The sequence below is a fragment of the Sciurus carolinensis genome, chromosome 2 (assembly GCF_902686445.1).
Source record: "Sciurus carolinensis chromosome 2, mSciCar1.2, whole genome shotgun sequence".
In the NCBI taxonomy this organism is placed as follows: Eukaryota; Metazoa; Chordata; class Mammalia; order Rodentia; family Sciuridae; genus Sciurus; species Sciurus carolinensis.
Window position 1 is genome coordinate 182,423,076 of NC_062214.1, and position 72,089 is coordinate 182,495,164.

The following is a 72,089-nucleotide window of genomic DNA, read 5'->3' on the forward strand; positions in this document are numbered from 1 at the left end:
TCCAATGTATAAAAACCTATTTTATCTATTGTGCTATTCTTAGACATATGCAGAATCCAGCAGCTCAGATTCACCAGGCACCACCCAGACATGAGAGAGAGCCCAAACAAGATCAGCAGACACTTCCTCTACTGCAGTTTATTGCAGGAGGGTACATTAGAGAAAGACTCAGAGTCCAGCTCAGCTCAGCAGAACTGGCCAGCTGACTACCAGGTTCATGGACAAAAGGAAACATTTGCTATTGTTTTGCCTTGTTGCACTGCCTCATTTTGACTTTAAATCATTGCATTGTGGAAGACCAAGAAGATACTTCCTATAATGGCATACATATGGATTGACTTCTGTCCTCCTCACAAAACACATGCTGAACTTCTCATGTCAGTGCCTGTGAATATGACCTTACTTGGAAGTAGGGACTTTGCAGATATAAGCAAATTAAGATGAGCCTTGACCCAATAAGATCAGTATCCTTACCTGAAGAGAAGAGTCAGGATCAATGCCTTGTGAACTCTGAGGCAGAGATCTGGGTGATACAATGTGACTATGAATCGGTGGGTGTCAAGGACTTCCAGCAGCGGTCAGAGCTGGGAACCAAGGATTGAGAATGTCCTATCCCCCCTGCCTCCTTGATTTTAGACTTCTAGCTCCTGGAACAATAAGAGAATAAATTTCTGTTGTTTGAACTGACCTAGCTTGTGGTAATTTATAATAGCAGCACTTGGAAGCTAATACAATATATAATAAAAAAAATCAATACCTTTAGAAAAGCCAAGGCTATATAGGAGAAGCCTCAAATGTAGAGAGAATACTTGTCAAAGGCCTGGGAATTTCTACACATTATTCTTAAAAAAATTATATGTGACATTAACAGGATGGATTATAATCCCTAAAACACAGACTGTATATGTATCATTTATTTCAGTGAAAATTCAAAACCTGCTCAGAAATGGGGTGTGACCAGACATTTCCACTCATGTTTTTCCCTTATTTTTTGTCTTATAAATCCACCTTTCTCATCTTGATTTTCTTCACTTGATTGAAGATCTTCCCACCCTCTGCTGAAATTCTTTCTCAAAGCCTGAGTTAGAAGTCACATTTAGGTTGCCATATTATTTTATCTACTTGGTAGTATTGAGAACTTTATAATTGCCATTTTAATTCATATTTTCTCCAAAGCTAAACTCTGTGAAGTCAAACTGGTGTATCTATAGCTTAACCCAGTGTCTCACACAAGAGATACTCAATGAAGATTTATTGTGGGCACTATATTAATTTACTAACCAGAACTGCTTAAGAAACCTCTAAACCTGAACTTGTGCTCTTTACTAGTGTATCATGGATCTGTTAGATTCTAACTATGACAGGAGACCATTCAAAAACTCAATTCAACTGGTACCTTATCTTGTTTTTAGTCAAGCCTTTGACAGTCTATCATTTGAACCTCTCATGGACAATCCTTTGTAATGGACAGAAACTCATGAATATAGCAAAGTGATGATACACAGTAAGACTTATCTAGTCTCAGTCTTTGGCTTGGTGACTTATGAATTATGTGAACATAGCAAATTACTTAAGCTGTCTTACTGTCCTTTTTAAAGTAAACTGAAATTAATATTACATATATCACAGAGTTATAAGAAGAAGCAAATAACAAAGAAATGTTATAAAACAAAGCATTGTAAAAGTGCTGATATTTTAAAGAAAATGATAGCTCTTATTATTCTGATAATAAAAAAGAATTCACCTTCATAGCAGAACTCCCTTAGCACAACTGAATATGAGAGAAGACATATTTTGCTGAATACAAAAATACAGCCTTAGAAAAAAATTACGCATGTATCCTATTGTATTAATTTGCTAGGGCTTCCACAGTCAAGGTGGCTTAAACAACAGAAATTTATTTTGTCCCAGTTCTAGAAGTTGGAAATCTGATGTGATGGTGTTGGCAGGTCTGACTTTTGTTGGGTCCTCTTCTGTCTCAAACATGACTGTCACCCTGCATCTGCAGGGTGTGGTGTGTGTATGTCCTGATCTCTTCGTATAAGGACACCAGTCAAATCCGATGAATGCCTATGCAAATTATCTCATTTTACTTTACCTCTTTTAAGACACTATCTTCAAAAGTAGTCACATTCTGAGATGCTGGGGGTTAGGACTCCCACATAAAAGTTTCAGAGAAACTCAATTCAACACATAGCATACTGTCTTGGACTATTTGTGCTGCTGTAACAGAATCCCTGAGTTTGGGTAATTTATAAATAACAGAAATTGATCTTCTTTATGTTCTGAAGGTTCAGGATTAAGGCATCAGCAGATTTGGTGTCTGGCAAGACACTGTTCTGTATTGATGGTATCTGGTTAATGAATCCTCACATGGCAAAAGGCAGAAGGGAAAGAACAAGACAGAGATGCCTCTTTCGTAATGGCATTAGTCCATTCATGAGGGCATAGTTCCCATGACTGTGCCCCTTCCAGAAGATTCACCATGATACTACCACATTGAAGATTAAGTTCTAACACATCAATTTTCAATGGTATACAACAATCAAATCATGGCACACCCAAATTCCAGTTTCCTGCTGTTGAACCAAAGCAATGTTTCTGTGCATTCCTTGTCATGTTTAGTTTATTGTCCTAAAAGTTCTTGTTTCATATTTAAAATTTGAAATGTCACCTATTGTTTTAAAATAAACAAACACTGATAGGGAATATAACTTTCATTTCTGAACAAAATTCAGCTCTAATCTTCCACTTTAGGATGGATTTTGACAAAAAGTTATATAACTGTTGTTAGAATATTATCGCTCTACTTTATATGTCCCTGTGGAAATGCAGTCTTTCTCTCTCCTTTCTATTTCTATCACATTTTATTTATGTCCTTCAATACTGTGCACTGGCACAATACCCATTACAGGCAACTTGTGTCCCTACGGGCTGCCTGCCTGTTCAATTCTATAGAATTTCGTTCCCTGACTCCCTCAAGACATTCTGAAGACTGTTTCTTTTTGGCAGTAAGAACTAGATGCATATATGGATTGTGAATGTCACTAAATCTGCTGCATTTCAACATTTTTAAATCTAAGTAAACTAACATACATACCTGGTGAAACAAAATTTACAACTGTCTATTGCTGCCTAATAGCATTAAAGTCTATTTCTAATAAAATTGAAACCTGGCTATTCCCAAGAGGTTAGACATATGACAGTAGGAATTATTTACCAAATTTTTGTGTTGGTGTTGTTGTGAGAGGGGATTGGGTTGTCACACCTATCATGTAAATTCAATCAACCAAAACGCCTCCAATATCTATTATGTTATGCTTTTCATTTGCAGAGTGTAGGTCACAAGGGGAAGTGATTCGAAGAAATTCTTTCTCCATCCTATAAAAATGAAATTAAAGCTCCTGCCCAACAATGCCCGGACCAAGAGCCTCACCTTTTGTACTCTCATGAAATAGTTCTCAGTAGCATGACAGCAATTGCTGCATAGGAAATTGTCTTTTTCTGGATAGTAGTATGAGTTTGTATATGGAAAACTTTTGCTATACAGAAGATATATTTTACTAAAATAAATTTACATGTTAGGAATTTCATTTGCAAACATAATAGAAAAGACTTGACAAGTTGAAAAAGTAGATTGAAATTTTAGAAATGTTAAGTAGTTTTGTGATAATTGGTTGTCCTCACACTATTTTACAAGATATTTAGTGTTGCCAGTGAAGAGGGATCACAGTAACTTTATTGATTAGATAACTGTCACTCAGAGATCTTAAGCAAATTTCCTCAAAATAACGCCTCCATTTTCTAGAGAGTTAAATAAATGGTATTGGAAAACAACCTTTATTCTGTCTCTCCTATACAGACATTTTCTATGAATTAGTAATGTACATGCTAAAATGAAGTTATTAATACAAAAAATATATTTTTATCTTTTACTGACCCTTGATTAGGATAAATCTTTCCAAGCAATAACAAATTCCAAATTGCATAAAAGAATGCAACTGGTTTAATTATATAAATAGTTATATAGTATGTGTGTGCTTAGAAAAATTTTCATCCTAAACAAAACATCAAAAGATTGTTGAGAATATCAATAAACTAATTAGTTTTAAAAATCAGGAAGCATATAAAGCATGAGGCTATGATTTTTTTCTTTAAAAATAGTTTTTAAATCAATAAAACTGAAAAATCCAAAAATAAATACACAAGAACACATAATGCTAGAAAAAACAAAAGGGGAAAGAAAATGAAACACGTTTTCAAAAGCAAATGAAAATATGCTCAATCCATTCTTGAAGTTAAAAAAACCAATTATGTCATTAAAATTCTTTTATTCTTTTAACAAATTCAAATTTTTCCTACTATATAAGTAAACATACAAATCACATTAACTGTAAGAAAAAGTCCTAAGGAATTAATTAGAACAAATTATATTTCATGCTTTTATAATTATCTAAATAAATCCTATTGTTATGTATAACTAAAAAGAACCAATTAAAAAAAGGAGTGAGTTTAATTTAAAAATAAAAAAAATCTGAAATACAAAATCCCTTCAGTTCAACAACTCCACTGCTAAGAATTTCTAGGTAAACAGGCACATAGGATGTTCACAAAGAGTGCTTTCATAGAAAAATCTGGGAAACTTTTTTCATAATTAAGTATAAGAAAAAAATAAAATAACACAAAGAAAAGAGATTCAGAAAAAAAATATTTGACACAAATAATGAATGCTATTTTATTTTCTAAAATTCACCATGACTGAATAAAAAAAAAAAAATGAAAGGAATTTTATCATTTCTCTAATTCCTTCACATTAAGATGAAAACAATAAATTATCTCTTACAACAGAAAAGAAACCTTAATCTAAGGAAATATTCTTTCCTTTTTTTGCCACACATAAAATTAGAGGTGCTATGTGAGTTCGTCATCTTTTGGAGTTATACAATCTAAAAAAACGTGTATTCATAGCAGTATGAAATATATTTACTTTGATCTGGCTCTGGTGAGAAAGGGCCAGAATGGACCCACGTTCTCATTCATCATCTATTTACGATGAATGCATTAATCAAGATAACACCACGTCTCCTGTAGTGAAAGCTATGGATCAGGAAACATACGGAAACAGTTTCAGAGGAGTGCATATTTTTTGAGATCCTCTGCACTCAAAATCAAAACACCCCCTGTCCAATACACCTCATATATTTCCAACCCAACATCTCCATTCGTGCTTCCCAGAACTGTAGTTAAAATGAAATATTGTCTCATGTTGGATGATGTTTAAGAGCACCCCATGAAATATTCTGGCAGCAGTAGACCTTCTCAGAGAGTGTGGGGAATCATAACGTTGGTCCCCAGGGAGGCAGTCAGTTCCAGCCACCCCAGAGTGTTCGTGCTTTTGGCAACTCAAAAAATGATGGTTTTACTTACCAAGAGTATCCACTCAATTCCTGAAGGGGTGGTTGAAATTGGGATCCTTTGTTCATGTGAATTACCAGACTAAGTCATATGAATAATATTCAAAGCTGAAAAATCAGGAAATCTTCTCTATCTCCATGTCAGTGCTCACAGTTTATTCTTGGTTCTCATCTAGCAGAGACGTTCCTCACAAAATCAAAATATTATAGGCTAAATGGTTCCATTAGTGCACCATGATCATTAGTTTCTTAGATGATTATTGGAATATTATTTTTTTAAGTTGTATGAGATACTTGTTTAAAAGAAAATTCTTTTTAAAACTTTTATTTTTACAGACTGCATTTTGATTCATTGTACACAAATGGGGTACATCTTTTTGTTTCTATGGTTGTACATGATGTAGATTCACACCATTCGTGTAATCATACATGTACATAGGGTAATAATGTCTGTCTCAGTCCACCGTCTTTCCTACCCCCACCCCCTCCTCCTCCTCATTTCCCTCTACATAATCTAAAGTTCCTTCCTTCTTCTCTCATTCCTCACCCCACACCTCCATTATATATCATCATCGACTTATGAGGGAAAATACTCAGCCTTTGGTTTTTGGGATTGGCTTATTTCACTTAGCATGATATTCTTCGGTTCCATCCATTTGTGTGCAAATGCCATAATATTATTATTCTTTATGGCTGAATGAATGAATAAATAAATTGTGGAATATTATTTTTTACAGCTCGGAGAAACGATAGCTGTTTACCTACTTGTTTTGTAACACACCCACTTTTAACTTCTATTCATGAAATGCACATGGACACCATCAGTCTAGGACTATAATCTCTAACAAGAGAATTTAAAACTATGTGCTTATCTCCTCTTTATCATCACAACTGATGAAATGGTTGGGAAAAGCCACTTGATTGGGCTGCTTACTCAATAATCTGCTATGAAAATCAAATTCAACCATTTTAAAAGGACTTAATTTGAAAGTAGTAATTGATATTCAAAGTTAAAGGCCACATTTTTTTTCCTCTTATTACTGCATTATTTAGGGCTAATAATCCTTCAAAGATATTTATCTCGCTCATGCTCTTGACTATTTAATTTTTTTTTTTTAATTTTTAACTGACCAATTATAATAGTACCTATTTACAAGTTACATTGTGGTGTTATGATATATGTATACTACAAGGAATGATTAAATCAATATGATTAACATACTCCTCACCACCAATTCTTATTCTTTTTATTGGTGAGAACATTTGAGATTGATTCTCTTATCAATTTTGAAACATACATTATTATTAAGTGCAGTCACTATGCTATATGGTAAATCTCAAAAAATCTTCCTCCTGTCTAACTGAAACTTTGATTATTTTGATCAACATCTCCTGTTACACCTCCATTCTCCAATTTCTGGCAACCAATGGTCTACCATTCTGCTTCTATTAATTTGATTTTATTCAGATTCTACCTAGATAAAAGATCATGCCATATTTCTTTTTCTGTGCCTGGCTTGTTCCACTTACAAAATGTCCTCTAGTTTCCTTCATATTGTCATAGATGACAGAATTTCTTCTTTTTTAGGGCTAACTAATATTCCATGGTGGTTAAGTATCATGTTTCTTTATTCATTCATCCATTGATGGAAACTTAATTTGATTTCATGTCTTAGTTATTGTAAACAATGTTGCAATGAGCATGGGAATCCAGATATCTCTTTGACATATGGATTTTAAAAGCTTGAATGTATACTCATAGGTGGCATCCATGGGATGGATCAAATGGAAGTTCTATTTCTGGTATTTGCATAGAAAATTCTATGAAGTTTTCCATGATGTATGTAATCATTTCCATTTCAACCAACCATGTTCAAGGGATTGTTTTCCTCTACCCACTTTTTACCTTTTGTCCTTTTCATTATAATCATTCTGGTTGGAGTGAGGTGTTATTTAATTTTGACTTTAGTTTGTATTTTCCTGATGATTTATGATAGAGTGTTATCCACTGACCATTTGTATATCTTTTTTTGAGTCGTGCCTATTTAGGTCCTTTGGTAATTTATTAATCGGGGTAGCTGTTTTCTTGCAAAACTATAGTAATCAAAACAGAAAGGCCCTTGCATAAAAACAGACATATAGATGAATGGAACAGAACAGAGAGCCCAGAAAGGAACGCACATGTTTATGGTCAATTGATTTTCAACAAAGGTAACAGGAACATACAACCAGGAAAGGACAGTGTTTTTAATAAGTAGTGTTGGGAAAATTAGATATCTATATATATTGAAAAATGACTGCACTTTTATCACACAGAATTTATAAAAATGATCTCATAATAAAGAATAATGTATATGGTTTGAAAATCTAAAACTATTAGAAGAAAACAAGAGAAAAGCTACTCAATCTTTGTCTAGGCCATGAACTTTTAGACTTGATCCTAGAAGAATGGGCAATAGAAGCAAAAGTAGACAAATGGGATTGCATCACACTGAAAAACTCAGCAAAGGATAAAATCAATAGAGAGAAGACAACCTGTAGGTTGGGACAAATATTTGCAAAGCACATATGTGATAAGAGATTCGTACACAAAATATAAAATACAAGCAAATCAGTAAGAAGAAAACAAATAGCTTTTTTAAAACGATTGGTGAGCTGGGTATGGTGGCACACATCTGTAATCCCAGAAACTCAAGAGACTGAGTCTGAGGAAAATCACAAAAGTCAGCCTCAGCAACTTAGCGAGACCCTAAGCAACTTAGTGAGAAGTTTTCTCAAAATTAAAAGATTAAAAAAATTTTTTTAAAGAACTGGGGATGTTGCTCAGTGGTTAGGTCCTCCTGCATTCAATCCCTGATACCAAAAAAAAAAAAAAAAGATGGTTGAAAAATTTTCTTTGTCAAACTGTGTTCAGGTTTCTAGTCAACAAGAGGGTTTTGCATTAACTGACCTCCATTTGATTCCTGCCTTTACAACTAACCAGCCATGCAAAACCTCCTTGACTTAAACTTGATGAACTCTTCTAATTGCTTATTGCAAAAATCCAACTTTAATTATCCAAAAAGGATGAGAGATAATAGGTACCATCACACAAGCATAAAAACCAGAGGAGAAGTTAAATTAATGTGTCCATTTCTCTTTTCTCTCTTCATTTCAAATTCACCCCTTTTTAATTCAGACATGTTTTCTTGAGGCAGAAGGAATATATCATAAATCACTTCAGATAAACAATATAAAATTTGCAACCACAAGTGGTGGTAGGATCACTCCTCACCAAATCAACAGAGGAAATCAACTGTGGAAATTGCTCTGATCCATCAGTAGACAGATGACCACCCATAAAAACCTCCAGGGAAATGGAGATTTATAACTAGACCACAAAAATTCTGAAATGCTCTTGTGTCTACTGTTGCATCTGCCTTCTCCACAATAAAGACAGGAAGGCCAACTTGAGGTAATTTCCACTTTTGTTTTTCCCTCAGTTTTCTTATCTGAAAATTAGTGATGATGAGATAAAGAATTAGGATAAAGAGAGATTGACTGAGTCTCAAAGGAAATGCCCATGAACCATTGAGATGTAGAAAGCACAGCTGTAAATCTTGAATGACAGACCCTTGACGTGTACCCTTATAAAATGAGGGAAATAATGCAAGTTCAGGGAAATCCTTTGGTTCCACCCTGCCTCCGCTTCCAGTCTGGCGCCTAACTATAGCCCTTCTATGAATTTTGGACCCCTGAATCCAAGGAGGGGCTTCTTACTCTGTAGATACTAAGCATTCTCCCTTGAATGTTTATTTACTGAGTATTCCTACATGAACCTGTGTATCCTGAAATTCTTTTTCACTACATATGCCAAGAACCCCACTGGTCCTGCTTCCAATTTCTCTCCCCTTTGGGAACTTCTACGGAGACACCTCTTCTGTGACATTATAGTACTTATTCTATAAAATTTCTGTGAGATGCCAATGGCATAAAGCATGCAATCACTGCACCCACTGGAACAATTCTTGGACACATAGAGTAAGAGTCAATAAACCAAAACAATTATGATGTTTATTTTAAAGGAGGTACATGGAATCATTTTCAGAAGGCAGGTCCTCTATTACATTAGATAGGACATAAATACTTCTGACTTAAAATGTTTCAACAAGGGATTTTTTTACTACATAATGATGCAAAAACATACACATACAAACATTCTGTTTTTCACTTTCAGTAAGGTATTTAATAACTTACTCAAGAGACTCAACACACTATTATAAAATAGGATTTGCGTCAGATGATTTGCCAAACTAGGCTAATGTAAATTTCTGAGCACTTTTAAGACAGGCAAGGCTAAGATATGATGTCTGATAGGTTAGGTATTTTAATATATCTGGCTTCTGATATTTTCAATTTGATGGGATATTACTCCATTTTAAATTGAAGAGCATCTATTTTGTTTTTGACTACCCTTACAGCATTTAAATTCCATTAGAAGATACTCACATTTTTCAACCTTGACTCTTTTGATTTATTGAGACTCCTCATGTACTTTTATGTCAAAATAAATTTGTTGAAATTTAATTTTCAATAATCATGAGAGTTGATCATGTTTTTGAATGTGTTGGTATTCATTTGAATGGTTTATTTAATATATTAAAATCTTTAAAGCATTGTACAAATGTTTTTAAAGATTGTACTCAGCATACTGAAAAGAAATATTTTTAAAATTAAACATTTATAGAAAGCTAATACAATGGTATTTTTAATGGCGATAGAAAATATCAAATTGACAAATCATTCAGATAAGAACATCAACCATTTGCTTATTATTAATGAATACTGTTCATTATACACAATAATAATTTGGGGGTAACATATAATCACTTCTCACATATAAGGAAATTATCATACTTAGAAAAATAGAGCCAGTCTTTAATTAGTATGCTGTTTAAGAAACTTCATACGTATTCCCACGTTTATATTTTTCTCAAGTAGGTTTGGGTATTATTATTTCTCCATTTTACTATTGAACAAACTGAGGCAGAGAAAGATCAAAAACTGGTCCAAGTCATGCAAGTTGGTCAGTCAAGAGCTCATATTTGCACCCGTCTCTATTGGACCTCACAGTCTGTGCGAGTTGCTATAAAATATTGATCAAGGACTTCCAGATCAAAACACCAGGGCTGGTACATCTGTGTGCTTTGTGAAGCACCCGCCTTAGAACCAATCTGACTACCTCTCAATTCTAAGCACTCTGGCTCCAGGGAAGGTAATTAAGAGTTATGGCTTCAAGGGACTTCCTGCTAGGTCACCAGCTGGATTTCCCCGTGCTAACAAAGATAATGTGAAATGTAAATACACAACATAATTAAGCAAAAAAGAGTGTGTAAATTAGGAGCAAAAGACCCATTTGCTGTGACTACGCACAATGACAACCAATTACCAGGTGAAATGTGCTGACACTATTATTTCCTACCATATCAGACACATGTCATTGCTTATAATATCGTCTGCTTTCTAGTTTTTTAAATTATTGAAAGACTGCCTTTGCTGTTTAAATCAAAGAAAAGTAACAGTGATGTGATGCTTTTCAACTCGGGATGGACTTCCACTTGTACAGTTTCTGTGTTTTATCTCTAACCTCTATTAACTTATCTTTCTTTTCCTTATACCACTCAATAAAGTGGTGATATGTGACCAGTATGTTTTACAAAAGTACTGTTGTATGTAATTGTTATTGCACAAGATCCATATTTAGCAAGTTTAAGAAGAACCGAAAGATACTTGAAACAATTTTTCAGAATTTATGAAGGACACTGATACGCAAATTAGAATCCAGAACGGAGATGTAATGTTTTCTAAATGCATTTGAACCTGAATGGTGTTTCTTGGAGCATCACTTCAAACTGATAATTCATTCCACACAGGAGCAACACTGGCCTGAAACATTTTACTGTGCTCTGTGTCTGCTTCCTATTTATTCTCTATTTCCCCACTTTCAATAAATTTAGTAGTCTGTAATGAATGTTTGTCCATACTTGTATAAATAACATTTATTACAAAATTATGTAATAGCTTCTGCCTAGGAATTTTTAGTTTATTTAGCACAAACTATTCTTTGAAGTGTTTTTATCCAGTAAATTTTACAGATAAGCAAATTGGAAATCTCAGAGGTTCAGGAAGTACCCAAAATTACTTGGTTACTTAATGGTAGAACACAGGCACTCAAGCTATCTGATACTAATGTCACGGTTTAAACTCTAGCAAAGTTTGTAAAGACAGCCTTCATGTCTTAAACACAATTTACTTTTTGATTCTGATACTGTTATCAGCCAACTTCCCTATCTTGTTCCCTCCATCAATCATTTGGCAAAGAGCAATCTATAGACTATTGTTACTACATTATGAAATTATGGTGCTACTTAATACAAATGAGTACATCTAAGCTTTAATAAATGACTAATGAAGATTAATTTAGCACATATTATAGGTATTAATAAGGTTCAGTGTGATATTTCCATAAATGCACAAAATGTGCACTGATACATCCAATCTTCCTTTTCCCACCCTCCACCAACCCCAAACACAAACTTTCCAATCCCCCGTAAATAGTATCCAACTTTCAGGTCAATTATTTTTTCACTTTTCATATGAGAAAAAGTATGTGGTACTTGGTTCTAGTCATCTGGTAATCAACTTTCCTAAAACATTATAAATCATATTTTATAATGGGCTTAACATAATGTCCAATAAAGTAAATACATATGCAGAAGTGTAAAATTTCACTTATCTATGTGTGAAGATGAAAACAGAAAAGAAATGTGAACAAAAATATCAAGATAATTTTCTTGATCTCACCATTTTTAATCACATTGGAAATAAATACAGCAGTTAGTGTTTAACCCAAGTTTTCAATAGAGCAACTTGAAAAGTCTCCAGTCATTTATTTTCCAAGGCAGTTTATGTAGGCCTTTTCATAATATGCTTAATGTTTAGCATCAAAGAAGGACTGAGGTATTTCACTTTGGGCTAATTTTTTCATACGAGGCAGAGAAATGTTAACATTGTGTTTGGTGTTACTGAATATCCATAGGAAAACAAAAATAATAGTAATAAAAGATGTGAATATAATTCAAAAAATATTGAACTAATGTATTATATATCAGTCTGTCATGGGATATTTTTTCAGTACAGAAAATACATTTATGCCATTGCAATATGTATCTTCTTTTTTCTAATAAATGTATGAGTAGACAGTGAGTGAATTATATAAAATAAGGTTGATATAACTTAAAAAAAACTATTGGGAAAACACTTCAAATTAAGCATAAAATGCATTTTGGGTATTGCTGAGCATAAACTAAATATAAGGTCCATAAGGGCAGAAAGTTTTGTGTTTGTTTACTTTATTGACTGATGAATCTCAAATACCTAAAATGGCCCTACCATGTTGAAATTTCTGCATATGTTTTAGCTGAACTTGAATATTAGCTGAACTTTTTCAAGAACAAAGACCCTGAATCAGGATCAAAATAACAGATTAAGTTAGAAATACAGAAATGTTGAGAATAGAAATTATGTTAGTTATACAGAAACATCCATTGGGAGTTCTGAGGATGAAGGCTCCCTTAATGCAGTTGTCAAAATCCACAAAAGGTCAAGTCCCTTCTTATAAAATGTCAAAGTACTTGTATAGAACCTAGACCCATTCTTCTACAAACTTCAAATCATCTCTAGATTACTTACAATACCTAATGAAATCTAAATGCTCTGTAAGTCGTTGTGCTGAATTAGTTAGGAATAATGACAAGGGAAAAGACTGTACATGTCCAACAGACTTGGAATATTTCCTTCTAAACCATCTCATCTGAGATTGGTTGAATCCACAGATGTGGAACTTCTAAATACAGAAGGTAAATTGCATTTGATCCAAGATGTGAAGCATGGACATGGGAGGTCAGGGAACTTCTGCACCCTGCTCAAATCTTCTGGATCAGTAACTCTGGAGGTGGGGATGAGCAATTTGAGTTTAACAAGCTTTTGTGACTCTGATGCACAAAGTTTGAGGACCATTGACTGCTTAGACCATAAACAACCATATCCCAGGGAACCTGTGCCCCTGGCAGAAAGTGCACCGAATGACTGAGCTTTAGAGTATGTCAGGTCATCAGCTAAAGCAGGGGTTTGAAGTTGTCCTTAGGACTCACTCTGTGGTGAAATCAACCATGTGACTCCACATTTGACCCAAAGGTCTTATCTTTAATGATTCTGTAATTATGATTTGGATAAGGACCAGAAGTCACTTACTATTGATCCATCTACTCCTAAGAAGATCTTGGTCAAAAAGATAAAACTTTTTGTAGGTATGTATGTGTGTATACATTAACATCTATACACACATCGATACAGAAAGATATGTGCATGTATACACATGTATGCACACATCTACACCAAAAGAGTCCTCAGAGAGAGATTTAATGTCACTGTACTGGTGTATAGTGTGTGGGAGTTATGGTTATAAGAAGAAAAATTTAAAAAGCAGACATTCTCTTTTTTCTAGAGAACTTATCCAATGGCAAAACCAATGTGAATTAAATGATCAAATAAACACATGTAAAATCTCAACTACAGATCAAATTGCACATGTTCCCATGCCATTAAAAAATCTGATAGTTTGATTTTCTGTTTAAAAGTCAGGGAAGACTTTCCTGAATAATATTATTATTCTGAAGGAGATCTAAAGAATAGTCTTTCTAATGATTCCTGTGTTTGTGACCTCTCGATTTTTGAACTAATACATTTGCATTGAATAATATGTACTGTTCCTTGACATTTTATTTGTGAGTTTTAAATTATCTAGGGATGTCTCTTAAGTCTCATTTTTCTGGCATATTCTCAATCTTTTATAATACCCAGTGTATTACACAGATAGGGTCAGAGTCTCAACAAGAAAGAGATATGCTCATTGAGGGAATTCTAATGACATGGAGGCAAATATAATGAAAGAAATGATCACAAATGATTGTGAAGTATTATCATGCTAAAAATAGACATAAATGTTTGTACTTCTAAAATCAAAGAAAAAAGGGAGCAATTGGTCATTGGGGTCCAGATAAACAGTGGTAGGATAGGTACCTAACAGGTGCCTTGATCATGGAAATCACACTCCATACCAACCTGTGAGCTAACATATTGAAGGCTTGTGAAGAAGTTCCCAACATTTTTATTTCACTCTATTCCCACTTTTCAATTTCCTGTCAATGATATCCATGACGATTCCCAGAGCAAGCTAGAAGATGAGGGATTCCAGTTGAATGAGTTCATATAATTTTGCTTTCTAGGAACACAGCAAGGAATGGAGAAGGGTGGAGAGTGAATCTGGAGGGACAAATGGAAAACATCTAGTATGATCAATACATAGGAATTTGATGATAGAAATAAAAAGTACATGTCCTGTGACAGTCAGTTTTTAAAGAAGTCCAAGGCCAGGTGTCAATTATCCTCTCTAAACAAAATTCTCAGGTCTGAACTGATAACACCTATAATACAAGAATTCTAGGAATGATTATTTTTAACTTTTATCAAAACACACAAAATTCTCTGTCTTCAGGCTTCAGTTATTTACCCTAAACCAGCAAGTTAGCATTTGTCTTTCAGTGATGGGTGGAAGGGGAGTAATTAAGGAGAGCAACATAGGAGAGTGGTAAGAGGGTAGATTTTTTGCCACAATCATCTTAATAAACAATAGATCACTATTGCTGTCATTTTAAAATTCATCAAATTTTCCATGATTCTTGAGTACCAAAAATATTACCTTATAATCATGCAAAAAAGTTTCTTCAGAGAAGAAACTTTCTTCAGAAAAGAAGTGTTCTTTTTTTTTTTTTTTCTTTTCTAATGGGTAAAACACAGGACGTTGATAAGAAATATAGACAATCTGCACAACTCAATTCAAGGTGATGAAGGGACAAAGTTTTTTCCATGAAGCTAATTTCTTGTAGCACTTTCTTCCAAAGTAGGTATTTAAATTCAATTTTCTAACTCTTTCAGTATTGCAGGTCAAATAACATCTGTCTAATAAAAGAAGATGTTTTAAAATTTAATTTAAACTTTGATTCAATAAATACTGACACCTAATATCTGCTGAGCATTACTTATATACTAGACACCATGAAAAGTGCTTTGAGGAATTCAAGGAGTGTCTCCAAGTGATATCAAAAGTGTGCTGCCATTTTTTCCTTTGTAGTTCATGACAGCTATAGAGATATCTACATGGAAGTCAAAATGAACTTAAATTGATAAAAATGAAAATTTCTGGTTTTATATGCTTTTAATTTCTAATGGTTTTATTGTTGCTTCCAGTTTAAAAATATTCCCACATTTATTATCTCATTTCTACTCACAACCATTGTGAGATGAGTTCATTCCTGTGTAATTAGTTTTGCTATTTCGTAAATGAAAAAATCTTAAGGTTTAGGCTAGGGAGTCCTGACCATTTGCAGTATACTTTATATTCCTACCTAGTTCAAAGAGAAAAGTATGGTTTTGGAGGGCAAATATAATAGGTAAATTTAACAAAGAGGTTTCTGCGTGTGAGTCTATTTCAGGTAGTGGACAATGCTGATTGCTTCTTGGATCCTCCAGAACCATATAGCATACTGGAAAGGCAGTGGTTAACATGGAAGTTTGGGGTTCTTCACCCACAGCAGGATTCAACCAGGTTTTTGTTTTGTTTTAATCTACTGGTTTATCCAAATTCATCATGCTACTTCCCCTCACAGAAAGACAAGATCTATCTGTTTATGAGGATGAGAAAACGAGACAATGGATACTTACAAAGTATGACTTCATCCCAGGATAAGCCTGCTTACTGGAGTACAAGGCTTATATATTCTAGGTTTTCTAAACCATCAGCCAGTTTTCTTCCTGTCTAGAGCAAGAAACATTCTCCTATGTCACTTTGCATGATAATGGAGTGTTAACATGTGTCAAGGCAAATTCCAACCATGGTAATTATTTACTTATTTTTTGTTGTTGTTGTTGTTGTTTCTGTGCCTCCTCTGAATTGCTACCGTGTTTCCAACCAAGCTGGCAGCTCATCCACCACTGATGAAGTGGCCATAGCTTTCTATCCGTCTGAGTGTTACTCATAAAAGGGCTTGGGGCACACTTGTGGGTGGCAAAGCATGCATGTCAGGGTAAGCTGATTTATTGTTAGCAAGCAGAGGCATGGAGTCCCTGAGCTAAAGTTCCCACAGAGATGCTCTCCTCAACAAAGACAACACCTTCTTTCCCCTCCTTTCTTTGCTTCCTGTAACTGTCTGGGGAACCCGGTCTCTGGAGCAGAAGGTGAGGCTACCTCTGAGCTCTCTGGCTGGTGCCTAATCACATTACTAGTAGAATTCCGGCCATGTCCATTACAGCCTTGCCAAATGGCCTTTATGAATCCCAAGGGTCCAAGGACCAATGAGTGGGGTTCACTGCCTCAAGTGGATTTATACACAGAAATCTTATTTCTAACAGGTCTGTTAGTACTTTACCTGAAAAAACATACTTTTTCCTTCTCTATTGCTGAATATACCTGGCAGGAATAAAATGTACCTCAAATTGGGTTAGTAACAATGAATTGGACACATTTTTTTTTAACAAGATTTGATTGAAATTTAACACACCTATACAAAATCTTAATATTGCTAAATTAACATGCAACTACCTTGCAGTTCAAGTAAGAAAACACGTGCACACCAACACTCTTGATGCCTCCTCCCAATAATCCCATTCCAAGGGTGGCCTCTGTCCTCCTTTCTAATGTTGGATTTATTTTGCCTGTTTTGAGTTTTATACAATCTGCATAATACTGTATGTCATCCCTTGTGTATGGCTTCCTGTGCTCAATCTTGTGTTCCTGAGATTCATCCACCTTCTGTATGACAGTTTGCTCACTCTCACTGTTGAATACTAACCCATTATTGGGATCTACCAGAATGTGTTTATCCATTTGACTGTTAGTAGTCATTTTGAGTGGCTTTTAGTTTAAGGTTATTACAAATAAAGCTACTGTGAACCTTCTTGTAAATGATGTTAGTTAGTCATATGTAAGCAATTTTGTGAGCATATAACTTGGAGCAGGAAGTATATATAAGCAAATATGTGTGTTTTTAGCTTTAGTACAGTTTGCCAAAAGATTTTCCAAAATGATTTTGCTAAATGACATGTCCACTAATAAAGGGTGAAAAGTCCTGTGTCCACATTCTATAAACATTTGGCTTGGTCAATGTTTTCTCATTTAAGATCTTCTGTAGATTGTGTGGGTTTAATTTGCATTATTTATTATAACACTGAATTTTTTTTTTCACATGCCTGTTGGCCTTCATCTACTCTCTTTTGTGATATGTCTTCAAGATATGTTGCTTACTTTTATTATTTTGGGCTGTCTTTGGGTAGATTTTTTTGTGTATTTTGCAATATAAGTCTATTTTAGGTATATAAGAGATATTTTTGCCCACACAGTGACCTGATTTTTACTCTACTATAGTGTCTTTTGATAAACAGAAGTTCTTCCTTTTAATGTTGTCAAGATTCATTTCTTTATTTCCCATATGGACTTTTAATTTTCCAATTGATTTGACTCTGTTTATTTCAATGAAACAAAGTAAAACAAACCAAAACCTTCCTTAGAGCACTTCAGAATAGCTTTTGTAAAAAATCAGGTAATGATGGACCCGTCAATGTCTCCTGATTCCATGATGCTTCATTGATCTACAAGTCTGTACTGACTCTAGTGCCACATGTTCTTCACTCTTAGCCTTTCCTTAAGTCATGATATCTGATACAGTAACTTGTCCAATTTTGTTATTCTTTAAGATTATGCTGGTTATTTTGGTCCTTTTCATTTCCATGTACATTTGAAGATGAATTTATCAGTTTACACACATGCACAAAACCAGAAAGAAAAAGGAAGATGCACATATGCAAAACACTCGAAACCATCTGAAAATATTTATTGTTACTCCATTGAATCCCACTGGTGAAGAACTGATAAATTTATGATACTGTCCAAATATTGAACATGGTAAACACACCATAGAGGCTCTCTTAGTTTCTCTCAGTCAAATTTAAGTTTCATATGTAAAACATTCACACTTTTTTAAAAGGATTTATTTCTATGCCTCACATTCTTATGCTATCATAATAATATCTTGTTACACATAATTTTCTAAATTTTAGGTCCTGGTATGTGGAATATGATTTACTTTCATATACTGACATATTTAAAAAATACTAAATGTACTTAAGTTTAAGGTCCACTTTCTGGATTAGTTTGGATTTCTTCATAAATAATCATGTAATGTATAAACAGTGAAAGTTCTATTTTTCTTTTAATTCCTAATGTCTTTATCAATCACTTTTCTGTTTTGTAACTATTATAGTTCATCATTGATCTTCCTTCACCTTCTCATTATTATTATAGTTATATTTTAGCTTTGTGGTATAGTTTCGTAGATTAGTATATGCCTCTACATTTACCCTTACTATTGCTTCTTATTCTTTGATGTATTTCTACTAACCTTTTCAGATTACTCCCAACGCCTGAAAAAATTTCCTTTTAGCATTTACTTCAGTGTGAATTTACTGATGAGAAATTTTCACTTTTCATACATCTACAAATGCTATATTTGGTTGTGACTTTTAAGTAACTTTATTGCATCATCTTAAGAACTAATAATACAGAGATTCCACTCTCTCCTAGTATTCCTTATTTCTGTTGCCATGTTTGTTGCAGATTGTTGCTGACATGAAGCAATGAACTTTCTCCTTCCCCTCTGGCTGTTCATAGTGTTTGCTTTTTGACATAAAAAATTGGCAGTAGTACTCTAATGCAGTTAAGTGTGATTATTTTTATATTTGTTGGGGGGGTTGAAGAAGAATTTGTAAGTTAACACATTTATGAGCTAGTATTTTTCTTTAGTTGTGAGAGATTCTCCATTTCTTCTGACATATCACTTCTTCTCCATTCTGACTCTTCCATACTTATGAGACTTCAAATACATTGCATTTTTCACCAACCTTACATAACTGTTAGGGCCTTTGATGTTTTCATCACAATTTTGTTCAGGTTGTAACTTTTCAAGAGCTCGTCTTCCACTTGTCCATTCATCTCTGAAGATTATAATTTAACTCATCTATTGAATTTTCAATTTCAATTATATAGTTTTTGTTTCTATGTTTTTTTGTTTTTTTGTTTTTTTGTTTTAGGTTTAGAGAGTCCATTTCATTCTATTTTAGTGGCTCCAATTCTCTGGGAAAGAATTATCTACCACATCACCCATTTTTCTAGAACGTATCAAATTTTGAAGTCACGGCTGGTAACTCCAATAACTGGGTCATTTGTTTTTTTGTTTTCTCTCGATCTTAATTTTTGTGTGCCTAATAATTTTTTATTAATTCCAAGTATCACATGTGCTTACATGTTGATTCTTAGAATGCTTTTACCCTTTGTTTATAGGGTTCATCTTATTTCTAACAGGTGAGTAGGTATAGGAACAAGACAACCTTAATCTAGACAAGGACAGAGCTGTCTCTAAACTGTTTTGCAGTCTCTGTTATCCTATATCTACCTCTGATTCTCTAAGTGTAGTTCTCCCTGGGAACCAGCCCAGAGCCAAGATTGTTAATAGGCTGAGCCATTTCTCAAGTAGCTTTATTAAGTATTTTTGCTGATGAAAGATACTCAGGATTTATTACAAACAGCCCAGGTTTGTGGTATAAGTAACAGGAGTTGTGTAAACACTTTGAAAGATGATGACTTAGTTGACTGTCACTACAAGGGGACCTTTAGTTGTCCGACGTTTATGAGAGGAGGTGTCCCTATGGTGCTGTTATGTCCTTGCAAGAAAAAGAGGATCGCTGGGTCACCCTCCCTAATCTTGTGCAACTCTGTAAACCACCATCATTTCTTTTTTCTGTTTGTTGTCATGTCCCACCACCATTTAAGGAATTTCAACTGAAAATAGAATTTCAATTCAAAAGATAAGACAGCACTCCTTTGTTATTCTCAAGGTTTATCTAAGAGTTTCACCATAAATATAACAAAATATTATATATATATTCATTACATAATTGAAATATTTTTCAGTTATTTCTAGTTCTACCTTGTTCACAATAGTGATCCTATAAACATTACTCTACCTGTATTGTATATGTGTATGCTTCTATGGGTTATATATACAGGGATAGAATTGATAGGGTTTAGAAGGGTTTATTATATTTTCAATATAGCTTATGTTTTAGAACAGTTTAGATCTACCAAAAAATTGGAACACTACTGTAGAGAGTTCCCATATATCCTGCATCCAGTTTTCCCACTTTAATTGTACATTATTATGATACACTTGTTATAATAATGAAATGATATTAATGCATGATTATTAACTAATGTCCATAATTTGCTTAGACTTTCTTCATTTTAACTTAATATGCTTTTTCTGTCCTGGGATTCCCTGAAAGAATGCATGACATTTAGTTGCCAGGTCTACTTGGATTCAATGTGACTGTGACAGTTTCATGGACTTCTGTCATTTTTGAGGAATTTGAGGGTTTTGAGGAGCACCAGAATGTCTTTCATGTCACTGAATTTTTTCTCATGTTCTTCTCATGATAAGTTGTAGTTGTGGGTTGTGGGGTGGGAAATGTCAGCAGTGAAGTGCTGTTTACATCATCTCACATGAAGGGCACATATTGTCAACGTGATGTGACTGTTGGTATTGGCCTTTTCCCCCCCGATGAGGTAATGTTGGTCCAGTCTCCTCATTGCACATCTACCCTTCCCTACCACTTCTGTGTACTTTGGACGGAAGAAACTCTATTCAGCCCTTACCTAAGAACTATAGCAATATGCTCCCCTTCTTTGAGAGCTTCTACATAAATTATCTCAAATTTTTCTACAAGGGTAATTCATCTCCTGTTCCCAATATATTAATTTATTTAACCATTCATTTATATCAGTTCAGACTCAGATTTTTTTTCCCTATACTTGGTATATAATGGGCATGTTATTTTTTTAATGTGAAAACTGAAACAGTTAAACATCCAGCAGCTTGAGGTTGGATTCCAAAACACTGTGAAACCCTGCAGTGGTGCAAGTTTTCATGGAGTTCTAGCAATTCCAGTTATCTTCTGAGCAGAGACATTGTATGAGTCAGGGTTCTCCAGAGAGATATATGAATAAATGGGTGAATGGATACATAGACAGACAAATAGATAGGTAATTGTATAGGTATATATAGTTGATTAGTTAGGGAATTGGAGTGACATCAGCCCTGGATATGAGAGACAGCATTGAAAATGTCCCCCTGTCCAAATCCACGTTCTCTACAACCTGATACATGTGCCCAAACTCATTTCTTTAAACTAAAATCCCAGAAAACTTTGACATTCATGTTTCTTTTCTTGGCATCAACATTTTGAAAATACATGGGTATAGCCTGAGTAAATTTACTCGATGATGCTTGTAAACATCTCTCACTCAGTCTAAAGTTTTTCTTGAAATAAAGTGAGAGTGTAAAATTTGCTTTCTGCAAATGTGGCTTTTGTGCATCATTTAGAGTTCTTTCAGTTATAAATAATAGAAACCACCAGCAAAATTGGCTATGCTACAGAAAGACTCAATTTGTTTTTTAACCTATTGCGTTAAAAAGGAAAAACAAGGTCAAGCAAGACTTGCTTCAGTAGCTAGACTATGTATCTGTCTTTCTGTTCTCTGTGGCAACTACTTCTCTCCCTGCTAGGGTTCTAGGGGCCAATGCACTCATTTTCTCATTTATGTTTCTGAATGAAAACGAACGTGTCTCCTCCTCCAGTCACAAAACAAAGCCCGTAGGCTATACTTGGCTCTCTGTGTTCACCTTGAACCAATCACTTCGACAAGAGCCTCAGTTTTGAAAGATTATTTTAGAATAGTCAGGGGATGTGCATAATTCCTTGTATATCATTGATAGAAACATAGTCACGCGATGGGACGTGCATCTAATGACTACTGGCAAGGCGAAGATATTTATTATTGCAATAAAAATCACTGTGAATAAGAAGTCAGGAGGTTCAGTTCTGCCACTTACTAGCTGTGGAACCATAGGAACATCATTCAATTTCACCTAAATGACCACATTTGTGAGATGGAGATAATAATTTCTGAACCCATCTTTTACACACATATCATTTTCCCACCAGGGTTAACAGTGCTATTTTATGTATCAAATGATCCAGGGAAGGTAAAAATATATTGGAAATAATGAAGCATTATATGCATCTCACCTCCCATCCAGCATTAAAATATACTCCCCATTTGTCGGATCTATATTTAAATGAGGCCAACAGCTTATAAATTATCTAGTAATCATCATTCAGTTTTAAATATTGTAGCATCTAAAAGGGTTTTTTTCCCCTCCCTTTCACTGTCCTTCTGAAATCTTCTGCAATTATCAGATATTTTCTGCTCAGGCAGTAAAATCTGTTTCTCTAATGCCAAGGAAACAATTATTTAAAGCTCACAATGCACACAAAGAGACAACATGCTTATGTATGAGATGTGAAGAAGGCAGTATCAATCAATATTATAATGTCAGGCACACCAGAGGAAAAAACATTAGGTGATTTGATTACTCCTTTCTTCCAAGTATCAATGCTCTTTAAACTTTCTTACTGAAATCACTCTTTATCTTTCCCATTAGATAAGGCATTGGTGTTAGCCAAGAAGGTAATGGTTTAGCATGTGTAGCCCAATAAATAGAGCTTAAAAGTTTATTATCAAACATATTGCATTCTGCAATAAAAGTGATCTATGCTCCTGAAGCCCATTCAGCACAGAGAAAAATGCTGAAGGACCAAGATGGGTGTTTGTCAACCTCCGTTAAGCAGCTCTACACAGACGGAAACATCAGCTTGCCAGAGTACATTCTTCTTTCACTCTCAAATGTAATATCAGTTCCAATAGAAAATGCTTTAGAGAACATGCTATGCAAATAGAATGGATTTAGCATTTACCAAATAAATCAAATATGGTCTTTGTGTAAGAATCTCTGTCTGGAACCACGAACTGAACCCTGAAGAATAATTCCATTAACTTCTAAAAGCTCTTCCCTTTACCATCGCAAGCAAGAATCTTTCTCCTCAACATGAAGTTGCATCCAGGTGATTGACAAGACAATTGTACTTCAAGAGTGCAATGTCTGACTTGCAAAGTGTTGTTCAAAAGATTGAACTACCATAGCAGGAGTCCAGGTAGACTCCTCTGTTTCAGTGCCCCATGGTTAGAAGACCAGTGTCAATGATAGTTTCATCTCATATCATTACTCTTTTTTTTTTTTTTTTTTATCCAAAGAAATATTGTTTGAAGTCTGATTTAAAAGTAGAGACAGGAGAAGGGGAAGGAGTTGTTTTCTTTGTGGAAGTGAAGAATATTTCTACTTCTTTAACATGCAACTTTATTAAAATAGAGTGAGTGCCTCTATGAAATATTCCCCCAGGCCGCTTTTCTAAATCACATTAACTTTTTTGCACTGGAAGGAACTAGAGTGTGCAATCTCTGTCTTAGTTAAACCAAAATTCAAGTGAAAGTTATGTCCTGCAATACAGGAAGTCTTCCTGCCACAAGTTGTCTTCTTGCCTACTTGACATACAATTGATGATATTTTTGTCCTGTTATTTACACACTCAGGCCTTGGTATAGTCATTTCAATCTCTGCATCTTCCCAATACCGAAAATCCCTTCACTGCCAGGTTGTTTTCCATCTCCTCTTTGAAATCTCAATCATTTCCATGGTTGCTTGAAAAGTAATGATAAACAGGGTGACTTTGTACATATTGGTAAATCTATTTAATGTCTAGTCTCTGCGCACCATGAGCATTACGCACTGCATAGAACTAACTCCAATTTCTGTGTGTCCTACCTGTTGTGTGCATACCTGGCATTCTCTGATTACTTGATTGATTTTTATTAAAAGAGCAGAGACATTGTCAGACCTCCAAAGTTGTGTTAGTGAGTTTAGACCAGGAAATTTACTCAGCACACATTCTCTTCTTTCTATTGAATTTTTATCCCTCCCTTTCCACATTCTGAAATGCCCTGCAGAGACTAAAGCAACCCACAGACACATCTTGAATCATTCTGGCAAATCACCTGGACTCAAACCCACATGCATGGTACAAATTTTCTCTTCTAACATACACTACAATGGGTAGTTGAACATGTGTAAACATATAAATCAACTAGAGAAAAGTAATCCTTAGGGATGCAGACTTCTCAGTGTGTTTTGAAAACATTCAGCAGGAAGATAATGCCACAGGGATTTCACTAGAGAACTCTATTTTATTTCTACAGCTTCTTGAGTAGCTAAGACTTAAATATTTGGCTTTAAGGGATTTACTCTTCATTACATGGCCTACTATGTTCAGTGTCTGTCTTTTTGTAATATTGTGTCAAAAAGAAGTTGTCAACTTCCTCTTTTAGAAAAGCACATCCTGTAATTCTCATCTTTTGGGGAAAGGTTTTGTTCAGGGAAAGTCCCTGCAAATCTCCTAAGATGAAGAACTTCCTACAACTCCTAGGTCTGGTTTGACTCTTTGATCTGTAGAATAATGTCATCTTTCTTACTGATTTTGGGTATCTGGGAGGATTGTACCTTTGGTTCCAAACAGGAATCATTGACGTGTGCAAAAGAAAAAGAAAGAAAGAAAATAAAAAGAAAAAAAAAAAAAAAAAGCCCCATTGAAGACCTCCCAAAAAGTTTGGAGCTAGGTTCCGTATGGTTTATTTTTATTCTTGTTTTATTCAAGCTGGTTTGCCTATTCCACTAGCATATGCACCATATGTGAAAGAAGACTGTTAAAAGCTCTTTTAAACAGAAATCCCAGGAAGGAAGAGATGAAACTAAACAGAAAGAAAATGAAATTAGCAGTTCTTTGCAATGTATGTTTAGAGGGGAAGGCTGACAAGAGAGGATTAATGTTCCCACATTCTTGGTAGATACATTTATAGAGAATGGAGGTTTGAAGAGATAAATTTAAAATTATGTTAATTTTAGAAGCATAGCTCCTTAAATGCAAGGCAAGCTTAAACAGGGAGACCTGCCTTGTTTTTTTCTGATAGTTGGATTTGACATGGCATCCTCTGGTAGAATTTAAAAAAAACACATGATTGAAATCATCTGACATTTTCTTTTGTTCCTTAACATATTGGAGATGGGAAGCCCATGAATATGGATTTAAAGATCCAGAAGAAGCCAGAATTTATCTAACAGCCCAATAAATCAAAACTTGTTGAGTTTTTGCTTTATGGTCAAAGAGAGAAATTATGCAATTCACTTGCTTTTATTTCTGTTTGTTAAAAGAGAGATGGAGAATCAATATTTAAGGAATCGGTGAAGGTTGATCATACTCTGTACTGAGTACGCACTCATTAAGTGAGGTTTGTTATGGATTTTAGGCACATTAGATAATATTTTGTAAACACCTGTCTTTGAAGAGAAGTCTTTTATGGATCATCATTGTGTGGTACAATGAATTGATTCAGCTTCAAGTTAGAAATTGAATAAAATACCCTGAATGCCATAAAGGAAACTGAGGAAGAGGGCAACATGTGACTTTCCCAGGGTCATCCAGGAAAGTAAGGACAGAACCAGAACCAAAATATTTAATTTTACTTCCAACCTATATCTGATAAAATTGACCTGTTTCCCTAAATTCACTATGTTGGGAATGAGAAACAAGCAAAAAGCAAAAGAAGACAAAACATCAGATATTGCTAGGCTGTGAGTTGAATGTTTCTCTCCTCTCTGATATTCAGGTTGAAATGTATCCCCAGTGCAACAGTATTAAGAGGTGCATCTTTTAGGTGCTAATTGAATTTTACAAATGGAATTAGTACCCTAATAAGAGATTGCAGGAGAATTTATCCCCATTTTTTAACACCTTTGCAGAGTTAAAAAGGCATAAGTCAGACCATTAAAGAGGATACCAGATACCAAGTTGCATCTCTTAAAGGCTGATATCACAGGGGTTAGGAATGCAAAACTGGAAGGCAGACTGAGTTCCAAATTCATGTTCATCACTTTACTGGTGTTCTATTGTTATGTAATAAATTACCTCTAACTTACTGATGGAAATGCCAGATATTTGTTTGTTTCCAGCTCTTTTAGTTTGGAATTTTTACATTTTTTAAAAATTTATTTATTTCTAAAAAATATTTTTAGCTGTATATGGGCACAATACCTTTATTTAATTGCTTTTTTTGATGGGGTGCTGAGGATCAAACCCAGTGCCTCACAGCGCAAGGCAAGTGCTTTACCACTGAGCCACAACCCCAGCTCTGGACTTATTTTTTCTTTCTTTTTTTTTTTTTTTTTTTGGTATTAGGGATTAAACCCAAGGCCACATCCCCAGCACTTTTTATTTTTCACTTTGAGACAGGATCTAGCTAAGTCGATTAGGGTTTCGCTAAGTAGCTAAGGTTGACTTTTAAGCTGCAATCCTCCTGCCTCAGTCTTCCAAATTATAGGGATTATAGGTGAACACCACTGTACCCTGCAGTTTGAATTTTAAATGTTCCCCTAAAGTTCATGCAGTGTTCATAGGCAGGGTGTTTGGAAGGAGATTGGATCATGGAGGCTGACTAAAGAATGCATTAATCCATGTATGGATTCATAACTAATCCGGTTTTTGGATGGTCATGGAAACGTTAGGAGCTGGGGTCTAGTTGGAGGAAGTAGGTCACAGGGTGAATATTGGTGCCCTGGCTCCATTTTCTCTCTTTCTCTTAGCTTCCTGGTCACCATGAACTGAGTAGCTGTCCTCTTCCATGTACTTGTGCCATGATGTGTGGCCTTGCTGCAGACCTAGAGGAAACCAAGCCAAGTGCCCATGGACTGAAGCTTCTGAAACTGTGATTCAAAATAAGTCTTTCCTCCTTTAGGTCAATCACTCTCAGATATTCCTTCACAATGATGTAAAACTGACTAACAATTCAGACTTTGTGGTTCAGGAGCCCAGACACTGGTCTCCGAGTACTGCACTCAAATACTTTCTTAGACTGTGTTGTTGTCATCTGAAGCCCAGTTTCAAATAAATTGTAAAACTTAATTTATAAGAAGTTCATATACTTGCTATAAGTATTTCCCAAACTGCATTATATAAAACTCTTAATAATAAACTCTTTCTATATGTATTAGGTAATGAAAGCATTACCCAGTCAAATAATTCCAGAATATTATGGTTTAAGTGTATTTTAAAATTACTTCATCCTTGGAAGAATTTCTAAAACATTGTTGAACAGAGAACCCCACTTTTCCGTCTGGGGCAACTATTTCTCAAAAAGCCCTTCAGGAAATTCTAGACTAGATTTTCACACCGAAAAGAAAATTCTCAAACACATGACTTTGATCACAACTACCTTCCCTTTTTAGCTCTTGCCTCTCTCTGTGTGATGATTCATGTGGTTTTTTGTGTTTGCACGCTTACTGGGTAACTTCTGTGTACTGATACAGTCCATGAGATATTTTACATTCTTCTCACCAATCCGATAGGAGATAAATTATCCAGATTTCATTTGGTAGAGTCTGAGGAAGACTAATCTACTTACCATGATCCACCCTTCATAGGATGCAATCATTGGAATCAACCCTTCCCAATTCTGTGTGATTTCCATCACACCACTGATGGTTTCCAAGGTAGAAAGACATGGGTGGACTTGGGTGGCATTTAGACACAAATGCACCAACAGAGTTAATATGACTAGTCAGGAAAAGGGTATAGAAAGAAGGTTTTCACCTCTTGAATTATAAACACATGATGCCTTTGGCAGAATTTTCTGTATCCTAAATCCCACTAATAACATCCTAAATGTCCAATTCATTTTCCTGTGGATGAGGTTTGGCAAAATTACCCTTGTAATAAGAAAAAGTGGGGAAATTCTGAGTAAATAAGTCTCCAATTTTTAAAAAAATCTTCTTATTTAGCAAAATAATCTATATTGTTTTTTGAAAAAAAAATTTCAACTGAGGCCTCATGGGAAGAAATCTGTGTGATTAAAGATTGAAAGTCTCCAACTCAATAGGAAGAGAGGAAATGTAGTCCAGACATCTTCTCTGAGAAAAAAACAAAAACAAAAAAATAAAGGGTAGCATACTGATAACTTTTTAAAAATTAAATATTTTCTCAACATTTTTAAATTCATTTGCTCTTTGTGAAAATGCCTTACACCTTGCAAATGAAAAATCTGTCATAGGGGAAACGTCTGAGGTCTCTCCATGTTGTAATCCTCAGGTCCAGAACTAGGTAGAAAAGTAGAGACATAGGGCTTCGAATAGAAAGAAAATGAAAAAGAAATAGAAGAGTGGTAAGACTGATACAAATAAAATAAGTTTGGGTGTCTCCCATTATCCCATATATAGCTGTGTGCAGTTCCCCATCCCAAATTTATCAATCAACAATTCACTACTGTAGGAATTTTAACCATTATTCTTCATCTTCATCTCTCCTCCTTTTCATTTTAGATATGCTCATGTATATTTTTGTTTGTTTGTTCATTTTGGCAGTAATGGAAATGAACCCACAACCTCACATATGCTAGGCAAATGTTGTACCAGTGAGGTACATTCTCAATCCAAATTCATTAGGCATTCTTGATGTTCACTTTCACCTCAAATAATCAGCGTGAAAACTTAAGGAATGGAAGAGCTCATAATTATGCATTTTAGGCTCAGGGTAACCCTGAAATTTGTTTCTATCCTTGCCAGGAACAGTTACGTTTTTTCTTGCTATCTTTTCATTATTTAATTATCTTTAATTTTATTGTTCTTTTTCTTTACACCTATTTGTTTGAATTATCTTCTAATACAAAATGTATGGTATTTAGAAAAAAATAAGTAAAAAACTCTTAGTAATATCAGTTTGGTTATAGTGAATAGTAACCTTGGTTTTGCCCTCAAGATCAGTTCAGTTGAATAGAATTTCCTGCAATGGATGAAATAATGTCTACGTTGTCTGGTAGTCACTAGACACAGGGGATTATGGGGCCCACAAATTGTGACTGGGGGTATCTGACCAAGGGCATTTAAAATACTATTTATCTTTAGTTAAGTTGAATTTGAAGAATCACATATGTCTAGAGGCCACCATGTTGGAAAACACAGAATTGACTTGTACTATGTTTCCATTGTTATCATTCCTATCAATTAGGGTAAAGCTTGCTTCTGTATAATAATCGACTGAATGAGGCATGATCCCACATTCTTTCTTCCTTTTTTTTTTTGGTTGGTTCTGGAGACGGAACCCAGGGATACTTAACCACTGACCCACATCCTCAGACCTTTTATTTATTTATTTTATTTTGAGATAGGGTTTCTTTAAGTTGCTAAGGGCCTCCCTAAGTTGCTGAGGATGGCTTTGAATTCACAATCCTTCAGAATCAGCCTCCAAGGTTGCTGTAATTACAGGTGTGCATCATCACACCCAGCAGAAGTTCATTTTTTTAATGCCCAAATGTCAGAGGAAATCTGCCTGAAGCAGTAGGAAAATGGGATAATATTTCAGGGGTGTCAGAGACCCTGGCTTCATGTAACATTTGTTTCCACCATTTGTGATCCCCCGCCCTATTTCCAGAACTACATTATAAGGCAGGATGGATGGAGCTCCTCATGCCACTAGGAATTAGGTAGAGACTAGGAAGAAAATAAGGTGTGATATCCCACAATCTTTTAAGTCTGATTTCCAGGACCCCAGAACCTGGACCCAACACTTCTGCTTACATCCTCCTGTCCATACGTGATTACAAAGGACAATTGAGAATAAAGTTTTTATTATTTGCAGGCATTTGTTCAGAAAAACAAATCATGAGTTCTACTTCTGTGGAAGGAAGAAAAAACAGATTGAAAATGACTATCAGTCTCTCCTTCATTATTTAACAACAACAACAATAATAATAATAATAACAATAATAAAACTTTAAAGGAACAGGATGTCTTTCAACTGGCTGCTGAGAGAAGCAGACCAGGGAGAAGAGAAAAACTTTAAGGATAAAAATTTTCACTCAGCGAAATTCACAAAGATGGCTTCCATTTTATACTGACAAAGATGAATTTGGAAACAATGAGATCTACTTGTCAATATTTAAACATATATGTTTCTTTTGATGTTATTTTAAAAATTTTTATGAATATCTTCAATTTCTGTCAGATAAGGGGTTATCATTCGACACAAATACACCTGCCCCAAGTAGTATTTTTTCTTTTCTTTTCTGAGTTCCAGTAACAGTTACAACTTTGGTGACCAAAGAACGATTTATTTTCTTTTATATTAATCGTAAAGCAACTTGAATTTAATGCAGAAAAATAATTGTAGTCTCCGCTAATTGAAGCATTATATATAGCTTTTTTTTTTTTTTTAATTATCATTTGCTCTGGGATTTCCAGAGTACATTGAGAATCCTCTGAGTCTGTATTACTCCAGGTAAGACTCGCTAACTGGAGATTTCCTCTGAAATGAGGAGGAAAGTACAGAAACTGTGAGAAAGGATATAAAAATCTTTAGAAAAAGCCAAGAGAGGAAAAATATCAGTTGAACCTAAAAATAAAGATTGGAAACTCATGTTCTACATATCTTTTTAGTTTTTCTAGTAACTTTTACTGTATTTTTTAAAAGTAACAGTCTTCGATGTATTGGAAATTTAAAGTAAAAAACAAAAATCTTTTTTGCCTCAGTTTTAGAAGCCAAGCTCTGAGCCCCACTTCCAACCTTTCTTTTTTGCTATGGAATAGATTTTTCCAACTAGCTTGCATTGCATCAACAATAACCGCAATCAAAAGGCAGTCATTATTGTTGTTTTATAAATGTTAAAAAAGAAAAAAAAAAAAACAGAAAAAAAATCTCTGCAAATAACCAAAATCCCAGTGCAAACACTCCTGCCTTTCACACTGTGAGAACAGTACCCTTGTCTTGCCTCTGTTCCTAAGGAATGTGCCAACCAGCTGGTCAACCTTGTTTAACTTGGGATTTAATCTGAAAATTGCAATAGAGATGGGAAAACCCAGATTAGCTGGAATGTGATTGTTATACAGGTTTTGTTTGGTGTTTTGACACATTCAAATAGTAGTGTGGAAAGAAAACTCCCAGAGCTTGCTACTTGGCAAAGGGAGAAACACTACCAGTGCGTGTCCTACTTTCCAGACCACATCACAGCCTGTAGTCCACCCTCTGTTGACTCATCCCACCACCAATTAAACATATGTAAGTCACAGAGACCCAGAACTCCCACAGCGGGCTTCTGCATAGACCACAGTTCTCATTATCGCTCACAGTTTAATATTCCCTCACTCAAACCCTGAAATAAAACTAAAGAGAACAGAAGACAACAAACCTGGGAAACATCTCTAAAAACAGGAAAGCAAAAGCACAAGGCAAAATGGAACGTTTCCTTTAAAATATTTCCACTGGAGTGAAAGTGTAATGAATTTATATTTCACCATCTTGAGAAAGTCCCTCTCCTCTCTGCTCTTTTTCAGGTGAAATTTATACAGACAAAATATTACAAAATATAATTTTAAAAATATAACTGCTTGATGTTGTTACTTTTTTTTTTTTTTTTTTTTAGTTTTGAATAAAAGTAAGAAGAACATGGACTCCTCCATCTTCAAGGGACTCTAGAAATTGACTCTTATTGGTTTTCCAAACTTTGTCTTGCCATATCTCAGGTTCCATCTTACCCTGACAACTAGACAGGATGCAAGTTTGCTGCGTTAGCTTCTTGTAGCTGTAACCAAAACATTGCATGAGAACAACTTAGAGGAGGAAAAATGTATTTTGGTTCATGCTATCAGAGGTTCAGGGCATCGTTGGCTGACTCCATTGCACTGAACCCAAATTGTGACTGAACATCATGGCATTAGGACCTGGCAGAGAAGTCCTGCTGACCTGTGGGTGACCTGAGAGAGAGAGAGAGAGAGAGAGAGAGAGAGAGAGAGAGAGAGAGAGAGAGAGAAAGCAAGGGGAAGGAGCTTCAGAGAAGATAAACTCTTTCAGGGTATGATGCTAATGACCTACCTCTTCCAGCCATGCACTACCTGCCTAGAATTACCACACAGTCCGTCCTCTCGAATTATTAATTCTGCAATAGTTTAATCCACTGATTAGGTTACAGCTCACATAATCAAATCATTTTACCTCTGAACATTCCCACCTTTACACAGGAGATGATAGGGGACACCTCACATCTAAGAGATAGTAAGTTGTCTAGGATGTTTTGCGTTCCTTGTCCTAACTGAATTTTGTGAGGAAAATACCGTCCTCTTCATCCTTGTGTTCTTAGAACATTGCCCAGGGAGTGGATCATAGAAGGAACTCAATGAATATTTTTTTAATTGAAAAAAATTTCCTCATCCTCTCTTGCTATTCATATGGTTAGATAATTGCTTCTGGGCCAGATGGTTTGCAGACAGCTTCTTCCAACACTTTTTCCTCTAAATTATTAAGTAAGTAATGGCACATACACACATACACATGCACAAACAACCCAATTTATTAGATGTGAAGAAAGAAAACAATTTTCTCTCCCTCCCTTGGTACCAGAGGATAATATCTCCATAATCTAGGTATATTTATATAAGGAAAAGTTGTTGCTGGGAACAAAGATAATGTTAATGAATTATTAATATCAAGAACATGATGCCTCAACATCCATTTTGAGTTGCTTAATTTATTCTTAGGTGGCAGTTGCAAGTGGTACTTTAAAGTATTCTTGGGACTGCAAGTTGTTTCCTGCATGTGTGGTAATTTCCTCCTTTTATGGCATATTCTTTCCTATCTCTACATTCTTGTCCATTAGAATCAGGTAGTCCAGTACATTTCCCCAAAACCAATTTTAAAAATATCAGACAAAGAAAACTTATCTTCCCTGTGGTTTATTTCATTGAAAGATGTAGTAAAAGAACAAGATCTGCAGCTAATTTGGGCCCACATATTTTAACTTAAATAGGGAGGCACATTTATTAAATCACACTATTCTTCTGGATGAGTCACTTGCACCAGTTAAAAATTATTTTTGATTCATGATATTTTGAGTTGCAACATGCTATTTGAACACTGACCATTAATTTGATCTTGGATTTTTTCAATCAGTATTTTTGAAAGGAAGTGGGAGTGAGAAAGGTACATACACACACAAACACACACACACACACAAATCCTAACAGTTCTGTTCATTTTAAACCTAGTCCAAAGAGTAGAATATTCAATTTAAAATTAATTCATACATTCAAAATAATCAAATTATTTAATACCCGGTTAATGTTCTAATTCACATACAGAATTTTACAGATTTTTCTATTTTTACCACTTTAACTGATTCTCCTTGCTTTCTAGACTTTTGCATGCTTGCAAATGGAGGGTCCCATCTTGTTTTCAGGCAAGGTGTAAGGCAAGGAGAGATGGTAGCTGCCTAAACCACTTGGCCCCCTTCAAAGTCAATGGTGAGAAAAGCCCTGCTAACTGAGAGACTAACTTAAAATGAACACCAAATAAATGTTCCATAAATGATGATGGCAAAAATAAAATTAAGCTTCTCTAGTTACTTAAGGCCTTCATTTTCACTTTTGGCTGAGGAACAACTTGTCCATAAAGTTCCACTATTCGCTAATGGATGAAGTTACAGGCTTCCTTATAGCCCAGAACCATAAAAACATTGTTACTTATTTGATGAATTAATAATAATATAGGGTAAAAACCATAATTTTATTCTGCTTAATTATAATTTTTAAGCACTCATCCATTGGCACTTGGTCCATTTTTTCACTTCTTTTTGCCATCTTCAGGAAACACGAGGATATGAATGATATGCTCTTCAGAGACATGAGGATTTTGGGAATGCATGGATCATGTCTAAAATGCTGCACTGAAGTAATCCCTCCCAGTTGTTCTAGTCAGCTATTTCACTGCTGTGACTAAATGATCTGACTAGCACAATTATAGAGGAGGAAAGGTTTCTTTGAGGGCTCACGTTTCAGAGGTCTTAGTCCATAGAAGGCTGGCTCCATTCCTCAGGGTTCCAGATGAGGCAGAATATCAAGGAGGGAGAGTGTGGCAGAGGGAAGCAGCTCACATCATCAGAAAGCAGAAAGAGAGACTCCACTCTTCAGATACAAAATATAGACACACCCAAATTCCCACCTCCTCCAGCCACACCCTACCACTTCAATTAATCCCATCAGGGATTAATCCACTGATTGGGTTAAGACTCAATCATTTCTCCTCTGAACCTTCCTGCACTGTCTCACCTGTGAGCATCGGGGGACACCTCACATCCAAACCATCACACAAGTGTTTTCACATAAAAATTGTTGCTGCTGCTGACATTGCCTACTTTCTTAGGAGCTTGAAATCCTCTATACCCTCTCCTCCATTAGGTGAATGAATAGACCTGGTCTCAGCCTCCAATTTTGTCACACCTCTGATTGGAAGAAACTGTGGCATCCAAAGAGCACTCCTTGAAGATGTGGTCCACCCTTCTCTTGGGTTCATCCTTTCCAAACTGAGCCCTTTGGAACACTGTAAGTACATAACAGACCACATGGAATACCCGTCTCTTTTCAGTTGTTGCTTTGTTTTTAATTTATAAAATAAGACTTTTGTTTTGAATCTATTAGAACCACGTGCTGCTGAAAGACAATACTTATGAACATCTATTTGGCTTATTGTGTCGAACTCTCAGATCTTTCTTGGGATCTCCATAACTGCTGTATATTTCTCAGTGTCTCATAAAACCATGTGTAGGAATTTTTGCTTTACATTTTGTTAGAGTCCTACATTGAAGGATACCATTCTAAAACGTCCTATTCAACTTCCTATTACATTCATTTGAGGTGTTGTTTATTAAACACTAGAACTTATTTGGTATGTCAGGTGTCATGTTAAAAGTTTCCATATTTAGTTCAGCTCCCAGAGATAGGCAGTGATGTCATTGTCCTTCCTTCACATATAAAGAAGCTGAGGACCAGGGATATAAAGTATCTTGCTCAAGGCCTTACAACCAGTAAGTGAGGAGGTCAGTATATAAATTTCAACAGCTGTCCTGGGTTGAGCAGTATTTCCCCCCAAACTTCTTGTCTACCAAGAAATTCAGAATGTGACACAGTTTGAAAACAGGGTCCTTGCAAATATAATGAGCTAAGATGATACAGTGGGTTAAGGTTGCTCCTAGTCCAGTGACTGATTTCCTTAAGAAAAGAAATCAGAGGTATGGTACATATCAGGGAAGAGAAGCGTGGGAAGACAGAGACAGAAATTGGAGAGATGCTGCTGCAAGTCAAGGAACGCCAAGCGTTGCCAGCAACACCAGATGCTGAGAAGAAGCAGGCAGATTCATTCTGGAGCCTACGGAGCAGGCCTGGCCAGCTCACATGTTAATTCCCAACTTCTGGCCTCCAGAACCTTGAAAGAATCAAATCCTAGTGCTTTAAGTTAACCAGTTTGTGGGAATTTGTTACAGCAATCGTAAGGACCCAAGACATGTATGTACGAAAATACCAAGAAAGCATTTTCTATATTATAAGCATTTCCAGTATAAATTTAATTGCTAATATATTCAGTATATTCTGTCAATTTGGTTTTGTTGGTTTTGGGATTGCAATCATGCTATTTGCTTCATGCAGAATCTAATAGCAGTTACAGTTTTTTATTCAATAAAAATAGGTTGAGTATTTCCTACCAAATATATACTAAATGCTGATGATAAAAAATTAAGTAAGATGTGATGATTCCCGACTTCAGGAAGTTTAACAAAATAGAGTAGAAGACCCTAAATACTATAGTATATGAAGAAATGTCATCCATTTAATATTATAAAAATCCACTTTGTATTTTCCTATGTACACCTTAAAAACCAAGATTTTAATTATGACACAGCAAAAAACAAAAGAGATATCAGGCTGATTCTCTGTGGATTAAGGAGCTCCCACTCATACAGAGTGCAGCATATTGATTAAATTTTCATATCCCAAATCCTATACCCATCCTCCCAAATGCATTAGTTTGTTCTTTTGTCTTTTCTCAGCCTCACTGATGCACAGTTTCAGCTTTTCCTAGATGAAATGAAGCCCTATTTTGTCCACTGTTCTTCCCCAGGAAAACAACATGAGAATAAATCCTACGGTAGTTAGTGCTCCACTTTTTAAGGCACTCATTAAAAATAAACAGTAGAGGAGAGGCAATTACTGTTAACAAACACGGGCATAAAAAACACAAATAAAGGAACATTAACATGAAAAAATAATTACTCAATCTTTCATCCAGACGCCTTTGTCAGCTCCACACGCTGACACTAACAATTCCGTGAGCGGCTGCTGCCGGCTGCAGTTCGTCTGTTCAATGTTCCCCTCCTCGTGTCTCACAGGAAGAGAAAAATGATCAGCAGTGTCAGTGAATTCTATGAAGATCTACTTAAAATACGGCACTGACTCCTCTGTTTTCCCTTTTCTTTTTGTGAGTTTTTCAGGTTTTATGTTTCTTACGAATGCAAAGTGGTGGCGGAAAAAATTATCATAGTGACAGCTGCTTTATTAATGGGTACAAGCAGTGGTAAAATAAATTTCCTTTTCAGGGTTTGATAGAGGAAGAATTTGAATGTGGGAAAAAGCACAGAGAAGAATATTCTCAGTTTATTTCATCACCCCCAGAAAATGACTTTGTAATTACTTGACCTGACATATTTTGTAATTAAGTCTCAAAAGTTAAGTGTGTGTGTGTGTGTGTGTGTGAATACATGTATGTATATTTTTAGGTAAAAAAGAAACAAGCAATGTATTAATGTTAGCGCACCTCGATCTGGATAAAAATAGGAGGTAGATTTTTTTTTTTTTGGTTCATTTGATCAATTCAGCAAATTGAACTCACTCTGGCCTCACAGATGTAATACTGGTAAAGGTTAACCTTCTCATACTCAGGGTTTAACCTGCCTATCCCTGCATTAGAATCACCTTCATTGTCACATCACAGTGCAGAACTTCCTGTAAGAATCCAATTCTTGCATGAGTCTCCAAGAGATATTATCTCAAGATTTCTCAAAAATTGTCCACCAAAATATCATCCCTAGGGGTCAAGTCACAGGAGTTTAGTACCAAACTATCAAGTCATCTTGGGCACACTGCATGACTTCTAAAGCCTGAATTTTCTCCACCAGAGAGGAGACTTGGAGAAAGTGGATCTTCAACATCTTTTCTGACATTTTCTGGTCCTGAGTAATCAACCCAAGGCTGCTTATGCCTTCAACCCCGACCTCTGCCTAACTCTCTGGTTCCTCCTTATGGCTAATGAACAACTCACTGGAGAAAACTGGAATCTCATGATCTGTGCCCCAGGACTGCAACTGCTTAGAGTAGCAGCTGGATGAGTAAACCTACACATTAAATCAAAATCTAAATGTTTATACAGAAAAATGCCGGTCACTCTATATGCCAGTTTGACTTAAACCCACAATATATGGTAATTGAAGCTTTTTAAAAGAAAAATATACTTTGCACATGGTTCTATGAAAGAAGTCTATGTACAGTCAAATAAACATCAGCAGTGCTCCAACAAAGCACTTTGGCTATCTTATCATTGCATGGTTTGTCAGAAATTCTCCATGCAAGATGAAAAAAAGAACAGAAATTGAGTTTGAATCCTGTCTAAGCAATTTACTGTTTCTATGACCTTGAGGAAGTTGCTTGTTCTCTTGCAGCTTCATCTATAAATCAAGAATTGTAGTACATACTTCGTGGCAGTACATAGTACATACAGATAATCAGAGATGGCTCAAAAATAGCAGAACATCAATTAATGATATCTATTATTGTTACTCTAAGTCTCTGATCTGAGAAAAGAGGTTACATGTAGTTCCTTTGTCCAACGGTGGCCCAAGCTATAGTTTCGTTTTTCAGAGCCACAGAGAGACATTATGCAACAGTATCACAGCAGATCAGATTGTTCTTCTCAGCTCCATCTAGTCATCATCTGCTAGATGAGAAATTAATTTTTGCATCTTTTACTTAAGAATTTTGAACTATAAAATCATCCAGTCATTTCCTCTAAGATGTTCATCATGTATTGCTTTTCTTACTTGATTTTGTTTGATTTGCAAGTGATGAGAGAATTTAGACTCTGACAAAAATTTTTAAAAAATCAATCTGAGGATAACTGAAACCTGTTAAACTCGTTGAGAGACATAATAAATTAACCAAACTTCTGTAACGTTGTAACTAACCAACAATATGAAGAGATGAGTATGAGAACAGGAATTTGGTAAATTTTAACAGATTTCAGTTCTCTTAAGTTCCCTTTGTGCATCAACTGATATACTACAAAATGTGGGATGATCTGCTATGTCTAGAAGAAGACAAAGACAAAGAAAGACGTATCTAGTATGTGTTCAACCCTCACTCCTGTGGAATTTAACAATAATCATTAAACTTGCAGCTTCCTGTGTATTGTATGAGCTCAGAGGGGAGTTAGCGAAGGAAGACCACGTCTTTGTTTACCACTACCTCAGTGGTTAAAAACAGCTTGAACAATTACTTTAACTACAAAAATTAACACGTGGACAGAAGAGAAATTAATATTTCTCCACAATGATTAGACAACAACCAATGCAAAGATAAGTTGAATAATAACTGTTAAAGTTGTGACGTTTCTGTTTCAAAAGATTTTCAAACTAATTCTCTTAGGAGGCTCTATTGTTTGGAAAAGGAGCCAGAGCAAGGGATATGGTTACCATGTCTGATCTTTCTCTTGTGGCTAGAGTTATGAGAAACTCCATATATTCTCAATAAATGTCCCTCAGCCTAACCTGAAATCTTTTCTCATTTTGAGAGCAACCAGAAAGTTCTTCAGTCATTACAAGAGCCAATGTCTTTTGCTGCCTGGTATAGATGTTCAATCACTGGTTCATGGCGCTCTGCCTTCCTTATAACCAAGAAAAAACAGTATGCTATTAAATTGGCCAGATCTGGCCAACAGGTGCAATAAGAAAGAGACCTAGGATCTCTTTCATGGGAGAACTGCGAGAACAAGTTTGGGATGTGTCAAACATCACTGCCACCCACATTCTGTGGCTGGCACTGTCTACAGCCACACCTAACTACTAGCAAGACTAGAAGTGGGGGACAAGTGTTTTCCATAAGAAGAGAAAATAGCCCTGGTGAGGCTCTAACCAGACTCTGTCAGCAGAGTGTCCTGTCATTACTTTTACTCAACCTAATCACTGAGTGTCTAGTATAGACCGCTGATGCCAAAGATCCAGTACTGAGAAAAATCAGCCTGTTCTCTCCTTGCCAGAAAACGTAAAAAGAAAAAGTGCAACTGTCCTGCACGGATATTCAGAAACAAAATTTCCTAACATTTGACAAGATTCAAAAAATGCTGCTCCTGGGGCACACAAACATCTCCTTAACTTGAGGGGGCATTTTATCCATTAAATACAGAAGGAATGGAGTCTCATACTAAGATGCAGTCCTTGAAATTGAGTAACAGTAAGTGGAAAAGCCACTACGTTTAGCCTGTTTTGCACCAATGACAATTTGTCACAGCCATTCCCTGACCTTCTGCCATGTATGGAGAATCATGTCCCCACCATTCACCCATTGCAACCAACACTGTGGAGCATCTCCTGGGACAAGTGAAATACAGTATTTTCAGCAGTCCGTTAGACTTTTATATAGTTCACTTTCATTGCCCTGTGTGGTTAACCAGGACAACAAAAGTTCAGGGACATTAAGTTCAGGTGAAGTGCTCTTTCAGTCTAAAAAAGTCACGTGCTTTGATCACCCAATGATTTGCTAAATGCCTAGTGATCTCTGAGATGATGTCTCTCCCCATCTTATTTCAGGTAATCAGTTTTGTAGTTCTTCAGAGCTTCCTTTTAGTTATTCGTTTTTTTTTTTTTTGGTTGGTATCAATTTTTACGAGTCATATCTGTAATATTGCTTTGTGGTTAAAAGGTGACTTTTAAATATTCTTTTTTGAGGTATTTGTTGAGGCTCGTTTTGTTGCCAAATGCATGTTTATTTTTGTGTTAACATGTTATGAATGCTTAAAAGTTCTTGTAGAATAATAATGTTCAAAAATCTTCACTCCTACCTCCAATTCACAGTTTCATTGGAGGAATTTACTTCCCTATTTCGTTGGTGTCGAACTTGGTCATGAGACTGCCTTTGATCAAAGTGTTTAGAGTATGTGTGCCAACACTTTTGAACTTGTGTTCAGCCTTGAGCTGAGAGTGGGCTCTGATTTGGTCTATGAATGGCAGGTGGGAATGGCAGTGAACCAGTTCCATTATGAAGCCTCAGCAAGTATCAGGTATACCCACTTGCCTATTGTGCACCAACCATCGCCAGGAGGAGGTGCACCTGCCAGCCTGTGGGTCCAATGAGGATGAGAGATCTGTGAAACTGACCTGTTTGAAACCTGCTTCAATTTGCCAACCATGCTCCATTCAGTTAAAATTTGTCAACCTCAAACCAACCTAGAGATGCATGAGATTACAACAGCTCCAAGTGGTTTGAGGACACATAAGAAATAAATGTTATTTTTATATGGAACTAAAGTTTTGTGCTGATTGTTAGGCAGCAGTAGCTGACTGATACAGGGCTCTATGAGGTAGAGTCTTTGATACCTTTATTTATCAATTACAGTATATGAAATTCCTATTCCAGTTCTCTCTACAATTTTCATCTGTTTGCTTCATAAGGGCCAAGATTCATTCAAATTTCTCACATTTCTAACAATCTTGCTTCATGGATTTTTATGCTGAAATTTAAGTTTTTAAAGATCTGTTAAAGATTTTGACTAATCCTAATTCTATAAGTTACAGATGAAACCCTAAAAAGATATAATGATATCATTCAAAATTCCCTTCTGTGCTAATTTCATTTTAAAAGTGATTTTTGAAGCATAATGCCTATAAGTAAAGGATACATCTGGAATAATACAATTTTAGAGACTCTGGAAGACAGATGGAGAATTTATTTTGAGAATAGTGTCTTTTGATATCAGATCTCAAATTTTATTAGATATGTGACTACTTAGTTTATCGTTTGGGACAGCCCTGAATAATGAAATTCTGAGACATATGTGCAGAGGGACAGTTCTTGAAGGAGTAATTTATTTACTACATTAAAAAACAAAATTCAGCTCTGTGAAGCAGATATTGAAAAGCTGGGAATTTTCACTTTTCCTATTTTACATAACTACCCGCTTTTTGCTTTTTGCTTATGCCACTGTGGCATTATAAATTAGGAATAAAACATTCTTAGAATAAAAGTCCAAAATTCAGGACTACCAGTTTGTTTTTCTAAATGAAATCTTCTCTTTAGATCCAAGTCTTAGCAGTTGAATGAACATTGTTATGCATTTAAACTAGATATACATTAGAATTTTCCCTCCCCTCAAACTATTAGTGTGTTTCTTTGGATTCTCTATTTGGAGTCTTGAAATGCTCCCTGACTCTGTGACTTACAAAAACTACACCTTTCAGAGATACAAAGACATTCTTTATAGAAGATTAATTATTAAAACTTCATACAAGTACCACAATTTTCACCTAATACTTGCTGGTTAGGATTTATTTTAGTTTCAAATTATGTAAATTTCTTATGTTTGTTTACATTTGGAAAATTACTGTTAGAGCATTCATTCATGCAATTTAAAAAACATTATTCATGCATTTTAACTATCCATAAAAGTGAGATTCTTTATTATATAAGTGTACATGCAACAATATAACAATATGATTTGATCAATTTCATTCCTCAGAATCTCTCCTAACCCTCCCCTTATTCATGTAATTATATTTGAGTGCTGGAAATGCAGATATTAGAAAACTCGGGCCCAAAACACAATGCACACTTGACTATGTATTTTATAAATAGCATATTTCTCTTGTATTCAATTTAAGCAAATGCTAGCAGGTAATTATTATGAGCATGTAAAACTGCAGTTCACTGTTCTCTGTACTTCAGAAAATCAAGTTTGCCTTGTTAGCAAGTTAACAGCTATTTTTCAATATAATGCAACATTGAAATTTTGTGATTTTTATTTCTGGGTTAATATTTGTTGTTCAAATATAGAAGCATAATTTTTCTGTGGGTTTTCTTATGTGATAGGTAGCTCTTCAGTATAATAGCACTAACTTGGGACACTTTTATAGGCATTCAGGGTCAAATGATAGATATTCCTGGGGAAAACAAGGTGATGGTCCAATCATTGTTTCTATTTTGAAATCATTGTTTCTATATATTATAAAAAAAAGACTAAGAAATAATGACCCTAGTCCCAAACTTCTCCACGACCTGAGCTCAAAACTGTTATTGTAGAGACTACCCTCTGATCATTACAACTTCCAACATCTGCAGCTTCTTTGACTCAGCAAAATTACAGTTCCTGTCTCCCCTTACATTAAGAAAATAATGGATTTCTTTCCAATGAAGTAGTAAACACCATACTTTTAAAAATCAAATGTTTTAATCCTAAATTAAGCATAGATGTTGAGAAATCTTACTATGTTGCTTATTTGAACTTCACATTTCAACAAACCTTGGCACAACATTAGAATTAAATTTTGGATGCCAAAATTGTTACTCATCATATCACCTTAGATATAGAATGAAATTTTCTCAAAATGATAGGAAAAGGGAAAGCAAATTTGAGCATTTCTCGACCTGGCCTATGAAAATTCCTGAGCACTAGCACACATGTCTTATTATCATGCTGATGGGCTGCTACTGCTGATTCTTGTTAAAGCTCTGCATTGAAAATGATAAAGACTCAAGAAGCAAGAAGCTCAAATCACACTGAGAGTCTCTTCCACTTGCGCATGGCCACGGTCACTGTGGACTTTGAAAGAATAAGAAACTTGATTATAGATAGCTTCTGAAGGTAATCACAATGACCCCTTCCATCTCTCATCTCTCATATGTTCATACACAAGCATTTGTAAGAAACAATACAGGGAAATTCCTTGTAGACTTTACCATTCCAATAATAATATTCACAAAGTTATGGTATAGTACAAGTAGGACATTGATACAATATAATTTGTGAATATTGGTTTTAATTCTATTCCAGTTTTCATTCAATTCCTGTATATGTGTGTGCATGTGTTCATACTTGGTTGTATGAAATTTCATCATGTGTATAGATTCATGTGCACCCTACCACTGTCAGGATTCAGAACATACCCTTTCATTACAGGAATCCCTCATGCTTTCTTTATCACATCTCCCCTCTCCCAACTTCATCTCTAACTTTTGACAACCATTAATCTATTCCCAATAATCTATTTCTACATTTTGTTATTTCAAGACTGTTTTTAATAAGATGAAATCAGATAGTATCAAAAGTATAACAACTTTTTGGCAATGACTTTTGTTTTTTTACTCAGTATCATCCCTTAGAAATTAATCCAAATTTTTGTGGTATATCTATAACTCCCTCCTTTTGAAGGAAGTTGAGAAGTATTCTGTAATGCCAATGTTCTTTAGGTTAACCTAAAGAATTTTTGAGTATTTTTTCCAATTTGGAGGAAACTCTTATAAACCCACTGTAGCGCATTTCATATAGATTTTTGTATGAATATTAGTTTTCATTTCTTTGTAATGAATGTCCAGCAATTGCTTAGTTGGTAGTTACATGCTTAGTGTTTGTTAAGAAAATGCAAAATATTGTTATAATTTCTGTGCTATTTTATATTCTCAACTGGTGAGAATTATCACCTGAATTTGATATTGCCATTGTTTTTTATTTTAATCATTCTGATAGGTATATTGTAATATCTCATTATGGCTTTAATTTAATTAATTCTCCTGGGTGCTGATGATATTGAACATGATCCAAGTGTCTATCTACTACCTGCATATCATCTTCAGCAAAAGGTCTGTTATTTAATTATGAGAGTTCTTTCTTTCTATATTTTGAACACTAGACCTTTTGTGGATATACGCTGCAAATGATTTTCCCAGTCTGCAAATTGTGTATTCATCTTCTCCAGGTTTTTATAAAGAAAATGTTGTTAAATTTAAATTTATCAAGTCTCTCTTTTATAGGTTTGCTTTTGGTATCAAGATGAAAAAATTTCCCCCAAACTTTCAGTCTCAAATAGTTTCTAAAAATTTTTTTCTAAAAATTTTTTAGACTTTTCTGTTTTATATTTAAGTATGTGATAAATCTTGAGTTGATTTTTATACAAGGCATGGAATTTAAATCAAGGTTTATTTTTCTAACCTCTGGATGTTCATTTCTTCCAGCACAATTTGTTGAGAAGTCTGTTCTTTCTATATTAAATTGCTTTTTCATAACTTTATCAATAGTCAGTTGATCCAATTTGTGTAGAACTATTTCTAAGATCTCTACTCTGCCCCTTTAAATGTCTATTCTTAAGACAATAATGTATGGTTTTGATTACTGTAGCTGTAGAGTAAGACTTACTGCCAGGTAGGGTGATTTTTCCAATTATATTCTTCTTTTTTGGGATTCATTTTGCTAATCTAAGGCCTGTGCCTTTCCATATGTCTTTATTTTAGAAACAACTTGTGTATATCAACAAAAATTTTACTGGAAATTTTGATTGGAATTATATTAATCTTACAAGTAAGGGACAAATTGACATTTTACCTCCTTAGGCTTCCAGTTCATAAACACAATGTTTCTCTATTTTTTGAGGTTTTATTTGATTTCTTTCAATATTAGTTTTGTAACTTTCAGCATGCACAGGTACTGTATTTTATCAAGTGCATACCAAAATGCCCTCTTGTAGAGAGTAGTATTGTGTTTTTTTTAATTTTGGCTCCCACAAGTGCACTGTAATATGTGTTAATAACTTTCACATGTCAAGCATATATTGTACAACTTTCTAAATCGACTTACTCCTTCCAGGAGGAATTTGTATACATTTCTTAGGAGGTCCTATGTAAAAAATTATTTTATTTGCAAATATATAATTTTATGTCTTCCTGTTCAATCTACTTACCATTTATTTATTTTTCTTATTTTATTGGAATGGTTATGTATTTTAGTGTGCCTGATAAGAGTAATGAGCAGCACCACTTTTGTTTTGTGTCTTTTCTTGAAAGAAAGATTCCAGTTTCTCAACATCATGTTAGCTCTTGATTGTTTTATGAATGTTCTTTATTAAGGTGAAGGAATACCCTTCCCTTCACAACTTGCTGAGTGCATTCATTGTTTAGTTGTTGCAGATTGTCAGTTTGTAAACTGTATAAGTTTTCTATACTGGCACATTGATATGATTGATTATATTGACTCAGTTTTAGATGTTAAACCAGTCTTTCATGCTTGGAATAAAATTTAATTTGAATGTGGTACATAATTTGTCTCATACATTACTGAAGGTGGCTTGCCAATTTTGTGGGAATTTCTTTTGTGTCTAAATTAATGACAGATACTGATCTACAGTTTTCATTTTCTATATTTTTTCTGGTGTTTGGTAATTCTTGCCTCATAAAGTAAGTTACAAATTGTTCCCTTTTCCCTTATTTTCTGATAGATTTTGCAAAACTTGTGATAATTCTGTAAATGATTGGTAGATTTGCCCATGAAAACATCTTAGTCCAGAAGTTAATTTTGGGAGGAGACTTTAAGTTATTTTCAATTTTACTATGATTCTAGGCCTATTCTGATTACTTAATTCATCTTGGTTGAGTTTTGACACTTTGTGGATTTCAATGAATTTGCCAATTTTTTCTAAGTTGTCACAGTTAAAGTTATTTGTAATATTTTCTTTTTATTCTTTTAATGGTTATGAAAACTTTTTCTGTTTTTTTCCCATAATAATAATCAGTTGTGTCTTCTCTCTTTTTATACTTGCAAGAAGTTTGTCAATCTTATTCTTGTTTTCAAAGAACTTTTATTGCTTTATTGATTTTTTTTTTTTTGTTTATTATTATGGTTTGGATGTGAGGAAGGTGTATTCCAAAAGTTCAGGTGTGAGACAAGACAAGAGGGTCTAGAGGTGAAATAATTGTATTATAAGAACCTTAACTTAATCAGTGCATTAATTTACTAATAGGGCTTGAGTGGATGATAACTGTAGGCAGGTAGGGTATGGCTGGAAAAGGTGGATCCCTGAGGGTGCCTTTAGCATATGTATTTTGTCCTTATTGAAAGAAGTGCTTTCTCTCTCTCTCTTTCTGCTTCTGGATTCCACATCCTGAGCTGCTTTCCTCCACCATACACTTCTGCCATGATGTTCTTCCTCATCACAGGCCCTGAAGAATGGAATTGGCCATCTATTGACTGAGACCTCTGGGACCCCAAATAAAATTTTTTGCCTCTAAAATTGTTCTTATTAGGTTTTCTGGTCAAAGCAGAAGAAAAAAAATAACTAAAACACATTCCTACTTCCAGTTTATTCTTTTCTTTTCTGATCTTTACCATCTCCTTCTTTGTGCTAGAATTGTGTCCTTCTTTTAGTTTCCTTCTTCTGAAAGCAGATTATTTAATTGAGAATTTTCCTCAGTTCTAATACTCTGTATGCCTTTTACAATAGGACTTTGTCACTTCTTCCATTAAGAGCAAGAATCTGTTTTTTTTCCATGTGAATCTCAACTGATTCTGTCACTATTTTTGGTCAGTAGAAAGCAAAAGTATGTTTTATGTCAAAATTCTCTGATTTTGGAAGTAAACTTTAAAACCAGTTGCTCTGTTTTCTCCCCTCCTGGAAGTCAAGGATCTTGAAAAAGATAAATGAGCTAGACCACGGAATAATGAGAGACGACATGGAGAGAGAAGCCACAACAATGAGAAATGGGATGCTCTATCTGGTAGCTAAAGTCAGGGCCACAAAATATGAATAGCCTATCTATGTGTGCCCCAAAGTTTTGCATAGTGAAACCTAACCTTGGTGTGATTGTATTAGGAGGTGAGTGTTTAGGAAGTAACCAAGCTATGAGGGTGGAGTTCTCCTGAACTGGATTTGTGTCCTTTAAAAATAAATCACACAGGATTCTCTTGCTCCTTCAGAAAAATGAGAACACAAGAAAAAGACTGTCATCTATGAACCAGAAAATGTGCAATCATCACATAATAAATCTGCCAGTATTTTGATCTTGGACTTTCTAGCCTTCCTAACTGTGTGAAATATGTGTTTTGTTGTGTGTAGGCATCATAGTTCATGGTATTTTGTTCTAGCAACCAAAGTGAGTAATCATACCATTCCATTCCAGATCCTCTAGCCAGACTGTCTCAGGGAGTGCCATGTAGAGAAGACATGAGACTTTTCATCAGGGATCTCAAATATTTGACCTACAGAATAGCAAGGAATTTTATCAGTGTTGAAAACTCAATGTTATGCAGTTATTTTACTTACATAGTTATAGACAACCAAAACATTTTTATTCGTTAAGATACTGAGATTTATTGTTTTGTTATAGTATCTATCATTATTTTAACTCATGCAAAGGTTAGCCAAGAAATCCTCTAAACCAAAGTTAGGATGTAGATAAGACAGTTATATATATATATTCAGTAATATATTTTATGAATATATTTTCTTTATGGTATTGGTGAAAACAATACTGGCTAAACTACACAAACACTTCAAAAATCTTAATTATAAATTAAATATAAATTGAAAAAAGTGTCATTGTGAAAATCTTCCTGTCCCTTATAGTTATTAGTGCTTGGCACCTTTTTGACATTAAATTTCAAATACTCAAATTAATTATTTTACGTAGTGCCATTGTTATCACTAAAGGTAGAATGAAATCATCTCAAAATAATAAGAAAATGGAAAATAACTTGGAAAGTCTTAAGGAGATGGAAAAGTATAAATTTCATGTTTTGACAAGCAATAATGGGAGCAGGTGGTGGGACAGAGAACCAGAAATTTAGTATTACAGATGATGTAGGGGAAGTTCATAGGCAGTGTTAATTCCTATCTGAACTCTTGTTTATCCCTTTTTTTTTTTTTACTAGAACTACTACCTTTGGAAGGAAGAAGTGAGAATATAAATCATATGCAAAATAATTCACAAGACCTTGGTTATACCCCTACCTCTGGCATTGCTTTCTTTTAAGCAAGTCAGCTCAGTTTTTTTAAAGTAAATCCCCTTAATTTTATGTTTATAAATAATTCATGCCTAACCCCACAAAGATCACACATCTTTAATTAAGGCAAACGTGTGCAATCTATCTTTTCATAGTTTAAGACATATTTTAAAAATATCAATTGTTTTGGATGCTTGCTTCTCATATTAAATATAATTTTTACCAACAAAGGAAACATTCTCACATACCCCAAATGTATATTTTAAGCTTAATAAACATTAAGGTCCACTTAATCTATGGCATAAAGCTATCAATATTTTCTAGTTCTTTGTGTATCATTTGAGCTTGATAGTCTATTATCCTTGTAACTTGATAAAATGGATATAGATCATCTCACCTAAGAAAATGGAGACCCATCTGTTATTCTTTAAATGCATCTGTTCATCTGCTAAATCCATTTGTCAAATTCATTTAGGTTAGTGGAGATTTCCTCTAAGTACATAAAATGCTATGTGAGAAAAAGAATTAAGAATCCTGGTTTACTAGATCAGGGAACGGGAGGGGGAAAGCTTATCCAAAGCCAAACATTTTGCCAAATGTTTTTAATGTATCACGACTAAATTGTATAAAACAGTCTTAATCTGTTTGGAAATTTTTCCACAAATAATTTAAAGGCAAAGTGAATAATTTGTAGATAATAGAAACCATTTTTAACTTTTAAATTTAAAGATATTTTTAACTTAAAGGCAAAATGGAAATAAATATTTGTACCCAGACATAAAGAGAGGAGATGGAATTAAAAGAATATCATTGGTCTCTCTAATCTTTACCTTCATTATTTGTCATTAGAGAGAGTTTATAAAATAATATGCATTTGTAGTGAATTCTACCTCTCCCCACTTTAACACTGTGTCTTTGGCAGGATGAGGATTCTACCATGGTCCGTAGATTCTTGGAAAAGACTAAGCAGGTAGGTTCAGAGGACACCTAATAAATTGATTGCTGTTCAGACCATCTCTTATCCTCCTTTCACATTTCTTTCACTTACTATAAACGTCTTTCTTGTTCTTATTCAACTTTTTCAACATGACATCTAAACTGGGCAACATCAACTTCTTCATGTTGTATATAATCCTTGTTTTTTTAATTGTTTTAATTTTTACAGACTGCATTTTGATTCATTGTACACAAATGGGATACATCTTTTCATTTCTATGGTCGTACACAATGTGGATTCATACCATTCATGTAATTATACATGTACATAGGGTAATGATGTCTGTCTCATTCCACCATTTTTCATACCCCACTTCCTCTCATTTCCCTCTATGTGATCTAAAGTTCCTCCACTCTTCTCTCACCCCCACCCCCACACCCCCATTATATATCATCCTCCACTTATACAGGCAATTAATAAATATATGAAAAAGTTTTCAACATCTCTAGTAATTAAAGAAATGCAAATTAAATAACTCTAAGATTTCATCTTACTCCAATTAAAGTGGCTGTTATCAAGAATACAAACAATGTTGAGGTATGTTCCTACTATTCCTATTTTTTCTAGAGTTTTAAGCATGAAGGGATGCTATATTTTATCAAATGCTTTCTCAGCATCAATTGAAATAATCATGTGATTCTTAACTTTAAGTCTATTGATGTGGTGAATTACATTTATTGATTTCCAGATGTTGAACCAACCTTGCATCCCTGGGATAAACTCCACTTGATCATGGTGCACTATCTTTTTAATATATTTTTGTATTCGATTTGCCAGTATTATGTTAAGGAGTTTTGCATCTATGTTCATCAGGGATATTGGTCTAAAGTTTTCTTTCTTTGATGTGTCTTTGTCTGGTTTTGGTATAAGAGTGATGCTAACCTCATAGAATGAATTTGGAAGGGTTCCCTCCTTTTCTATTTCATGAAATACTTTGAGGAGTATTGGTATCAGTACTTCTTTAAAGGTCTTGAAGAATTCAGCTGAGAATCCATCTGGTCCTGGGTTTTTCTTGGTTGGTAGGCTTTTGATGGCTTCTTCTAATTCAGTGCTTAAAATTGATCTGTTTAGATTGTATACGTCTTCCTGATTCAGTTTGGGAGGATCATATGTCTCTAAAAATTTGTCGAAGTCTTCAATATTTTCTATTTTGTTGGAGTGTAGAATTTCAAAGTAGCTTCTAATTATGTTATGTATTTCAATGGTGTCTGTCATGATCTCTCCATTTTCATCACAAATTCTAGTAATTTCAGTTTTTTCTCTCCTTTTCTTCATTAGGGGTTTATCAATTTTGATAAACTAGGGGTTTATCAATTTTGTTTATTTTTTCAAAGAACCAACTTTTTGTTTTGTCAATTTTTTGAGTTGTTTCTCTTGCCTCAATTTCATTGATTTCAGCTCTGATTTTAATTATTTCCTGTCTTCTACTATTTTTGGTGTTGATCTGTTCTTCTTTTTCTAGGGCTTTGAGGTGTAATGTTAGGTCATTTAGATGTTGACTTTTTATCTTTTTAATGTAAGAGCTCAATGCAATGAACTTTCCTCTTAGTACTGCTTTCAGAGTGTCCCAGAGGTTTTGATATGTTGTGTCATTGTTCTCATTTGCTTCTAAGAACTTTTTTATTTCTTCCCTGATGTCTTCTGTCATCATTGCATCATTTAGTAGCATATTATTTAGTCTCCAGGTATATGAGTAGTTTTTGTTTGTTATTTTATCATTCATTTCTAATTGCATTCCATTATGGTCTGATAGGATACAGGGTAGGATGTCTATTTTTTTGTAATTACTAATGGCTTTTTTGTGGCATAGCATATGGTCTATTTTGGAGAAGGATCCATGAGCTGCTGAGAAGAAAGTATATTTGCTTGATAATGTATGAAATACTCTGTAAATATCCATTAGTTCTATATCATTGATTGTATTATTTAGTTCTATAGTTTCTAAGTTTAGTTTTTGTTTGGAGGATCTATCCAGTGGTGAGAGTGGTGTGTTAAAGTCCCCCACTATTAATATGTTTTGGTCTATTTGGTTCTTAAAATTGAGAAGGGTTTGTTTGATATATGTAGATGCTTCATTGTTTGGGCCATAAATATTTGAAAGTGTTATATCTTGCTGTTTTATGCTTCCCTTAAGCAGTATGAAATGTCCTTCTTTATCCCTTCTGACTAACTTAGGTGTGAAGTCCGCTTTATCTGATATGAGGACGGAGAACCTGTTTTTTTACTGGGTCCATGTGCGTGGTATGTTTTTCCCCATCCTTTCACCTTTAGTCTGTGGATGTCTTTTTCTATGAGATGGGTCTCTTGAAAGCAGCATATTGTTGGGTCTTTCTTTTTAATCCAATCTGCTAGTCTATGTCTTTTGATTATTGAATTTAGGCCATTGACATTCAAGGTTATTATTGAGATATGATTTGTATTCCTGCTCTTTTGGCTTATTTTTGGTTTTTTACTTGTCCTTTGATTGGCTTTTCCTTTAGGGTAGTTCCTCCCTTTGCTGACTTGTATTGTTTTTCACTTCCTCCTCACAAAATATTTTGCTGAGAATATTTTGTAGGGGAGGTTTTACATTTGTAAATTCTTTTAACTTTTGTTTATCATGGAAAGATTTTATTTCATTGTCAAATCTGAAGTTTTTTTTGCTGGGTATAGGATTCCTAGTTGGCATCCATGTTCTTTCAGAGCTTGAAGTATATTGTTCCAGGCCCTTCTTGCTTTTAGAGTCTGGGCTGAGAAATCTGCTGATATCTGTATTGGTTTCCCTTTATATGTAATGTGATGCTTTTCTCTAGCAGCCTTTAAAATCCTATCTTTATTTTGAAGGTGAGGTATTTTCATTATAATGTTATAATGTGTCTTGGCCATGGATCCGTTGTAGTTTTGTGCACCTGGTGTTCTTTAAGCCTCTTGTATTTGATTTTCCACTTCATTTTTCAAGTTTGGGAAATTTTCTGATATTATTTCATTGAACAGGTTGTTCATGCCTTTGGTTTGTATCTCTATGCCTTCCTCAATCCCAATAATTCTTAAATTCAGTCTTTTCATGATATTCCATAATTATTGGAGGTTCCGTTCATGACTTCTTAACATCTTCTCCGTTTGTTCAATTTTATTTTCAAGATTTAATATTTTGTCTTCATTGTCTGAGATTCTGTCTTCCACAGGTCTATTCTGTTGGTGATGCTTTCTATTGAGTTTTTAATTTGATTTATCATTTCTTTCATTTCAAGTATTTGTTTGTTTTCAGAATCTCAATCTCTTTATTGGAGTGTTCTTTTGCTTCTTGCATTTTGTCTTTTAATTATCTACTGGAATGGTCTTGCATTGCCTGCATTTGCTCTCTTATCTCGTCTTTTGCTTCATGGATCATTTTAATTGTGCATATTCTAAACTCTTTTTCTGTCATTTCTACTGCCATGCAGTCATTGGCATCTATCACAATAGCATCTTGGTGTGTTAGGGACACTTTCTTTCCCTGTTTTTTCATATTGTTTCTGTATATTCCCTTCTAGCAGTGAAGATCAGAGATACTGAAGTTTGCCCCCTACAGGCCTATTATGACCCTGCAGTTCTCCTTTGAAGGGGAGATCAATACCAGTAGCACCCAATACAGAGAAAATGCAGCCCTGAACCAGATAGCCCCTATAAAGACTTTAACATTTTTAAAATAAACAGGGTCAGTTCAATTATTATTTTCAATATTTCTAGTGTGAACAAGAGAATGGGGAAAGGGTGTAGGATACAAGTGAGTAAATAGGGGTACCTGTCAAAGGCCTCCAGTCTCCTGTAAGTGTCTCAGGAAGGGAGCCGTCCTTCCAATGATGATGGCCATGCCCTCAGGAATAATTCAAAGTACCTGCACCAGCCTCCAAAGGAGCTGGGGAGCCCCAGTGAGGATGCACTAAGTCAGCACAAAGGCAGGCGCAGTGTCCCTCAGCAGTGGGGGGCCAGGCAGGTAGGCAGACTCAGTGCCAAACCGACCTCAGTGTGGAGGGTGTCTCAGCACTGACCCAACCTTGGTGTGGGGGACGGGCTCAGTGACATGTCTTACCTTGGTTTGGGGGATGGGCTCAGTGCCAACTCCTAGGAACATACCTCAACATTGTAAAGGCTATCTATGCTAAACCCACAGCCAACATCATTCTTAATGGAGAAAAACTGAAAGCATTTTCTCTGAAAACTGGAACAAGAGAGGGATGCCCTCTTTCACCACTTCTATTCAACATTGTCCTTGAAACACTTGCCAGAGCAATTAGACAGGTCAAAGAAATTGAAAGGATACAAATAGGAAAAGAAGAACTAAAGCTGTCACTATTCGCTGATGACATGATCCTATATTTAGAACATCCAAAAAACTCCACTAGAAAACTTCTAGAACTAATAAATGAATTCAGCAAAGTCGCAGGATTTAAAATCAATACACGTAAGTCTAATGCATTTCTATTCATAAGTGATGAACCCTCTGAAAGAGAAATTAGGAAAACCACTCCATTCACAGTAGCGTCAAAAAAAATAAAATACTTGGGAATTCATCTAACAAAAGAGGTGAAAGATGTCTACAATGAAAACTACAGAACATTAAAGAAAGAAATTGAAGAAAATCTTAGAAGATGGAAAGACCTCCCATATTCTTGGATAGGCAGAATCAACATTGTCAAAATGGCCATTCTACCAAAGGCACTATACAGATTCAATGCAATTCCAACTCAAATCCCAATTACATTCCTCATAAAAATAGAGAAAGCAACCATGAACTTCATCTGGAAGAACAAGAGACCTCAAATAGCCAAAACAATCCTGAATAGAAAAAGTGAAACAGGAAGTATCACAATACCAGACATTAAACTATACTACAGAGCAATAGTAACAAAAATAGCATGGTATTTGCACCAAAATAGACAGGCAGACCAATGGTACAGAATAGAAGACACAGAGACAAAACCACATAAATAGTCACCTCATACTAGAAAAAGGGGCTAAAAACATATAATGGAGAAAAGATAGCCTGTTCAACAAATGGTGCTGGCAAAACTGGAAATCCATATGCAGTAAAATGAAATTAAACCTCTACCTCTCACCCTGAACGAAACTCAACTCAAAATGGATCAAAGACATAGGAATTAGACCAGAGACCCTGCATCTAATAGAAGACAAAGTAGGTCCGAATCTTCATCATGTTGGCTTAGGATCAGACTTCCTCAATAAGACTCCCAAAACACAAGAAATCAAAGCAAGAATCAATAAATGGTATGAATTCAAACTAAAAAGCTTTTTCTCAGCAAAGGATACAGTCAAGAATGTGAAGACAGAGCCTATGGAGTGGGAGAAAATCTTTTCCACATGCCCTTCAGATAGAGCACTTATCTCCAAAATTTATGAAGAACTTACAAAACTTTACAACAAAAATACAAAGAACCCAATCAATAAATGGGCCAAGGACCTGGACAGACACTTTACAGAAGAAGACACATAGGCAATTAATAAATATATGAAAAAGTGTTCAACATCTCTAGTAATTAGAGAAATGCAAATTAAAACAACTCTAAGATTTCATCTTACTCCAATTAGAGTGTCTATTATCAAGAACACAAACAATAATAGATGATGGCATGGATGTGGGGAAAAAGGCACACTTTTACATTGCTGGTGGAGTTGTAAATTGGTGCAGCTACTCTGGAAAGCAGTATGGAGAATCCTAAGAAAACATTTTTATCCAGTTATCCCACTTCTCAGTTTATACCCAAAGGACCTAAAATCAGCAAACTACAGTAACACAGCCAAATCAAGGTTTATAGCAGCTCAGTTCACAATAGGTAGATTGTGGAACCAACCTCCATGCCCTTCAACAGATGAATGGATAAAGAAACTGTGGTATATATACACAATGGTATACTATTCAGCCATAAAGAAGAATAATATTATGGCATTTGCAAGTAAATGGATGGAATTGGAGAATATCATGCTAAGAGAAATAAGCCAATCCCAAAACACCAAAGGCCGAATGTTGTCCCTGATAAGTGGAGGATGATATATAATGGGGGTGGGGGTGGGGAATGAGAGAATAATGGGCGAAATTTAGAATATGTAGAAGAAAATGAGAGGGAGAGGGGAATGAAAAATGGTGGAATGAGACAGACATCATTGCCCTATGTACATGTATGATTACACGAATGATATGAATCTGCATTGTGATAACCATAGAAACGAAATTATGTACCCCATTTGTGTACAATGAATCAAAATGCAGTCTGTAAAAAATTAAAAGCTAAATAAAAATAATAATAAAAACAAAGAATACAAACAATAATAGATGTTGGCATGGATGTGGGGGAAAAGGTGCACTCTTACTTGGCTGGTGGAGTTGCAAATTGGTGCAGTCACTCTGGAAAGCAGTATGAAGAATCCTCACAAAACTTGGAATGGACCCACCTTTTGACCCAGTTATCCCACTCCTAGGTTTATACACAAAGGACTCGAAATTAGTATACTACAGTAATGCAGCCACAAGTGATTGCATTGTGAAGTCTCTGACCTCATCAGCAAATTAATCCATTGAGGGACTGATTCATATCTGAATAGATTATTGGTTTGGGAGTGGAGGTCTTTGGGGGCATGTCCTTGGGAACTATATCTTGTCTTCTAGCTCCTTCCTTTCTCTCTCTGTTTCCTTCCCACCATGAGGTAAGTGACTTTCTTCTGCCATGCCTTTTGTCCTTGGTGTGCTGCCTCATCACAAGACCAGAGACAATGGAGCCAGCCAACCATGGACTGAAACCTTTGAAACCATGATCCGAAGTAAATCTTTCCTTCTCTAAGTTGATTTTCTCAGGTATTTGTCACAGTGACAATAAGCTAAGAATATATATCTTTCTACTATTTATTAATAATACAAACCATTCTGTTCAACTATGATTCTTATTGTGCCCCTTTATACTTTTGGAGAATATTATTTTCTACCACATTAGTTTGCAATGAAGACTTGTTTTAAAGAAAGAGTGCGATGTGTAAAATGACATGAAGTCAAAATTTGTCATACACATACATAAGGAATTTGCTCTGATTCACATAATTTACATCTTTTACCACTCCAAAACTTAGCATACTATTTCAAATTCTGAAACTTTTTCAAATGTTCTTTTCTGTTTGAATTATCCTTTTCAACTTCCCTTCATCATTTTTTAAAATATATTTTTTTAAAATTTTAAATGAACACAAGGCCTTTATTTTATTTATTTATTTTTATTTGGTGCTGAGGATCAAACCCAGTGCCTCACACATGCTAGGCAAGCGCTCTACCACTGAGCTATAACTACAGCCCTCCGTGATTCTTATGTATAAAGTTCTTATCTCCAAAAACCAGGTTCACTTTGGTCAATTCAGTCAAGACTCAAAATTTGAGTTCTCCCTCCTCTGTCCTTCTTTACATCACTTATGATTATTCACTGATGTATGTTTCTCCCTCATCCCACTCTTGTGCTATGAAGTACAACATGACAGAAAACCTTTCTAATTCAACTTTGTATACCCAAAATTCAGCACCTAGGGTGTGTTCAAAAATTAATTCCTGAAGGGATAAAATGATACATTATTAGGCCAGTTTTTTATTTTAAATATTTCCTAGACTTAGATCATCCTCCTCCAACCTAAAGATATGCCTCACCCCACTCTCTTTCTGTAAAAATCAAATGTGCTGTGATTTTTAATGTGGAAAGCAGAAACTTCTCCTGTGTGTGCTTTAAGGAAATCAGTATGGAGTTTCCTCAAAAGACTAGGCATGGAACCAATATATGACCTAGCTATACCACTCCTTGGTATTTACCCTGAAGAATTAAAGGCATTTTTTTACAGCGATACATGCATGACCATGTTTATAGCAACAAAATTCACAATAACTAAGCTATGGAACCGGTCTAGGTATCCATCGATGGATGAATAAAGAAAATGTTATATACATATTCAGTGGAGTTTTCTTCACTCATAGGGAAGATAAAATGAAATTATGTCACATGCAAGAAAATGAATGGAAATGAAGATCATGATATTAAATGAAACAAGGCAAATTCAGGTTAAAGGTTGCTACGTTTTCTCTCATATGTGGAATATAGAGTGGAAAAAGGAAAAGAAAGGTGGGGGAGAATTTCATAAAAATTAATGGGAGATCATTAGAGGAAAGGGAGCAAGGGATGGGAGGCAGGGAATGAAGGGGAAAGTGCTGGGGAGTGAAATTGGTCAAATTATATTGTCATATTGTTCATGTGCAAATATGTAACAACAAATCCCATCATTAAGTACAACTATAGTGAATCAATAGAAATGTGTAGAAAGATTAAAAAAAAAGGATTGTTTAAAATTCTGTCACTTCTGTATTTACTATCTCCCCTGTTCCCTGTGAGCATATGTTTTTAGATTTCAACTTACAGGTAGTGCTTCTATATTCAAGTGCCACAAAGATCAAAGGAACATGAAAGCAAAACAGACAGGGTGGCATTAGATTAGTCAGCACTTGTGTAACTTTTACCATGTTGCCAACCAGACACTGGAATCTATTAGTTCTTTCACTTCACACCAAATCTATGTGCTAGAAAATATTTTTATCCCACTTAAAAATAAACTGAAACACAGAGAGGGTAAGTGATTTGAGAAAGCAAAAGAAGTTGGACTTGAACCCAGACAGGTCTCCAGAATCCACATCCTTGGCACTATAGTAAATCAATCCATGAGGAAAAATGGCAAGATAAGGGCAGAGACTGCCAATGACTAACAGCAGGGCTTTACTAAAGACTCCCTGGCCCCCACAGTAGGTAATACTAATGATCGAGCAAAGTCTATACTGTTGGAGTGGTTCTCTAAGTGACTTCTCAGCTGATCCCAATTTAGCTAATACAGACTTTTTAAGAAGAAAAAATTCTATACTGAACTCAATCTCATAGGGTAATTAGGTAAAGTACAGGCATGGAGCCCAACCATTTATAAATACTCCCATATGTTGTATAAACCATACTATAGTGAGTTCAATATTCACTTGCTTCAAGAGTAAAATTTTTCCTATTTATTCTGTTTTTGAGCATTTTTTGCCCCAGAGAAAGAACTAAAAATGCTTGAATGAAGAAATAAATGAATGAGTAGATAAAAAGGGAACATAAATGTAAAGGACTGCTGATAATATCTGGACCAAAACCTTCACTTATTAGTATCAAATAATCTCTAAGACATCGCATACTCCTAGATTTGAAGGAGACTAATTTACCAAAAAATGTTATCATTCCACCATTAAGAGTACTCAGCATGGATTTTGCAATCTGTGAAAGAAATTAAAGCAAAGCAATTCTCTCACTTGGCCTCTATTCCAAGGTCTTTTCTATACTGACAGATGTAACACCCAGTCAATGAATTATGATAATTAAGTCAATGCCTCAAGGGAAATGCCTCCCATATTCTGTCTTACAACACAGTTTATCCCAGTTTATTCATAGTATCTGAAATAGACTTTGGACAGAGAATTATTATTATTTTACATTTATTAGCAAAAAAGAAATCAGAAAGAAAGATGTAGTGTATATATCTATCTATCTATCTATCTATATATATATATATATATATATGTGTGTGTGTGTATATATGTATACACACTCACACAGACACACACTCTGTTTGGGTGGTTCTCCAAGTGACTTCAAAGGCTTCAGATTTTTTTACAATTTTTTTCCTGAAATTTAATTGGGAGTAGAGTGAGGATAAGCAATTCTTTATGGAACTCATAATGGGATGTTTTATGTGAAGCAAAGTTGAAAACTGGAAACATTCCCATTATGAAAGCAAAGATTTTTTGAAGCTAGTTCACTTATATTATAAACTCATTTTATATTGAGATTAAAACAAAGAAAAATATAAAAAATGTTAAAATTGATTTAGATAATTTTTATCATCAGAAAAAATGGCAATTATTATTTAGAACAACTCTAATGTTAATAAATCATTCACAATCGTAAGATCCATGCATTTGTTGGATCAAAATCCATTGTAGCATTTGTCAATTCTTGTTGAAGGAAAATTAATGGACTTGTTATTCATTATAGCTTCTATAAAGCATCTCTTTTACAGTTTATTCAAAAATTTCTATTTATTTTTTCATTCAAAACATTTGAAGAACTGCTATTTCTAGTAATATCACCAACTAATCATCCTCAGAAATAACATTCTGCAATTAATTTGACCACACATACACAGACACACACACTTCAAATATTCTGGCTAAGCATTGTAAAATTTTTCAATAGATTTTATTTTTTACAGCAGTTGCAAGTTTACAGCAAGTAAACATCTTTTTAAAATCACTCACGAATTCTCAAAAGTGAAGAAAATCCTCAGGTTTGCAAAAATTAAAGAAAAACTATATTAAGCAGTGGCTGAAGTTATAGGTTTTTGAGGAAATTTATCAATTTTGTCAAATTGGAATAGGGATTTAAGTTCCATATAGAAGACAGAATAAAATATACAGTTGGACATACTATGTCCCAGTCTTTCAGTCTTTCATAAAACACACAAATACATCATATCTTTCAAGTACTACACCATCAGTGAAAGGGTCAACTAGAAGATATTCTTTTATATGCAAAATTAGTCATTGAGGAAGACTGGTATTTCAGCTTGGACTTTAGAACTGATTGAGATCAAAAAACATCTTCCTGAATATTAAAGGATCAAGATGCCAAATAAACTCAGAGGTACCCTAAGAAATGTATAAGCAAATTCCCTTTAGAAGAACAAATTGAAATCTATGTCCCTCAGGATACCCACATTAAACCTTAGCAAACATGCTTTCACGATGCAAAATTACACAAGTAGGGAAACTATTTTTGTTGCATTAAGATTAGACAACTAAAAAATAATGATAATAAATTATGAGATCAAATTGGGAAGAAATGAAATGGTATGCTTCAGAGAGAGTCAGAGAAATGAAAAAAATATGAAAATGTAAGAGAGAGAGATGAAAAGTTGTAACATAATAATCAGATATTTACATGAAGAGAATAAAAAAGAATGCAGAATTATAAATATGAAGGGGATGATGACTGATAATTTCTCAGAATTCACAAATGCCATGAATTTTTAGATTTAGAAAGTATAATAATTCCCAAAAATAGAAATAAAAAAATATTCGTGCATAAAATGATCAAAACAAAGAAGAATTAGAGAATTGGTGAGGCCTAAGAATGCACACACATACAGAATGAAAGAGGGAGAAGGAGTCCAGAAAGAAAGAGAAAGTGAGAGAGAAAAAGGACACATTAAACATTGGAGGAGAGTCCTGTGAATCAGTATGTAGGTGCATCACTATTTCTCTACACTTCTGTTTCTACAACCTTAAGACTTTTAATTATACTTGAACCCATCCTATTTATGAAACATGCTCTTCTTTCCTAGTAGATGTTTTCCATGAGAGTTCATTAAATTATTTCTTAAGCCTTATCTTCCTTGAATAATGAGAACTTGAAAACAGAATTGTGTAACTCTTTTGATAAACAAAATATCTGCCATTCCAATGCAAAAAAAAAAAAAATGTTTGGCAAAACAGCATTATCTAATTTTTACTCTATCCTGTTTCAGGCACCTGAATCTAACAAGCCATTAACTCTGCCATTCAAGTCGTTTTTAAAATTAATATTATTTTTGACATTTAAAAGGACATAAAAACACTTCCTGTGACAGGTCTAGAAACTGAAGTACATTTGGGCATTCTGAAGTGCCCTGCTGTTAAATCTTACCTAATACCCTGCCTTACATTTCCACACCTGACCTCCTGCCTTTTTTCTCTCTCCTTCTGCTAAGTGGCAGAATGCCCATCAAACACTGTGAACTTGCCTTAGGAAGTGACTTCCAAAGCAGCTCCTGGGGGGTAGATGAGGACCAGGACGGCTCCAGGGAATAGAGCAACATTTAAGTTGTTGTAAGGAGACACACAACAAAGAATCCATCCATCCATCTCCAAAAATGTTATGCCTCTTGACTGTGCTTCCTATGGCGATGTCTTTTTGCTATTAAATGACTGCACAGTCCGGGAAAGCATGACAGGTTTTATCAGTCTTGACAGCTGTCTAGAAAAAACAGCAGGCAACCAAAAACTTCAACGGCTGTGTGCAGCTATCTCCTCAGGTCCTGCTGGAGTTCGCAAATTTGAGTTTGATCAGTACTCAAACTGAAGCCCTCCCTGCTCAACATGTCCAGGCTTCTTCCAGGCAGAGCCCTTTCTGTGCACTTTTCAGATGATAGTGAGGTTATGTTTATTGGAAGCTGGGTGTAACACTTAGGGCTGGTAAAAGAGCCAGTCTGAGATTCATGTATCTATTCTTAGGAAGTCTTTGTGTCTGGCGCTGGGGTAAGGCCTCCCTAGGATGCAAAGGGGAAAACTGAAAAGCAGTCATGTCTCTGAGCAGCTCAGGGTCCAGAGTGTTCCATCTCCACACACCCATCAGCACCTTCCCTCCAGGACAGACCCGGGTGCAAATCCTTCCAACCTCTCTACCCTGCCAATCACCCCTAGATCCCTTTTTGAACTCTACCCACTACCTTTTTCTCTTCAGATTTCCTGATGAAGAAATTATAATGAATTATAATGAATAGCCCCACAGCCTCACTACTTGTGGACATTTCACACTGCAAAACTGTCTGTGGCTTCTGTCATGCAATGAAACCCATTTGCCTCCGAGAGCTGTTAATTCTCCCAACCAAAGGCCCAAATTGCCTGACTTCCATGTGTCTATTTAACCCTAAAATCCTTGTTTCCATGACTTGTAAGACAGTTCTCTCTTTACATTCTACTAGGCAACTTGGTGTTATAGAAATGGCAAAAAAATGTGAAGGCAGGGTCTTCAGATTCCTAAAGGTTGTTTCTGGTACTAGCCCTGAAAACCTGTGACTTAACTTTCTGACGTCTGAATTCTCACAGTGTAAAAGCATTTATGATCCCCCTGAACTTTGGAGGGTCACTCTGAATGCATTAAGAATGCATTTCAAATGTCTAATTGCATAGAGAATGTCACCATCATTTGTAGGTTTATATATGTTTTCTTTATTATCTAATTCTTCCCCCTCTTTTCATTCAACTGCTTTATTCCTACTCTCAAGCTTCTTAAAAAGTGCGTTTGTCATCCAGGTCAACTGTGTGTACTTCAGAGCCAGAGAAAATTTCATACCAATTGAATGCTACATTTTTTAAAATTCTACCTATTTTAACTACTTAAATATTTATTAAGTATTAGAAATTCCCCTAATACTGAAAAAATTGTACAGAGTTCCCATTTACTTTTTATTTGTTTTTTTCCCCAAAGAAGGCATCTTACAAAACCACATTCTAATACTCAAACCTGGCAATGGACATGACTCCAGATCTCATTTGGTTCCACCAGTTTTCACATGTACTGTGAACAGTGCTATTTACTGTTTTTGTACTTATGGGCCATTTACTTCACCTGTCTGAGCCTAAGTCTGAAAAATTGTTTACTAGTACCCACCTCACAAAGTCTTCATGAGGATGCTGGGTAGCTCCATACATAAATCCAGGCTCACCTAACCTCTTGGTGGTTATTGCTTATAGTACTGTTCACTCACCAGCAGCTGTGGTGTTGGAAAACCCAGGCTCTGGAGGCTGAGGATGTGACTTTCCATCCCTGCCCTCTACTGCTGAGATGGTAACTTCTCAGACCCTTAGTTTCTTCATCCCAGAAATGTGGATATTAATAGGTCAATTATAGTCTTTGAGAGAGTTTAGAAAATATTTGAAAGTAGTTAGAAGAGTACCTGACATCTAAACATTAAATGTGTTAGCTTTTTCCAGTGCCTATCACTAAAAAGGATGATAAAAATGTCAGTTTGTGTTTGTTTTTTATTATCCATTTTTAACCTCTAAACGGGGATGTATTAGCTCCAGGCTTCAGCTGTCTTCCTTACTGAATACAGAGAAGTTCTCTAAATTCTCAGGATTTCACAGATTCCCAGGTCTGTACCTGTACATTATCTTCCTCCTTTTTTTCCAGATCTGTGGTACAAGTTGCAGACTGACATCTCTACATAAAACTTGTAGTCCTGTTTTTCTCTGAAGAACTGTGGCCATGTTAAGAGTTCACTGTGAGGCTAACCCACAGGCAGGCGGAGCAGTCTCCCGGTAGGCAGAGGACGATACTCCTACCACTAAAGTAAGGGAGGAGCCAGAAAGAGGGCAAAAGGAAGGAGAGGAAGCTGACCCTCACAGACAAAAACCCTGAGAGACCAACACATGGTCCTCTAGATGGCAGGAATTGGTGGACAGCACAAGAGAACCCAGTGTTAACTGTGGGTGTTGGGGACAGTGTTCCCTCAACAAGAAGCTATTTCTTCCATCCTTCGAAGAGTACACCCATTTCTTAGGACTGTCATAACAACTACACAGGAGTGATCTGAACAACAAACATTTGTGGTCTCACAATTCTGGAGGCTGCAAGGTCCAGCTCAGGATGCAGACTGGTCTCTTCCCAGGGTGGTGAGGAAGCACACGCCCTTGTTTCTCCCCAGCATCTGAAGTTTGCTGGCAATACTTGACAACCCATGGCTTGTGGAAACATCACCCCCAAGTTCTGTCTTTATCTTTCTATGGCATTCTTCCTGGGTACTTTTCTACCTCTCATTCTCTTCTTTCTAAAAAGATATGGTTATGCTGGATTAGGGCCCATCCTAATGACTTTGTTCTGATTTAACTACTCCTATAAAGCTCCTAACGCCAAATGCAGTGTTTGGAATTTGGGGAAGGGTCAAAGTTCAACCTGTAACAGTGGAAATGAGAGTATTCCTTCTACTTTCTTCTCCTCTTTTCTAGAAACATGAGCACATCATTTATCATTACCCTTTAGGAATAAAACACCATTACCCAGAGGTAGTGTGAATAAATGTTTATATTACAAATGTTAGGATTTCTTTCTAAGATGTCTTGATATTCTTTCTGAGCTTCAAACAACAATTTTGCAAGAGAAAATAGAAGCATTTAACTTTTCGCTAATGAAGCATAGATGGGATTAACTGAAATAGAGACAAAGAAAGAGAGATTAGTCAGGATTCAAATGTCTGGACCTGAGGAGGACAGACCCACGTTTAACACTAAATATGCTATTGTGGTTTAGATATGAACTATCTACAAAAGCTCATGTTTGGGTAAATGCAAAAGTGTTTAGAGGTGAAATGAATGGGTTATGAGAGGCTTAATTTAATCAGTGCATTAATTCACTCGAATGGTATAACCGGGTGGTAACCGTAGGCATGCAGGGTGTAGTTAGAAGAAGTAGGTCACTGGATAGACGCACCTTTGGAGGTTATTTTTGTCCCTGGTGAGCAGAGCTCTCTCTCCCTCTCTGCTTCCTGATTGCTGTGCTCTGAGCTAATTTCCTCTTCCACACCTTTCTGTCATGGCATTCAGTAGACCTCACCTTGAGCCCAGAGCCACAGAGTCAGTTATCTATCCACTGAGACCTCTGAAACCAGGAGCCCCGGATAGAATTTCCTTCTCTAAAATTGTTCATGTCAGGTCTTTTGGTTACAACAACAAAAAAAAAAACTGACTAAAACACAAGCCAAGGCAGGAAACAAGGCTTTCCTTGTCCTTTTGTGGGTCATCATTTGGGTGACCAGAAGGTGTGAAAAACTAATCACCTCAAGCAAATACTAGGGATGATTCCCCAGGGAAGGCTGGATATTTATTTGGAAGAGACCATTTCCTGGCTAAGCCTGGTGTCCTTATGTGTATCTATCCATCTGTATGTGCATACATCTATTAATAAATATTTGGCCCTGATCTTCCTCCTGTGAATTTCTGCAGGGTAATCTTATTCCTAAGGAAACCCCAGGTACCTTAAGGAGTCAACTGTATGCTTTCACCTACAGCTTGGAGCTTTTCTGAAATATCCAAATAAATGAAGAAACTCATGTGATACCAACATGTGATGATCTGCAGTGACACACATTGTGGGTTTTATCAGAATTAATGCAAGGGACACAGAAGCAAAGTTGAACACTAAGAGACATTAGTGATACAGATGACTGACTTGGTTCAGAAACTTATTTTCTCAGAATTGTGGAGACGAGAAGTCCACAGGTGTTAGCATGGTTGAGATCTAGTCAGGGCCCTCTTCATGGTTAACATATGGCTGCCTTTTCATTGTGGTTTCACGTGGTGAAGAGAGATAAGAGACAGAGAGAAACAGAAGTCATCCTTTTCATATAAAACCCAGTCTTGTCAGGGCTGTTTTAGTCAGCTTTTTCATTGTTGTGACCAAAAGACATACCAAGAACAATTTTAGAGGAGGAATAGTTTATTTATTGCTCATGGTTTCAGAGGCCTCAGTCCACAGACTGCTGACTCCATAGTTCTGTGCCCTAGATGAAGCAGAACATCATGGTAAAGGGTGTTGCAGAGGAAAGGGCCAGGGAATATAGCACCTGGAAGCAGAAAGAGAGTTCCCTTCACCAGGAACAACAAAGGCACATCCCCAATGACCCACAATCTCCAGCTGCATCCTGCCTGCCTAGGGCTATCACCCACTTAATCCATTCAAGTGGATTGATGTGACGATTAAGTTAAACCTCGCATAAACTGATCATTTCACCTTTAAACTTTCTTGAATTGCTCAAACCTAAACTTTTGGGGGACACCTCATATCTAAATCATAACAAGAGACTACAAATATGTATTCATTTATCCTTGATTACATTCTAATGACCCAGTCTCTAATTAGAGTCACTTTGGGGATTAGGGCTTAAACATATTAATTTTGGAGAGATGTAATTCAATTCATAGTAAATGACAAATACCAAGTTTCACATTCAAGGCAACCCATTGTAGTGGGTTTTATAAGCTAACTCTAGCAAACTTCTGTAAAAATTGATGCTATAGATATGAAGGAACAACTGTGCTTGGCATATAAAATATCCTCTTCTCAAATAAAGAAGCCAGCTATGATATAAGCAACCAGTTTTATTTACTTATAGCTCTAAGGAAAAACACTGTGTAGACATTAGTATACAATGTTTTTTACTTATGTATAGATATCAGAAAGCTACAAAACTTGTTTTGGTTTCTTAAGACAACAGTCTAGTGCAAGCATGTAAGAATCGGAGCAAAGAAGAATGTGTACACAAGTCATAAGATATTCTGAGGTTTAATTGCATAACTAATAAGAATGATTTTCAATTTCTCAGTCTTGCATAACCAATGAGTGATTGTTCTGGTTCTCACAGGGAGAGAGAGGAAAACAAATGAAAGGTAGTTTAATGTGTAGATTATCCAGGGGTATTTATCCTTCTGTCTCTCATAGTTGAGGGCAGTTTCTAGCCCAGTACTCACCTGGAATTTCTGACAATCCTACACATTGGTCTTGCAGGCTGGAGGGGCCAGAAAACATGGTCAGGCAGAGAGACACAGGAATTCATAAATACGTTCAAGAAATCTCTCCAGGACCAAGAGCACATAAGAGCTGAAAAGACACAGTGTTTGCAGCAGCACTGAGAGTTCTGAAACAGTTTTTAAAAATCCAGTCTTTATATTTAATTATATACTCAAATTTTGCATTACCTGTTTGATTCAACAATTTGTGAAAATAAAGTCTACTCATTTAGGATAGGTGAGAAATTATTTTATAATAATCACAGAACGATGTAGAATATCAGTGTTCCTTTTTAAATTAATATGCTAGTCATTGTTAAACAGGTTGCCACATATGAAAGAGAATGGAACTACCCTTTAATATACTCATGGCATGATGATATCTGAGTTTTACCCAGTAATTTCCTTGTTAGAAGCCATCTAAAACATTAAGTATGCCAAAACACGGTCCTAGGCCATATTTTAATGCTACGCCAAATTGTCACAATGTAAGTTGAGGCAGATCCTAAACATTTGTTTTCTGTACCTTTTATTTATTTTTTACTTTTTTTGAGTTTTTACAGTTTATTAATCCTCATGAAAAGTTCACGCAATCACCACAGATAAAGTCATCACAGAATCCTTCCTCCTTTCACTTTTTCCTGCACCCATATTTGTCTTGTCATTCCTACCAGCTTTCTTTGTTCTGTTTTGCATTTCTTTCACTCTTTCCTTGAAGTCTTTTTCTTCTCATATAGGCCATGTCTTGCCAGTCCACGTTGGGTTCACTTTTATTTGCATAATCCAAGGAATCATAAATCATGCCAATCCCAGTAGTGTTGCCACTTCCCAAATGGGTTCTGAATCCAAACACAAGGATGACATCTGGTGTTGTCTTTCTTACTTTGGCTAATTATCCCTGAATTTCTGTCTTAGGGACTGTTGCCTTCCCAGGGTGAAGGACATCGGTGACTATGTCCTCTGAAATAGGCAGGTGGTTGGGAACTTTCTGGTCCACACAGTTCCGATGTCATTTATGATGGTGGCCAATCCTCAGGAAGCCAGAGAGGAAAAGACACTGCTTTTTAAATACACGTTTACAGGTTAACTAATGTTAGGAACTTTCATTTACCATTCCAAAATGTGAGTGCATTTTTCTTTGCTACATTTAAAAGGGTCTGGAGAACTGTGTTTCAGAAACCGGAAAGGAAAAAACAATGAGATAAATATTTTTTTAAAAAAGCATCAACAACAAAAAGGAATAATCTTTCTCATCTTTTTCAAATCTTGAAATAGAACATAAAATCTAAAATACCATGCAGGGCTGAAAAGCAGCAACAGATGAAAAACAGAAGTGCATTGATTATAATTATTGGTATTGTTGTTCATTGGATACAGTTCTGATCTGGATTAATTACATGGAGATTTCAAAGCGTGAAATCTGTGAGATAACAATATGAGAAAATATCAGTGGGAGAGCACATGACAAAAGCCTGTGCGATCACACTCGACAGACATTCCATGGAGATGTGCTACATAAATATTTTCCAGGTTGCTCTGGACAGCAGTAATGTAAAATTTCAAAACCAGGTTTAGATTATGTGCAAGTGGAAAAAAAAATACTGAATCAAGCCAAGTCTTTAGAATCAGGGCACAAAAGGCAAAAGATTCCAGATAAGTAACACCCAGTTACAATGATGAGGATTTTGACAAAAAGGTATGACAAAGGAAGGTTTGAATGGAAGAAAAGTTTGCAATACATTTTGCAAAAGTCTTATAAACAAAACAAAACTGTGAAAAAAAATGTCACATAGTGGAAAAGTAGGTCAATTTCCTGTTAATGCAAAAACTAACATGAAAGAATAGATCATAATGGGGAATGGAAATCCAAAGGGAAATAAAAGGCAAGTCTGAAAAATCCTGAATTCACATGTTTCTAAGTATTTGTCTAAAGCTTATATACGATCACAACTTCCTTTTCTTAGAGAATATTCAATTTCATAATTCTCATTAAAATGAAAAACTGTACTATATCATTAAGACATGAAATAGATGGAAGAATCAACCAAAGGAAGAGTCACCAAGAGAAAATAAAGATCCACCTCAAACATATTCTTCTCCACAAATAGAAGTCAACATTGAGTGGAGATTTAAAAAAATATATCACAAAATCATCTTCCATGTAAAATGTGGCATGGTACACTCTTCAGATATTCTGCAAAGGTATATTTTTCAGATTGCAAAAAAGGAATTTGGGACAATAATGACAGAAAAATTAGATAAGAAGTATAAGTTATATGAAATTAACCATGTTTTCATTATATCATTTATATAAATTTCTGCACTTGAAAACTCCCTAAAACCATTCATAAATGATTTTCCTCAGTTTATGCAGTAATGTTGAGCAACTTATAGACCTAAGTTATGAACAATTTCAAGATTTTAAGTTTTTTTGATTCATTCTACACAAATAGGGCACAACTTTCATTTCTCTGGTGTACATGAAGTAGAATCATGCCAAATAGTAATCATACATGCACATAGGGTAATGATGTTTGCCTCATTCTATTATCTTTTCTTCCCTCCATCCCCTCCCCACTCCTCATTTTCCTCTGTACAATCCATCCTTCCTCCATTCTTGCTTCCTGCTCCCCAGTTGTGTATCATCATCCATTTGTCAGAGAAATCATTCAGTCTGGATTTTTGGGATTAGTTTGTTTCACTTAGCATGATATTCTCCAACTTCATCCATTTACCTGCAAATGTCATAATTTTATTCTTCTTTATCACTGAATAATATTCCATAGTGTATATATACCATGGTTTCTTTATCCATTCATCTATTGAAGGGCATCTAGATTGGTTTCACAATCTAGTTATTGTGAATTGTGCTGCTATATACATTGATGTAACTATATCACTGTAGTATGCTGATTTTAAGCCCTTTGGGTATAGGCTGAGGAGTGGGATAGCTGGGTCAAATGGTGATTCCATTCCAAGTTTTCTGAGGAAACTCCATACTGCTTTCTAGGGTGGTTGCATCAATTTGCATCCCCACCAGCAACATATGAGCTTACCTTTTTCCCCACATCCTTGCAAACATCTATTGTTGCTTATATTCTTGATAATAGACATCGTAATTGGAGTGAGATTAAATCTTAATGTAGTTTTGATTTGCATTTCTCTTATTACTAGAGATGTTGAACATTTTTTTCATATATCTGTTGGTATACCTCATATCAAGATATACCTCAGAGAAATAGAGAAAGCAATCATGAAATTAATTTGGAGAATAAGAGACCCATAGTACCTAAAATAGTCCTTAGCAGGAAGAATAAAGCAGGTGGTATCACAATACCAGACCTTCAACTATACTACAGAGCAATAGTAACAGAAACAGCATGGTATTGGCACCAAAATAGACAGGTAGACCAATGGTACAGAACAGAGGACACAGAGACAAACCCCCATAAATACAGTTATCTCATACTAGACAAAGGTGCCAAAAACATACAATGGAGAAAAGATAACCTCTTCAACAAATGGTGCTGGGAAAACTGGAAATTCATATGCAGAAATGAAACTAAATCCCTATCTCTCACCCGGCACAAAATTCAAATCAAAATGGATCAAGGACCTGGGAATTAGACCAGAGACCCTGCACCTAACAGAAGAAAAAGTAGGTCCAAATCTTCAACATGTCGGCTTAGGACCAGACTTCCTTATCATGACTCCAAAAGTATAATAATTAAAAGCAGGAATCAATAATTGGGATAGAGTCAAACTCAAAAACTTTTTCTAAACAAAGGAAACAATTGCCAATGTGAATAAAGAGCCTACAGAGTGGGAGAAAATCTTTGCCACACACACTTCAGATAGAGCACTAATCTCCAGAATCTATAAAGAACTCAAAAAACTCTATACCAGGAATACAAATAAACCAATCAATAAATAGGTTAAGGAAATGAGCAGATGCATCACAGAAGAAGATCTACAAGCAAGATTTTAACTTTTTGAATGGCTAATATTTGATTTGTTTTAAGACCTGTAACAATTTTCATCATTTTTAAACTTTTCACTTGAGAATACTTCAATTGTTTATTAAAGTATATTTCAGTGTAATATAATTATCCCCTACCCTAAGTTTCAACAAACATTAATATTTTTTAGTCTTGTTTTTCTCTTTCTTTGCTTTTAAAAGTCATCTGGTTATATTGTTAAATATTTCACAAAAACAGAAAACCACTATGTAATGGATAATGTTATGGGCCAACTTGACTGAGCCACGGGATGCTCATCTGTCTGGTTTAGCATTATTTATGGTATGTCTGTAAGGATGTTTCTGGAAGACATTAGCATTTCAAGGTAGAAAGAGGAAAGTATATTGCCCTCCTCAATCTGAGTGGGCATTATCTTAACTGTTGAAGGTTTGAATGGAAGAAAAGTTGGAGAAAAGTCAAATTCCCTCTGCCTGAGTCCTTGAGATGGAACATTAATCTCTCCTGTCTTGGTGTTCATTGTTCTCATATCTAGACTGAAATCTACATGATGGGTTTTCTGGCTTTCTGGCCCGGGATTACACAATTAGATAGATGTCTTCTGGGTTTATGATAGGACTTCTTGTCCTCCATAATTGCATAAGCAAATACCTTGTAATAAGTCATATATATGTAAGTATATATGTACATATATACAATTAAATATAGGTATGTGTATGGGTTTGAATATATATACACATATATTTAATACATGTATGGATTTGAATATACACACACATATATAATTGGTTTCTCTGTAGAACCATGGATGATATACACATTAAAAAAATATTTTGTTGAATGAATTATTGTAAATTAGACACCTTTCTGCCATGAATCATATTAAGATAGAGTAACCGGGAAGTCCTATTACTTGCTTTCCATATGCCTCCTCCTCAAAAGAAATCCCTTCCTCCTAAGAGAAGTCATTTTCTATTTCCATGACTCGAATTATAATCACTCGCTTGCTTCTCTTTAAAATTTTATCATCAGGTTTTAACATTTATGTTTTAGTTGTGCATACTTTTAAAATATGACCTTCAGGTTTATTTAACATATACTGTATTATTTTTCCTTTGAAAAAAAAATGCTAAAGAAAACAACAGACTCTGCATTCTATGGAATTTTTCATGATCTTTTATTTTTCACATTGTACTCCCAAAGTATATAGTTATAGCACAGACCATTAAAAAGGCTTAGAAATA

The 72,089-nt window shown here is 35.2% G+C and overlaps 1 long non-coding RNA gene across 1 annotated transcript; it reads right to left on the reverse strand.

Annotated features, from left to right (window-relative positions):
- Positions 1–14,664: 14,664 nt before the first annotated feature.
- On the reverse strand, positions 14,665–47,723 carry LOC124978175 (uncharacterized). Its single transcript, XR_007107332.1, has 3 exons — positions 47,632–47,723; positions 16,236–16,329; positions 14,665–14,777 (listed from the first exon to the last, which is right to left on the reverse strand). It is a non-coding gene; the product is annotated as an uncharacterized LOC124978175 (long non-coding RNA).
- Between the last annotated feature and the right edge of the window lie 24,366 nt (positions 47,724–72,089).